At 53.4% G+C, this 60,948-nt stretch overlaps 3 protein-coding genes and 1 long non-coding RNA gene across 6 annotated transcripts; 3 read left to right on the forward strand and 1 right to left on the reverse strand.

Moving 5' to 3' along the window:
• Positions 1-20,494: 20,494 nt before the first annotated feature.
• On the forward strand, positions 20,495-28,319 carry LOC102920595 (aquaporin-2). Of its 2 annotated transcripts, none has more exons than XM_076556745.1 (4): positions 20,495-20,965; positions 23,544-23,708; positions 24,381-24,441; positions 25,162-28,319. In XM_076556745.1, exons 1-4 carry the CDS (start codon positions 20,606-20,608, stop codon positions 25,740-25,742), a joined length of 1,167 nt encoding a protein of 388 aa, XP_076412860.1. In that variant the 5' UTR covers positions 20,495-20,605; the 3' UTR covers positions 25,743-28,319. The 2 variants fall into 2 exon arrangements, with proteins under 2 accessions (XP_076412860.1, XP_076412861.1); XM_076556746.1 differs by having other exon boundaries at positions 20,497-20,965; positions 24,381-24,461; positions 25,162-25,411.
• Positions 28,320-32,477: 4,158 nt separating this feature from the next.
• Positions 32,478-36,139, forward strand: LOC102905270 (aquaporin-5). Its single transcript, XM_042264854.2, has 4 exons — positions 32,478-33,001; positions 34,039-34,203; positions 34,657-34,740; positions 35,465-36,139. The coding sequence occupies exons 1-4, from the start codon at positions 32,639-32,641 to the stop codon at positions 35,648-35,650; spliced, it is 798 nt and encodes a 265-aa protein (XP_042120788.1). The 5' UTR covers positions 32,478-32,638; the 3' UTR covers positions 35,651-36,139.
• A 3,870-nt stretch (positions 36,140-40,009) lies between these two features.
• On the reverse strand, positions 40,010-47,999 carry LOC143269818 (uncharacterized). Of its 2 annotated transcripts, none has more exons than XR_013046584.1 (3): positions 47,265-47,999; positions 42,144-44,702; positions 40,010-41,725 (listed from the first exon to the last, which is right to left on the reverse strand). It is a non-coding gene; the product is annotated as an uncharacterized LOC143269818 (long non-coding RNA). The 2 variants fall into 2 exon arrangements; XR_013046583.1 differs by having other exon boundaries at positions 40,010-41,173; positions 41,446-44,702.
• On the forward strand, positions 42,660-45,699 carry Aqp6 (aquaporin 6). Its single transcript, XM_006974406.4, has 4 exons — positions 42,660-43,200; positions 43,909-44,067; positions 44,302-44,382; positions 44,994-45,699. Exons 1-4 carry the CDS (start codon positions 42,808-42,810, stop codon positions 45,189-45,191), a joined length of 831 nt encoding a protein of 276 aa, XP_006974468.1. The 5' UTR covers positions 42,660-42,807; the 3' UTR covers positions 45,192-45,699.
• Positions 48,000-60,948: the final 12,949 nt, after the last annotated feature.

The raw sequence follows: 60,948 nt of genomic DNA on the forward strand, positions 1-60,948 counted from the left end.
GGATCTTGCTTAAGACAAAAGATTATCAGCCTTCAAATTAGCACTGCAAACAGGACTCTCCATTAATCTACTAATGATTTCCTTTCTTTAGAGGGGAAGGTCCCAGTCACTTCTAATACTTGCTTCATGGATGCATGCACATGCTTGTCCCTTAATCCTCTTCAGGGGGCTGGGGTCACAGAGCTCTGCCCTGGAGGGGACGGCCCAAAGCACTCTTCTGAGTCAGTAGGGCAAGTGCCAGGCTGAGAAGGGGTGGGCAGGGAGGTGGGGAGATGTAAGGCCGTGTTGAACCGAGCCTTGAAGCCTGCCTGGGATTTCCTGAGGACTGGAGGCTCCAGTCAGGGACAGTGGGCAAGGTGTTCCAGGCGGAAGGAACACCCAGGGAGGGCAAGGGGAGTTCACAGGAACACACTGGACTCTGCCGCTGCGTGCCCACGCTCGGTGCATCATCTGCCGAGAATCAGGCACTGGTTAAGTCTGAAAGCTGCCATCTGTCTCCCTGTGGCTGTCCTTGCCCCAATCCCGTCATGCAGGCTCTCTGCCCAGCCTTGACCCGGGCATTTCCTTCAGGATCCTTCTGCCTTGCAAATTCACTCAGCTCAGATCTCAGAAAGCCCGGTGAACCAAGCCACGGGCCACGGATCCTGGGAAGCGCTGTCGCACACAGAATTTTCCACCTGCCCCATGGGGCCTTCAGCTGACCAGCCAGGCCAAGAGGGCAGGGAGGGCCTCTCCCCGCTGCCTTGGATTTAATGCCTTGCTTAGAAGCTGCGCTTTCTTCCAGCAGCCCAGCCTCAATCGATCAACTTAGAACGTCAATTTGTAATTAAAGCATACGGACATACATTAAAATGCACATGTCCTTAGTGGGTAACTTGATGCGGTTCTCCCAGCCCAATGCGCCCCTGTCACCAGAGAGCTTGTCCAGACACAGAACACGAGCAGCAGCACCCTAGATTCTTGGTCCCCTTCCAGTCCCCACCTCCCCCAAGGGTAACCTTTTCCCGGCTTGTGACAGCATAGATCCATTTCACTGAGGTTTGTGTTTTATATTATTTGAATATGGATTCTCTTGGAATTGACTTCTGTGTGTTCCGTGTGCAGATGTTTCATGCACAGGTGAGTGATCACCTCAGATGAGTCCCTCAGGTGCCATCCACCTCTCTGTCTGTCTGTCTGTCTGTCTCTCACTGGCCTGGAACGTACCTAGTGGGCTAGCCTGGCCGAGCAAGGATCATGCTTCCTCTGCCATCACGCCTGGCTTTTGTCTGTTGTTTTTTCACAAGGGTTCTTGGGATCGAACTCAACTCTTCATGCTTGCAAGGCAAGCACTCTTTATGGACTGACCTATGCCCTCAACCCCTGACTTTTTATTTTTAAGACAACGTCTTGCTGGCCTGAAACTTCCCTCAGCCTCTGTTGACTACAGCCTGGGGTCACAGTAGGCATCACCGCCCACCCACCTCCAGCTTTGGCACTTACTCATTTCTAAATGATGCCTTTCTTCCTTTGATTTATGAATATGTGTGTGTGGCTGCGTGTGCTGAGATGCACCGTGTCTGTGCAGGAGCCGGAAGAGGCCAAAGGGCGTTGGAATAGGCAGTGGTGAGCTGTCTGATGTGGGTGCTGGGAAACAAAGCCAGGGGTCTCTGCAAAAGCCGTGAGCATCCTCAACCACCAGGCTGCCTCTCTAAGCCTCAGGATCCAGTGTCAGCCATGATTAATGTGTTTCCCTATTTCTTGTTAGTTAGAAGACCGTGGCGCAGGCTCAGATCTGTGGCAGATAGCAAGCCGAGTGGCCCGAGGTTGATAGAACTGAGGCTCAGTGCTGTTTGATTACAGGTTCAACCTTCAGAGCCTGGAGCGCTCAGTGAAATACGGCAAACCGTGAGTGATCCCTCCTCCCAGCCTTGGGGCAGCTGAGCTGGACCACTGGCCTGACGTCTCTAACTTTCCTTGCAGCCCCAAGAAGCCTCAGAGCTTGGGGGTGCCCTGGAACCGACTGCAGAGCTGAAGGGTGTGAAGTCCCCCCAGCAGGCTCCGCCCCCCACCTTTACTCTTTACCCAGCAGTCTCCTGGCCACACTGTTGGCAGGTCCCTGAAGTTCCAGGCAGCAATTCCCACTCCAGAGAAAACCCCAGGACGCCTAAGGAACGTGACCTGGCCTGACTCCCAGAGCCCTCTGCTTCCTGGCCCCGCCCCTATTTCTGCCTCCGACCTTAAGATGGGGAAAGTCCAGTGGAGGGGACTCGGGAAGTCAAACTAGAGAGGGCAGGGTCAGGAGGGCCGAGGCAGACTTCATCAGAGCAAGTGTGTGGGAAATTGTAGACGGACTTTTCTTTAGGCCGCCAGCTCACAAAAACCAACACAGACATATTATTAATTATGACAGCTCAGCCTATAGCTTAGGCTTGTCCCACTAGCTCTTATAACTTAAATGAACCCATTCATATTAATCTACATTTTGCCTCATGGCTTTTTGTCTCTCTTCCATCTTGTGCCTCCTGTTTCCTTTCCATGTCCTCTGGAGTCTCTTCCATGCCTTGATTCTCAGTTCATCTCATCTCCCTCCTCCCCATCCAGAAGTCCCGCCTAACCTCTTCCTGCCTAGCTACTGACTATTCAGCTATTTATTCACTTGTTTGTTTATTTGTTTACTTTTCAAGACAGGGTTTCTCAGTGTAGTTTTGGTGCCTGTCCTGGATCTCACTCTGGCCTGGTCTCACAGAGATCCGCCTGGCTCTGCCTCTCAAGTGCTGGGATTAAAGGCGTGCGCCACCACCACCGCCTGGTTCAGCTCTTTATTAAACCAATCAGAAGGCACCTTGGTAGAAACACAGCTTCACATTGTACACAAAGATTATTCCACAACAGGAAATGCAGATACAGAAAGAGAGGGAACAGCCCGGGTGGGCGTGCGGCATATTGCGATCTCCATGCTGTATTCCAGGCAGTATATGACTGTGCAGAGAGCCATGCGTCTCAACTGAAGAAGTGAAGTAGCAAAAAGAATGATGAGGTTGGGGGGGGGGTGCAAGTGGTGGGGCCCTAGAGTATGACATCCAGGCATTTACAAGCCAGGGTTGGATACGTCCATCTGCAGAGGTCAGACAGCCGGGTAAGCAGTGACCAGCCCACAGCATTGACTATGGTCCACTCATTGTCTTCAGGATGCCGTGAGGAATTCAAGTGACCTTAGAGAGCTCCCTGGGATGAAGTGCTCCCCAGGCTGGCTAGGTTAAATGAGACCTTGTCCGAGAGAAAGAGGAGAGAATTAAACAGAAATCTGCAGTCCAGCCCAGCCCCATTCAATAGCTTATACTGAACATTCTCATTAGGTGATGTGTTGGAGATGCCAGACCCGTGGCAGGAAGGCCAGGGCAGAGTTGAATACAGGGCTTGGACTTGGAGAGTGCTCTAAGAATACACAAGAGGGTGTTCTTGACTCATCAGGGAAGGCTTCCTGAAGGAAGAGACAGCGGGACTAGGAGCTAGCCAGAGGGAGGAGGATGCCCTTCTGGAGGAAGTGGCCTCCATATTCAGCCATGGAAGAACGTGCAGGGATAGGTGGGGACACAGACGATTAAATTGTAGTCCATTCATGAGCTGCATCTGACTGAGTGACTGCTGAAGCCCGTCCTGCAGGTGGTGGTGGTGGGGGGGGGGCAGAAAAGTCCTATTGGAGGGAGATGGGGTGCCTCCCTTACTCTGGCTGCAGGCTAGGACACAGACGGACTTGGAAAGAGAAGAGGCCTCTGTGGTTGGTTGGAGTGCGGGTCCGTGGGCCAAAAATTCACTGTCTCATTCAGCCGAAAGCTACGGCTTAGGGACAGTCCACGGACCGACCGTGTATGAACATCGCGTCTTAACAAGGGCGCTGTGAAGATCAGCCGATGTGAGTCTATTTAATGGGGAATAGGGGTTGATTAAGATATAAATTGAGGAAATACACTCACGAATACGGAACGGGAGCAGGCAGCAGGGCGCTGAGGCCTGGCTGGAGAGAATGGGGGTGGAAGCCGCCTCGGAAGGGCAGCCCCGGTGTGGCCGCCTCCCCACCCCAGTCCCCCTCCACACACAGGCTGGAATCCCTCTGTGCCGGGCTCTGCAGGGGGAACTGTTCTGGAACCCGCGTGTACAGCCACCGGCACCCACGTGGAGGCACGTGGCCGTGAGCATTTCCTGCTCGGCTTCTCCCGCCCTTGCCCCCCCCCCCCCCCCCCGCCCACTCCTGGCACAGCACCCTGGGATTAGCCTTTCCCGTCCCGTCGTCCCCCCCCCCTTCCCCTCAGCATGTCTGTGTTCCAGCCATGCTCTGGGGGCAGCTGGTGAGCGTCCAGCCTCAGCTGTCCTGGGGAGTCACCTGACCTTAAGCCCCGTGACCCCCAAAGCTCATAGTCCGTTCCCTAGCCACCTCCCGTCTGCCCCTCAGTCTCACACCCCAAGACTTCCAGGCTCCACTGTGCCTTCTCCTCACCCCAAGCTCTCAGGCCCTACAGCCTCCCCTGTCTGCCATGCCCGCCTGGCGGCTACTACACCACTCAGTGCCCCCCGGGCCCGAAGATCTGTCTGCCTCTGTCTTCTCCTGGGTCACTGAGCCCCACTGGAGGGCTGCAGGCTGCTGTGAGGAGACGGCTGCTCTCTCCACTGCTGTCCCCCCTCTCTGATGGACCCCTCTGGCTGTCCCCATCCATGACCCCCTGGCCCTTCTCTGTTCTCCATTAGTCCCACCCCGCCCTGGCCCCTCCAACGCTGCCGTCTCTCGGGGTACCGATAGCTGACCTCCTCCTCATCTGCAGAGCTCAGAAGCCCAGACAGGGAAAAGCCCTCAGCCTCTGCTGCCCACCTTCATAATTCCCCCTCACACACTCCTACTCTTCCTCCCCCTCCCTCCAAGGCAGGCCTCCCACTGCCTGGCTGGGAGCAGCCTGTGGTCCAGCCTGGGCTCTGGTGTTCTCCTTGAGTAAGGAGTCTCTACACCCCTGCCTCTCTCCAGCAGCCTTTGCCTGCTCCCACCACCATCACTGACCTTTCTGCCCAGCCTCCCACACACTGCCTTTGGCTTCTGCAACTCCCTGGCCTTCTTTTGCCGGTCCCAGAAGCAGGTCACTGTGGAAATGTCCAGACAACGTTTCCTTACTTCTCTAGCCTGCTCACCCCCCAGAGCTTGCCCTATCGGGGCAAGACAGCAAACCCAGCCGTCCCTTATTCCTCCCCTCCCTCAATCCTGATTCCTCTGCCCTCCAGAGCCCCTTAAGGCTTGGCTTGGATGGCCCCTGGATCCACCACTATGCTTGTGACATAGTGTGACCATGTGACGAGATCGGTACAGCGCACACTCTTTGTTCAACTGTAAAATAGAATAACCCAGAATCCGCCATTTCAACTGTCTTAAAGTAGACGGCTCATTGTTATTCAGTAAGTCTACAGTATGATGCAACTATTACCATGATGCAGCTCATCACCTCAAGAGGAAACTCTGTTTCCACTGAGCACTCACTCTCCGTCATCCCCCTGCTCCAGCCTCTGACAATCACCTGTCTATTTTGTGTCTCTGTGGATTTGCCTGTTTTGGACAATTCGTAAAAGGTGCCGTACAACATGCCTGCTTCTTCCACTTAACATCTTCCTCTTAATCATCTCTTATTTTTTGAGATTATAAGATAATTACATCGTTTTCCCTTTCCCTTTTCTCCTCCCATATGCTCCTCCTTACTTTCTTTCTAATTTGTGGTCGCCTTTTTCATTAATCATTGCTATGTATGTGTATGTGTACATGTATGTGTGCCTGTACAGTTTACTTACATGTATGTTTTCAGGGCCGATCTTTGGTGCTGGATAACCACTTGGTGCGTCTTCTCTGGGGAAGACTGCCTCTCCTGGCCTCTGATTCCTCAGTTGCCTGCAGTTCCCTGTGTAAGGTTGAGGGAGGGCCTGTGATCTTTCCCCAGACACTTTGGCATGTCTACTATTGTTTTCTTTGCTCAGCTCATGTTCCGGCAGTCATGTTGGTGAGACTTTATGGGTGTAGCTTCTGAGATTACCAGGAGACACAGCCTCACAGCAAATTCCCGATCCTCTGGCTCTTACACTCTCCCCCCCCCCCTTCTGCATTGATCCCTGAGCCTTGGGTGAGGGAGGCGTATTGCAGATGCATCCGTTGGGACAACTCTGTTTTGGCTGATTGTGGTTTTTTGTAATGGTCTCTATTAGTGGAAAAGAACAATTTTCTTGATGAGGGGTGAAGACTATATTGATCTGTGGGTATAAGGACAAACGTTTAGAGTGTAGTTAGGATGCTGGTTTAGGAAAGTGGAGGTTGTAGGTTCTCCTCCAAGATCCATGACTTCACTAACCCTGAGGACTTGGCTAGGCTTCCAGTACCAGGCATGGCTTCCCTCTTGTTGAGCAGATATTAAGTCGGATTAGAGAGCTGTTGGTTACCGCCAGTGTGTGCGCCACTACTGCATCCTTGGGGCTGTTGTGCCGTGCCGGTCATTGACGTGGTTCGCAGCTGTCAGAGCTGGGTAGTAACATTGGTTGCTTCCCTCTTTTGAAAGACTGTGTGGCACCTTCTGGTACCATGAAAGCTACTCCCCAGGGAGGGGCATTCAGATCAGTTCCAGCTCAGGGGCTTCTGGGCCCTGTGTCTGGAGTACATGGTGTCTTCAGCAAGAGGGACATACCTTCCATCTCTTATCTTCCATCTCTAGTGGGCAACCAGGGCAATAGCAATAGTCTGCAGTGTGTCCGGACAACCCTGACCAACGACTCCAAAGAGGGCTTCTCACGCTGGGGCTTTTGTCAGACAAAGACAGCCTATGGCTCTTGGCGGGAGAATGGTCATCCTGGTGGGAAATTTTCATTTAAGCTGTGTGTGTGTGTGTGTGTGTGTGTGTGTGTGTGTGTGTTTGGGCATGTGTGTGTGTGTGTGTGTGTGTGTGTGTGTGTGTGTGTGTGTGTGTGTTATATGCATTTTAGGTAGATGACGGTATGATGCATTATGACTTTCTCAGATAGCCTTCCTGCTATTTCATTCTTCTTATCCTTCTGCATCTACTCCCTCCTCCCTAATTAGAGCCCCCCATTTTTCCCGTTTCCCCATTTGCATTCCGCTAGCTCCCTCTTTATTGACACCCCCCCCATGACCCTATACGGTACCTTTTTAGTTTTCTGGTTTCTACAGTGACTCCACACTCAACACATTTTTAAGTTTCACCCATGTTGTCAGCTGAATAAAATTCTGCTGTGTGGGTACATCGCGTGTGTGTTTGTCCTTTTGTGTCCTGAGGGCCACAAGAGTTGTCTTCTAACTTGAACTAGTGCAAGCAGTGTGCCTATAGCCCTGCGTGAGCGTGTGTGAGTGTGTGAGGAGGGTGGGGTTGGAACGGTCTGCTCTGCCAGAACCTGGGGTCGTATGTTAACTCTGGGATTACCTTTTCTTTTTTTCTGGTAGAAGGCGTTGAGGCAGGGTCTCAGGTATCAGGGGATGACTTTGAACTCCTGATCTTCCTGGCTCCACCCACGTTCTGCAGTTACAGGTGTGTGCCACCGTATCAGCTTGCGGTTATCTTGTTGTGTTTAACTTGATGTTCTATGTAGCCCTGACTGCTCAGTGTATAGACCAGGCTAGCCTTAAACTCCCAGTGATCTGCCCACTTGCTGGGATTAAAGGAATGTGCCACCATGCCTGGCTATGACTATCTTTAAAAGATACAACATCCACTTTAAAATGTTTTATCGTGTGTGCAGGCACGTGCACACACACGTGTATGCAGTTGTCCAGTGTGGGGGTCAGAGGACAACTTACAGGACTCAGTTGTCTTCCACCACGTGGCTCCCGTCGACTGAACTCAGGTTTTCGGGCGTGGTGGCAACACCTTGACATGCTGGGCGACAGCCCGGCATTCACTTCTAATTGAATTACTGATTTTGTGCACAAGGCAGTGGGTGGGAGCTGCTTGAGCATAAACATGATTCTTTTCCAATATTTACACTTTCATTTAATCTTTTTTCCTCTCTTCTCTCTTTGCTGTTGTTGATTTTGTTTTGTTTTGTTTTCTGGTGCCGATCTTACGCAGGGTCTCACACATGCTGGGCAAATGCTTACCACTGAGCCTCATCCTGGCATTTCCATGCCTTAGCAAGCGGAGGGCCTGTATTCATCTTTGCCTCACAAACTAAATGCTCTGTACTGCAAGCCCCGCTCCCAGCGATCTGTTAGCCTTCTTCCGTGGTGGAAGGCCAGAGCCTACACCAGCACCTGGCCTATGCCTTGAGCTCGGGAAACATTTGTTGGTGGCTAAGTAAGTATAATGAACTGTCTCAGTGTCCTCAAGTCATTAGAAAACAGCCACCCAGCAGCTGGAAGTGGAGTGAATGGGCCAACATTGTGGCCGGAGGTGAGTGGTCCCATAGGGTGAAGGACTTCCCAGAGCGGTACAGCCTTCAGCCCTTGGGGAGACCTTGGAGGGCTTGAGTGGGTTCAGGCCCCACAGCCGAGCAGGCCCCCAGGCCTTCCATCACTGGAGAAAACAATGGTCCCTCCATCCTCAGGTCAGTGTTCAGCCCCAAGCCAGCCTAGGGGCAAGGGCAGCACAAGAAGGAGCCCCCAGGGGCCCCCCTCTTCTGTGAGGGACAGTGCGGGTCCCTGCTTGAGGTAGAAGCGGACTGCAGAGAGTGTGCAGCTTGGAGGCTGATAGTAAACTGCTGAAAAGGAGCCAAGGCTTGGCCTGGACCTGAGTGGCCCTTGCCGGAGCCAGCACAAGGGGCAGGGGCGAAGGGGCGGTGGGTGGCCTGCAAGCCGGGGCCACTGCGGTGGCTGAGGCCTTTCCATGGGTATCTACCTTGGCTGTCCCACAGTCGAAGCGTTGTGGGGTCAGAGCCTGTCCTGGGTGAGGATAAGAATGTGACAAGTGTCCAGGCCTCCAAGGGGTGGGGACAGAAGCTGCCTGACTAAGTGGAGGAAGGAAGGCTTCCTGGAGGGTGTCGGGGTGGGGTGGGGTGAGATCCAGGAAGAACTCGGTTTGAATTATAGCTACTTCCTAGCTGTCTGACCTTGGGCAAACATGTGTTCATTCTACAAACATTTTTTCCAGCGTTTTTTCCACGCCAATCACGTGTAACACATTAGGACAACAAAGGAAGGCTGGATATGGCTTCCGTCCTGAGAGCTTGCCGCTCATCCGGGAAAGCACACGCTCTGTCCCTGCTGCTGGACGTGGGACAAGGGACGTGGCGGTGGGGGGCAGAGGAGGTGGCTGCCAGCTAGCGCCTTCAGTTCTCGTCTGCTAATCCAGACGTACAGTCCCACCGCACCTTGTCATTGAGAGGACAGAGGGCCGAGCTCAGTGCCGGTTGCTAAGGAGGAACAGGCAGGCCGGGGCAGAGGCTGGGGGGGTGACACTGTGAAGGTGGGGTGACAGGACAGAGGCGGGGGAGGGAGGAGGCAGGGAGGGAGAGGAGCTTGCAGACACCCAACCATGGATGCCGCAGCAGGCACAGGGAGCCAGGGTGGCTCACAGATGTCCTGAGTGGAGAGTAAACAGGTTCAGGTGACCTTTGCAGACAAGGTCACTGGGTGTGGCTTGTTACCAACTCCTGTTTGGTAATGGCTGTGGTGCATCCTGGCTGGCATTCACAGCTCCCCTCTCTCCCTGAAGGTGAGTACACCAGACTCCCTAGGACAGCTGGTGGTGAAGATGGGCCTGAGAAGGAAAGGTAGAAACTTAGGGGAGCAGCAGCACTCATCACGGGGCCCTCAGCTCACCGGGCCTCCAGATGCGATGGGTGAGGACACCGGGGATTAGGAAGAGTTCAGAGCTGACAAGGGAGGAACAGGAGGGAGAGATAAACCTGTCTGCAGCCAGCTGCCCCTCCTCTTGCTAGGGTCTGCATGCCCCCAGCTGCCCCCCCCCCTCTTCTAGGGTCTGCATGCCCCCAGCTGCCCCCCTCCTCTTCTAGGGTCTGCATGCCCCCAGCTGGCCCCTCCTCCTCTTGCTAGGGTCTGCATGCCCCCAGCTGCGCCCCCTCCTCTTGCTAGGGTCTGCCATGCCCCCAGCTGCCCCCCCTCCTCTTGCTAGGGTCTGCACACACCTTCTCATCTGGAATGTCCAGCAGTGTTTCTCAAACTGAATGACAGCTGGAAATGGCTGATAAAATCAATTTCATCTTGATATGAATTACTTACTCACTTTCTGGTAAACCAGAATTCAGAACATCACACTTTGGAATGTTCTCTGAAATGTCAGTTTCCCCTGTCTTTTCTGAGCATCCGTCTGTCACTCACCCCACCATTTGAGAGGTAGTGTTTACGGGTTAGAGGACTACATGCACTTCTCAGCACAGGTCTCAACCAGAAGGGTCCGGACGGCAGGACCTGGGGTGAGACAGTGTTGACACGCGGTCCGTGAACACACACAGGGCTTCAGAGACGAAGAGGAGAGAGCGGCCTCCTAAGTCCAAGGCCCTGCGGATGGTGGGAAGCCATGGGAGGTTGGGTGAAAGGCCAATTTCTGTGTCTTACCCCCCCGCCACTCCCCCATCCCCCTACCCTGCAATGGGCAGGTCAGTCCACAGGACTCTTTGTCACCCCTGGGCCCTGAGTCAGAGCCACCGGTGGGAGTGAGAACTGGTGGCTGCCCTCTCTCCTCACCAACCTCGAGATTGGCTCTGGGAATGGCGCTGCCAGGACACATCTGTGAAAGTCATCTGAGGATTTAGGATGTGGCTCAGACATCCCCAAGCCTTTGAGGAGATAAAGAGCTTTTTAGAATAAGTTTGATAGATATCAAATATTGCTTGGACTATCCTTTTTTTTTTTTTTTTTTTAAGATGGAGCCTCACTATATATGAATAAGAATGGCCCAGCTGGGCAGTGGTGACGCACACCTTTAATCTCAGCACTTGAGAGGCAGAGGCAGGTGGATCTCTGTGAGTCCAAGGCCAGCCTGGTCTACAGCATGAGTCCCAGGACAGGCTACAGAGAAACCCTCTCTCAAAAAAAAAAAAAAAAAAAAAAAAGGAACAGTCCTCAGAGGCTCATGTATTTGAATGCTTCATCAGGGAGTGGAACTCTCGGATAGGATTAGAAGGATTAGGAGAAATATAGCTTCGTTGGAGTAGGTGTGGCCTTTTTGGAGGAAGTGTGTCGCTGGGGGGGGGGCAGTCTCTCTTTCTGCAGCCTGTGGATCAGCCTGTAGCTCTCAGTCACTGCTCTAGAGCAGAATATTCCGCTGCGCTCCCTGCCAGGACAAAATGTCAACAAGCCCCCAATTAAACGCTTTCCCTTTTGACTTGTGTTGGTCATGGTGTCTTGTCGCAATGATAGAACAATGACTAAGATACTATGTAGCCCTGGCTGGCCTGAAACTAACTATGTAAACCAGGCTGGCCTTGAACTCACAGAGATCCACGTGCCTCTGCTTCCCACACTCAGCAGGGCAGGCAGAAGAGTACCAGCTCCCTTTCAAGCTACTAGCAAAGGACACACTAACAGTTATATACTCATCAGGGGGTTCTACCTCTCTTTTTTGTCTTGATTTTATTTATTTATTTTTTTAGACAGGATGTCACTATGTAGCTCTAGCTGACCTGAAACTTGATATGTAAAACAGGCTGGCCTCAGACTCACAGATACTGGTCTACCTCTGCCTACTGAACACTGGGATTAAAGACGTGTCCTACCAAACCCAGGCCATCTTGACTATTTTAAGGGATGAAATGAGGTTCACTTTCACAGAAAACAAAAAACATCAAAAACCTCCCTTGAGGGGCTAGGGATAGCTCCCATGGTTAAGATACACACTACTCTTGCAGGGGACCCAAGTTCAGCTCCCAGCTCACACATAGGGCATCTTACAACTCCTGTAACTCCAGCTCCTGGGAATTCGACACTTGTGGACTCTGGGGACACCTGCAAGCATGTGCATACACCAATACATAGTATAAGGAAAACTTTCAATTTTTTTTGTTTTATTTTATGTGTATGGATGAAGGTTTTTCCCACAAGTGTGTTTATGCACCACATGCATGCCCACTGCCTGAAAAAGCCACAAGAGGCCATTGACCCCCTGGAACTGGAGGTACAAGGTGTGAGCTGCCATGTGGGTGCTGAGAATTGAACCTGGGTCCTCTGGAAGAGCAGCCTGTGCTCTTAACTGTTGAGTCATCTCTCTAGGCCCAGTAATTATTTATTTTAAAGACAGGGTATTTCTATGTAGCTCTTGGCTGTCCTGGAACTCACTATGTAGACCAGGCTGGCCTCCAACTCAGAGATCCTCCTGTTTCTGCCTCCCGAGTGCTAAGATTAAAGGCGTGCACCACTATGCCTGGCAATAAATCTTTTTTTTTTTTTTTTTTTGAAAGCCTCTTAGAGGGCTGGAGAGATGGCTCAGAGCACTGGATGCTCTTCCAGAGGACCTGGATTGGATTCCCAGCACCTACATGGTGGCTCACAACCATCTATAAACTCCAGCTCCAGGAGACCCAATGCTTTCTTCTGACCTGCTCAATCACCAAGCACACATCTTGTGTGTGTGTGTGTGTGTGTGTGTGTGTGTGTGTGTGTGTGTGTGTGTGTGTAGGCAAAACACTCATACACATAAGATAAAATAAATAAATCTGAAAAACCAAAAGGCTCCTTGAAGCCCAACTACTGGAGTTCCTAGTCTGCCTTCCCCCTTACTAGTTTCATGACCTCAGGAAAGTTACCCAACCTCTCTCTGCCTCATTTTCCTGTCTTTAAAATGGAGATAACTTTTGGCTGATAGGATGTCTGTGAGGATGAGAGATAGTGTCTTAGTCAGTGAAGAAACACCACGACCACAGCAGCTCTTATAAAGGGAAACATTTAACTGGGCCTGGCTTACAGTTCAGAGGTTTAGTCCATTGTCATCATGGTGGGAAGCATGGCGGCATGCAGGCAGACGTGGTGATGGAGAGGGAGCTGAGGGTTCTACATCTGGACCGGCAGGCAGCAGGAAGAGAGAGTGACACTGGGCCTGGCGTGAGCATTGAAACCTCAAAACCCGCCCCCAGTGACACACTTCCTCCAACAAGGCCACACCTGCTCTAACAAGGCCACACCTTCTAACAGTGCCTCTCCTTATGGGCCAGGGGGGGGGACGTTTTTATTCAAACCATCACAGATAGCTAGTACTTTTAAGAACAGTGCTGGACAGAGTGGGAATTAAACACATTTAATACAGTCACTGCTGTATTCCATCAATCCTGTGATGTGCCTTATTTTCAAAACTGTGATGATCCTCACAACTGGGGCCTGTGATCACATCTGGGAACAGCTGTCGTTGCCCATGCAAACATAAACTTGGCCTGGTAAGTTTCCAGAGCCTTCTCTTTACTACTCAGTCTAATTACTGTAGTAGGAATCTTAAAAGTTCTTATTGATAAAATCAAACCTGAGGCCAGTTATTGGGGTGAATACTGGAAGGTCAGAGAGACAGAACAAGCCACAGCTACCTCACCTCGCCGGATCCTCAGCTGGTCTTGTCTCCTCAGACTAGAAGCTTCTGTGTCCTCATCCCAATGGCTCTCAGCTGAACTGTGCTGCTCGAAAGCCTGAAGCTTAACCAGCCACATGCTTAACCAGCCAAATGCTTCTAGTTTCTGGTCCTTACGCCTTATATATCTTTCTGCTTTCTACCACCACTCTCTGGGATTAAAGGCTTGCTTTCTGGGATTAAAGGCGTGAGTCACCATGCTTGGCTGTTTCAAATGTGGCCTTGAACTCACAGAGATCCAGAGGGATTTCTGTCTCTGGAATGCTAGGATTAAAGGCATGTGCTATCACTGCCTAACTAGTGGCTTTTTTGTTCTCTGACCCCAGATAAGTTTATTAAGGTACACGATATTTTGGGGAACCCAATACCACCACAAATTACCACTTAAAATGCCTTCACACTGGGTGAGCAGCACATGGGTGGCTGAGGCAGGAGGATCATAAGTTTGAGGTCAGCCTGAGTCTCTGTAGTGAGACTCAAATGATAAAGTAAGTCTTCAAAATGTTCTAGTACAGACCACTTTCAGATTAGATCTGAGCCCGTTCCACAGGAGGGAATTCGTGCTTGGCACTGTAAACCTGTTCAGAAGCCCAGGGCTGGTGAGGTCACAGGCTCTGATGAGGGGAGGCAAAGATGACTACAGCTGTTTTGCTAATGGACATGATGTGTTCAACTACATTCTGTTTTTCCCCCTTTGGTTTTTTGAGACAGGGTTTCTCTGTGTAGCTTTGCGCCTTTCCTGGAACTCACTCTGTAGCCCAGGCTGGCCTCGAACTCATAGAGATCTGCCTGCCTCTGCCTCCCGAGTGCTAGGATTAAAGGCATGTGCCACCACCGCCCGGCTAAACTGCATTCTAAATGCCTCTGTTTATAGCCATAGATCCTTGATGTCAAAGAAGTTTCTTGATGCAGTGGGCAGCGGTTAATGCAGAGACTTATAACTCATCAAAATGTGGAAAAGAAGTAACTGTGGCCTGCTCGACCCTAAGTGGATCACCTGGACCATAGCATTCCCTCCAAGGCTCTGGCAACATCCTAAGGATGGAAGGAACGCTGTGAGACACCGTTGTCTTCTGGAGGGGATGTGGCTGCTGAACCCGTGAACTCATAGCTGGGGAGGTTGCCTGCCTCAGACCTGTACAAGACAGGGTTCCATCAATAGTTAGGGTGGAGCTCATGAGACCCACCCACCCACCCCAAGGAGACATGGGTAGTTATTGGCTGCTGGGGGAGAGGAAGCCATATTCCTCAGGTGTGTAGCCATTGGTGAGCTACCCATGCCCAGGTGAGTGATCTGATGCCCATGCTCAGACAACCTGTGGCTCACAAATAAGAACTCACCAAACCAGGAGGTGGGCTTGGAAAGGAAGGGCTGGGTAGCTGAGGGAGAGGATAAATGAGGATGAAACTGTGAACTTACTCATTCATTCGCAAATTTATAAATAAATAGATTTACACGGCAGTTCAGCATTAAGCAAAATTATTGATCGCTCAGGAAGACGCAGAAACAGACGAGCAAGATTCAGGAATGAGCACAGTTCCCTGTTTTCTTGCAAAGTGACAGACAAGTATCTGTGGTTACAAAAGGAAGAGCCCACCAGGAGATGAAGCTGTGTCGTGTTGTGTGGTTTGTTTCTGAGGAAAGAACAAAATCATCACTGCTCACACCCGAGGTGAGCCAACCCCTGCAACAGCGCTCACAGCAGTGTCTGGGGGCCGGAGAGAATTCTGAAGGGAGCAGCAGTCGGGCAGACTGTACCTCAGGCCAGCAAGACGGCTCAGTGGGTAACATTTGCGCTTACTGCCCACCTGAAGAAAAGTTTGATTCCCAGGGCCTACATGGTTGGAAGAGAGAGCCTATTCCCACAGGACATCCTCTGACGTCCATATGCATCCTCCTGACATACTAAATAAGGAAATGTTCTAAACTCTTTTAAAGAAACGATATATGGCCGGGCGGTGGTGGTGCACGCCTTTAATCCCAGCACTCGGGAGGCAGAAGCAGGCAGATCTCTGTGAGTTCGAGGCCAGCCTGGTCTCCAAAGCGAGTTCCAGGAAAGGTGCAAAGCTACACAGAGAAACCCTATCTCGAAAAAAAAAAACCCCAAAAAAAAAAGAGAGAGAGAGAGAGAGAGAGAGAGAGAGAGAGAAAGAAAGAAAGAAAGAAAGAAAGAAAGAAAGAAAGAAAGAAAGAAAGAAAGAAAGAAAAAGAAAAAGAAAAAGAAAAAGAAAAGAAACAATATATGATATACATCACTTCTTCTGGTGACAGAGAAGCTACTGTGTGTGTTTTGGGAGCTTGGTCAGGAGGACCGGATTCTGTGGCGAGCCTTGGATACATAAGTGAGACTTCAAAAGCAAGAAGCAGAAGAGGGCAGACTGGAAAGAAGAGAAGAGGGTGTCTTCTCCCAGCCAAACTGAATTCAGGGAAGTTGAACTTGAGAGGACGTCTCTGGGCTCCTGAGCTGTGCACGGTGATTCTAGCTTGAAGAATCGATTTCTAAGAAAAGACAAAAGGTTCTTCAGTAAGTGAAAAAGATGTTGGCTGGTGAGGATGCGTTTTTAGCTCTCTGGATTTAAGAGCAGTCTTTCTCATTGTTGTATTATGTGCAACCAACCATCAAAAATCCTTTTCAAAGCATACTTCAAGACTATGAGGTACATTCCCTGCTCGTCCAAGACAACACATTGCCCAAACTCTACTTAGCAGTGAATCACAGAGATGCAGCTGGCTCCCTAGACCTCTCATGGACCAGTTGGTGGTTGGACAGACGGACCAAGGCTTCTTAAGCATCTCCCACCTACAGCCCCTTTTAGTCTGAAATTTTTCTGTAACCCCAGGTATGTGGGTATGAAAAATAGGCACACAACTCAAACACGTAAAAATAAGAAAACATAAAGAAATTTACTTTAAAAAATTATTAGATATACATGTAAATTAACCTATTTTGTTTGTTTGTTTGTTTGTTTGTTTGGTTGGTTGGTTTGGTTTTGTTCAAGACAAGGTTTTTCTTTGTAGCCGAGGAACTCGCTCCGTAGACCAGGCTGGCCTTGAACTCACACAGATCCACCTGCCTCTGCCTCCCCAGTGCTGAGATTAAAGAGATGTACCACCACCGCCTGGCAATTTTACCATTTATTAAAGAAAGAAGCAAATTAGCATACTGAGGAAAATGGACTCATTTTACATATAGAATTAAATTTTGGCTAAATATTTGATACTGCAAGATGTATATCTTTAATGTTTTCTAGACTTAGTTACTATTTAGATTTTATAGTCATCAATATGAGAACACTGGTTCATATAAATATGTGGGAAAAACAAGTGGTTTAGAATAAGTTCAGAAATCATTGGGCATTCTGTCCTCATAGCAAGACAAATCCATTGAGAGATTTTTTTATGGAAGTCAACCACATGAATAGCAACTTTTGTTATCATCTATCTATCTGTCTCTCTCTCTCTCTCTCTCTGTGTGTGTGTGTGTGTGTGTGTGTGTGTGTGTGTGTGTGTGTGTGTGTGTGTATGTGTTTTGGAATACAGTCTCATGTAGCCCAGACTAGCTTTGAACTTGTTCTTTAGCCCAGGCTGGGCTTGAACTCCTGATTCTCCTACCTCAGCCTTCCAAGTGCCAGGATTACAGATACATGCTACCATGTCCAGTTAAACAGCACATTTTTTTCTTTTTTATTGTGTGTGTACCTGGTATGTGGTTTTGTGTTTGTGTGCATGTGCACATGCAACCACGTGTGTGTAGAGTCCTGAGACTGACATTCGATACCTTCTTGATTTCTCTCCACTTTCTTTCCTAGGCAGGGTCTTTCCCTGAACCCAGAGCTCACCAGTTTGGCTCCTCTAGCTAGTCAGCTTGCCCTGAGGAGCCCTTTCTCGGTCTCCCACCCAGGACTGGGATTACAGGCAGGCTACCATGCTCTCCTGGGTGTAAGGAGAATATGAGGGATGCGAACGTGGATGAGGAGCACTTACCCACTCAGCATCTCCTCAGCCCCCAAACAGCAATTTCCTAAAATCAAACATTCTAACATGATATCACCTGGAATGATACATGCTGGAAAAAGATGGTAGGAAAACACTAAAGTCTTTGTTTTTCATAATTAAACCATTACATTTCTATAAGCACAGAAAAACTGAGTATGTACAGTAAAAAAAAAACACTGCAATTACAACACAGCAATCTCAGATCTCACCCAGGTGTTTGGAGCAGGGTTTTGCTGGCCTTGGGAGGTGCCACAGGTGCACACAGAGTGCGTGAGTCGTGTCCAGAACCAAGGCCGCAGTGAGGTCGCCCGCCAAAAACACTTACACTCCATTTGACATTTGATTTTGAATTAAGTTTTTGGTTGCTTGCACATTCCGAAAGCTTGTACTATTGCCAAATTTGCTATGATCCCCTCATTCAGGTCTGTGGCCCTCAATTTAGGAAGCTGGAGGGGGCAGGCAAGCACAAAAGCAAAAGCAAACACAAGCCGTGGCCTCAGAGAGTACTCCTGCACCTAGAGCCACACAGGAGGCTGGGGCCTGGGGTAGGAGCGCTCCTTCCTCCCCGGCTGGAGGGAAGGGCAATGCCAGAGCACCAGCCCAGCACTTACGGCTGCTCTCCCCCTCCTCCCTGGCTTGGGGCCAGACCAGAATATTCTGACAGCCCCAGAAAGTCACAGTCCCTATGGGCTTCGTGTTCCAGTCTGTGAAAGGAGACCCACAGACAGGTACCATGGTGTCTTGTTGTTTCAGCGTGGGAAATGGAACTCAGGGCTTCACATGTGCTAGGCTCTCCCACGGAGCCACACCCCTAGCCCCGTGGAAATATGGATATGTAGCAAAACCCGCACAAATTTGTGGTGAGGTTCCATGGGCCACACATTAGCAGATGGCATGGTAGACGTCTATCAGGACACTGGGCTGGTCACGGGCCGTGCTGTCTCGGATCAGAACCAGTGAATGCTGCTCTCAGGATCACAAGTAAGGTGTAGACCAGAAGGGGATGTGGCTCACACGGGCAATGGTCAAGGGTGGGTTAGGGGTCACTGCCACAACTTCAGTCATCTAAGGCCTGAGGGTTTTCTGGGAGGCCTGAGATAGGCAGAAACTGAAGGTATAGAGGGATAAAGTACATCCAAGACGGCATATATCGTCAAGATACGTTTTCTGGCTGGGGTCCTCCACCCTTTTGGTGCGCCAAGTCTGGGCATGCTAAGGAAGAAACTGAGTCACAGGTGCTCTTCTCAAAACGGGGCTCTACCGCCCTCACCTCTGACTTTCTCTGGAGAGCCTTGAGTCGGGGAGCAGGGAGCACCTGGGGAGCAGGCACCTTGTGCAAGCGCTGGCTGAGGCCCAAGCCCTGTGAGGCTCCCAGTTCTCCTAGAGCTTGCCCGTGTCAGCCTCCTCTGTGGGTTCTTCCTCCTCGTTCTCATCTTCCTCCCTACCAGCAGGAGTGACAGGTCATGTGTGGGGTGTGTGTGTGCGTGCGTGCGTGCGTGCGTGTGCGCGCGCGCATGCATGTGTACATGTGTGCATGTGTTACATATGTGCATGCATGTTTGTTGCACACCTTGCTACATTCTGAAAACAAATCTGTGGGGGGAAACACCACTGCCACCATCGTCCAGGTGAGGAGACCCGGGCTCAGAGCAGGCCTCGGCGGTGGAGGGCGTCATGGAATTCGCTTCATACTAGGTTCTCAGCCCAGCTCAGCCACCAATCTTCTGGGACACCTTGGATAACTAACCGGCCCTCCCTCGGCCTCAGTTTCCCCCCTTTAACCGTAGCATAAGTCCCTCCACTCGACACTCATGAGTCCCTCCCAAATTTCTGTTCCTAGCCGGCCAGGAAGACTAGATGCATTGAGCCCACACGCCTTTGGATCCCCCAAAGAAGGAGGAGGCCTGGGGTGGGCCTGTCTTCTAGGCCTCAACAGTCACAGCAGCTGTGACAGCAGGGTGGCCTCACCTGAACCCTGACCAAGCTGAGTGGCACCAAAACTGAAGAGTCACTAGCAGGCACCATGGCTTCCTTGGGCCTCAGGGCTGGCTATGCCACGGAAATGCCACAGCAATGCCTTCTTTTTGTGGCGAGGGTGGCCCTGAGCTGAAGGGTGGTTAGTATATGGAGTCTGCTGCAGCCTCAGAGACTCTGAATTCGGGGACCTTCTTGCCTCAAAATGCAAACAGCACTGCCAGTGGCTGACAGCACCTGAGTTCCTCCCGAGAGGCAGGCCCTGCACTCACGCGCTCTCTGTTCCGTCAGATCGTTTCAGCGTCTCACTGATAGAGACAGACCAGAAACATCCCATCCCAGAGACAGGGGTGAGGGCGGCTGAGCAGAAGCCCCCATCTTCCTCAGGTGATGCCACCACGCAGGACCAGGGTCCCAGGGTCACTGAGCCACCCTGGGCTCCAAGCAGTTCGAGTTACTCTCTGGCCGGGGCTCCTGGGGGAAGGTGAAGCGTAATGACTTATGGGCAATTAACTGCCAGAAAGCAAGCCCGAGATTTTTTTTTTTTTTGCCTTGGAAATTTGTCACAGGCCATCCAGTTGTTTTCCATCCCCTTCTAGAAGGAAGACCGTCCAGCCCGTGGAGGGGCAGCTCCGGCAGTTCCTCGCAGTCCGTTTTGGATGAGGCATTGCCCCTTCCTTGACCAGCCTCTCAGTCAAGGAGAAGGTCAGTGGACACAGTCTCCTCTGCAGGAACTGGTGCTGGTGGGGGTCACTGTGGGGGCCGGGGAGGCCCGGGGGCAGCTCCCTGGGGTAACTGAGGGAAAACAGGGGACGTCAATCCTTATCTGGAATTCGTTAATGAGGAGAACATTAGTCAGCTGTGAAGGCCAAGATGGTACGATAGGCCATTGGGTGGGAAGGGGCAGGGGTGGGGGCTAGGCCACCATGGGAGAGCGTGGTATGGGCAGACACACCTCCTCTACCCCACGTGTCCAAATCCAGGCTAGAAAGGCCCTATAAGTGCCCAAGGCGCAGCCTCCGCAGAGGCCCAGAGAAAGAGAGGACAGAAAGAGAGAGAGAGAGAGGGTGAGGAAAAGCCACCCCCGTGGCCGGGGCTCCGAAGGCTGAGCAGCATGTGGGAACTCCGATCCATAGCCTTCTCCCGGGCCGTGCTGGCCGAGTTCCTGGCCACGCTCCTTTTCGTTTTCTTCGGCCTTGGCTCAGCCCTCCAGTGGGCCAGCTCCCCACCCTCTGTGCTCCAGATCGCCGTGGCCTTTGGCCTGGGCATTGGCACCTTGGTTCAGGCTCTGGGCCACGTCAGCGGGGCCCACATCAACCCTGCTGTGACCGTGGCCTGCCTCGTGGGCTGCCATGTCTCCTTCCTTCGAGCGGCTTTCTATGTGGCTGCCCAGCTGCTGGGGGCTGTGGCCGGGGCGGCAATCCTCCATGAGATTACTCCGGTAGAAATCCGCGGGGACCTGGCTGTCAACGCTGTGAGTAGCCTGAGCTTTGCCCCTTCTTGGAGGGGCAGACGCTGAGAAGCTTTGTGCAGGATAAGATGTGTTGCCCAGGCTGAGAGGGGAAACCGCCGATGACTTGAAACACAGCTACCTCAGGAGAGCTGAGGAGAGAGCCGCCCAGTGACCAGGAGCAGAATCCTGGCTGCCACCTGTGGGGCCTTCCACCCAGCGCCACCGAGGGAGAGCAGGCTTGGGTTTCTGTTGGACTCCTGAGGAAGACTAGGGTAGAGTGTAGCCGGACAGCACCCTAGTACGGACAAACAGGCCCTTGGGGCCTCGGGAACTTCCGAGTGCAGTTGCAAAGATCTAGAGAGGAAGGGAAGAGGAATCTCCATAGCGCAGACTGTGTGAGGACTGAACAGTTCCTCATGAGCCAGACACTGACAGCTTTGTAAGGTAGGGGCAGGCTCAAGGTGGTGGCGGGCAACGGGGCAGGGCGCCCCTAAATCCTCAAACCCTGATTCAACCACAAAACCCATAATCTCTCCCTCAACCAGTTGTCCTAAGCATCGTCTGGGCTTTGTCTCGAAAACCACGAAACAGACTTGGGAAGGGAAGCAGTCGATCAAATGTTCTAGAGTTTGTTCGTGCCAGAATTCCCAGAACCTAACAGGAGCCGGCAGGGGAGACTCCTGGAGCTTGCCATCTGGTGGTGCCTTCATGTTATGGTGGTGAACAGCACGCACCTGGGGCACCTTGAGAGAAGATGGAGCCATGGTGCCTCTCCTCTCCAATCTGTGCAGGTTTAGGAATCTAGGGATCCCTTCAGCACAACCCGCACTCCGCACCCCTACCCCAAACCAGGAAAGCAAGAACCCCGCGCCTCCTTCTCCCCCTCCTCAGTCCCTCGGCCCTGCACACACACTGCTCATCTGAAGAAGTGGCTTTCCTCGTGAGAGGAGCAGAGGCTCGCCAGTTAGGGAGCACCCTTCCTCAAGATGAAAGCTACAGTGAGACTGGGCACCTAGAGTCAAAAGGGCTGGAGGGGCCGAGGTGAGAGATGGAGTGTGTCCATTATTAAATGTGTATAAAATTTAATTTTGGAGTGTGTCCAAAATTAAATGAGTTTGTTTTACAGCAGGCCGACATCCAGCTAGAGTCTAAGGAGAACTTCCTGAGAGCATCTCTCAGGCTTTCTCTAGCAGGAAGGCCCCGGGGAACAGCCAGCCCTTGTCCCCCAACATTTCCCAGCCTACCCCGCAGTCAACATCACAGGCTGGTCGTCTGCATGGACCCATCCTGAGTGGTAGAGGGAATCCTGCCTGTCCGGAATAAGGCATCATAGCAGCCATTTGCCCTGAGGCTAGAGGCCAGTGACCACCCAAGCTGCTCAGTGTTCTCTGAGGATGCCATCAAGGGTCAGCTTGGACCCCAGGAAGTTGCCACTGATGCAGATCTGCCCTATGCCAGGCCACATGCTATCTTAGCCTTGATATAGCACCGTAAGTTCAGTTCTGAGGTCTCCCCACCCTATAGCTTCAATCCAGCACTCAGTGGGCCCAATCATGGAGGCAGTAAACAGTTTCATCTAGAAACAGCCCTGGCTACGTGACATCAGACGCACATCTCGACCATCCTCCTCAAACAGCCATTGCCAACAAGAGTGGGGTTAGAGGCTCACCCCGTCATCCCCAATCCTCCAGGACTGGTTTTATCATCCACGTTTGCAGAATGAGATACTGAGGCCAAAGCAAACAGTCCCCCAGCAAATCAGAAGTGGCAGTCCCAAGTCCTCTTTCCTGTCTCTAGGAGGCTGTAGCATAGTAGAGGTTGAGGCTAGACCCTAGAAAGACCTTGAAGCACCAGGCTAGGAGCTCAGGACCTAGAGAAGGAGAGTGGGAGTCGCGAATTGTCACCGGTACACCCTGTGAAGTGCTCAGCCCCAGAGGGCAGGGTGTGGGGACAGGATGACAAAGCCCAGGAGAAATCCAGCGCTGGGTGCGGCCAGGTTATGAAACGGCCTCTCAGTTCAGCCCCAAGTTCTCTGCTTCCCCACAGCAGAGGCTGCAGTGACCACCTTCAGCATTCAAAAGCCCCCCACCCCCAGCCTCCACAGGATGTGCAGGGAGCAGCCCTGGGGACGGAAGTCTGAATGCAATGAAGAGAAGGGAAGGCAGAGGTGACCCACCAGACTCTAAGTCCCTTGACCGTGGGACCACAGGAAGAGTGATCTCCTCGGCATCCCATTGCATCAGTGGGACCTAGAGACACAGGCCATTCTGTTCCAGGTCCCGGAGTTTCCTGCTGCAATCAGACCCCTCCCCTAAATCTGAATTGCAGCCTCTCCTTCCTCTCACAGACCTCAGCCTCCTCATCTGTTAGGTTCTGGGCTCTACCTCCCACCCTCGGGCTGTTCGGGTCCGTCCCCAGCCTTGGGGCCAGGACCCAGTAGGGGCAGAGATTATAGTAAGGTGGAAGGGGTAGGTTTCTCAATGGAGCCAAAAGCAGGTGAGCAAAGAGAGGAGGCAGGCAGTGTTATCAGCTTCGCTCCACTCATTCTCTCTCTCTCTCTCTCTCTCTCTCTCTCTCACCCCCCCCTCTCTTTCTCCAGCTCCACAACAATGCGACAGCAGGCCAGGCGGTGACGGTGGAGCTCTTCCTGACCATGCAGCTGGTGCTCTGCATCTTCGCCTCCACGGACGAGCGACGCAGTGACAACCTGGGCAGTCCCGCTCTCTCCATCGGTTTCTCTGTCACCCTGGGCCACCTCCTTGGGGTAAGCCATGGCCACAGGTTCCAGCCACCCTGCAAGAACCAAAGCATACACGTCCCCGGAAGAACTATCCACCCAGGACACTGTAGAGACAGACACATACAACTCTCCAGAGGGACAGTCACACAGAATGCCCAAGGAAGACACATAATCTGAAGCTCTGGCTCCCAGACACCTCTAAATAGCAGATAGCCCTCCAGTCTCAAGAAATACAAGCCCAGGAATTCATCACCCACAGGTTTCCCACACACACACTTTTTGTTTTGTTTGTTTTGTTTTTCGAGACAGGGTTTCTCTGTGTAGCCCTGCCTGTCCTGGATCTTGCTCTGTAGACCAGGCTGGCCTCGAACTCACAGAGATCCGCCTGGCTCTGCCTCCTGAGTGCTGGGATTAAAGGCGTGCGCCACTGCCCGGTTCTGCTTTTTTTTTTTTTTTCTTTTTAAGACTGGGTCTCACTATGTAACCTTGACTGTGCTGAAACTCAGTATGTAGACCAGGCTACCCTTGAACTCACAGAGATATTGCCTGCCTCTGCCTCCTAAGTGCTGGGACGAAAGATGTGGCCGCTGGCCCCACCTTCCATGGGTTCCCTTTAAGCTGAGTCCGAGCGTCCCAAGCACTGGAACGGGGATGAGGGTGTGCTGTCCTGTTCTCTCTGCTCACTTCCCACTACAGATCTACTTCACTGGCTGCTCCATGAACCCAGCCCGCTCCCTGGCTCCCGCAGTCGTCACTGGCAAGTTTGATGACCACTGGGTAATGGACAAACCCCTGCCTTCCCCGTTCCTAGAAATCACCCCAGAGAGACACTAGGGGGCTACAATAGATTTGTGTGGGGTGGGGGTCGGAGGGATGGAGGGGTGGGTGGACTTCTCAATCCCTCAGCACTTGTCCTGAGGCCCTGAGAAACCTTTGTTCCACCCTCCAGAGCTGGGCCAAAGATTCTGTCTTCCCCTGTCCCTTGCTATAAATGAAGATAACAGTGGGTATTTTATTGGCTTTCTTGAGGAAATTAAGCGAGTTTATCTCCATAGCACAGGGCCTGGAATTCAGACCCCCAGTAAATGATATTCATGCTTAACCATAGTGCTTAGTATGTGCTGGGCCCTTTTCTCCGAGGTTGGCAAACCGTAGCCCGTTTAATTGCCCCATCTCTAGGAAGTGAGCATTCTTTTAAGGAAAAGAAACAGACTCAGAGAAAGTGAGTTGTCTAAGTTCACACAAGTGGTGGAATCAGGACTCACAGCCAGGCAGCCGGCTTAAGAATTTACCCACTCGCCCCCGACACGAACAATGCGCCCTTGGCGGCTCATGCTATTGCATCAGTCTTCACAACATCAGAGGCACCCGAGGGCCGGTTCCTACCCAGCCTGGACAGCAGCGTGTCCGGTGGGGGGGGGGGGGGGTCCACGGGCTGGGTGAGTCGGTGCCGGAACCTCTCCTCTCGTCCCTCCAGGTCTTCTGGATCGGACCCCTGGTGGGCGCCATCATCGGCTCCCTCCTCTACAACTACCTGCTGTTCCCCTCGGCCAAAAGCCTGCAGGAGCGCCTGGCGGTGCTCAAGGGCCTGGAGCCCGACACCGACTGGGAGGAACGCGAGGTGCGGCGGCGGCAGTCGGTGGAGCTCCACTCTCCGCAGAGCCTGCCGCGCGGGAGCAAGGCCTGAGCGCCCCGCATCGCCCCGCACCGCAGCGGATCGCCGCGCAGCCGGCCGACGGCCGCCCCCTTCCTCCCCCTGGCCCGCCGTCGGCCCCCAGTGCAGAGCGGCTGCTCCAGCGCCCGCGAGCGCGGGGAGCCTCAAGAAGGGGCTCTTCCCGGGAGCCTGGCAGAACCCCCACCCCGAAGTCTTGGCCCCAGCGACCATCCGGCTCGCCCTTTGCAGGGAACCAGGAACTTGGGGGACCAAGGCAGTGGGGAGGGAGCGCAGGCGGGCGGGCGGGCGACCGAGAGCCCGCACCTGGTGCTGGGCTGCATAGAGACCTGCATAGAGACCACCTTGGGGGCCTGTGGCTGGTATCTGGTTTTGTTCGGGTGTAAAAAGTGCCCCGCGTGCTTCTCTCCTCTCGCGCCGGGGTTGTGTGTGCCTGAGTGTGACCCTGGATGCCCATAGTGATGCAGGGCCGAGGACTTCTCATTCCCGCTTTGGCTGCCTTCTCCTGCACCTGCAATAAATCCACTTCCTCTGCTAAGGATGAGTCCTCCTAGCAAGTCAGGTCCAGGAAGGGGTGCGGGGCTGGTTTCCAACCTCTTCTTCGACCCTCTGGGAAGGCTCCACCAAGGAGCAATCCTCGGCCCAAAGACTGGACGGGACTCATTGCTGGAAGGAACGTGTGTTGACTAGAAAACAAGTCCCCTAGACTTGACCTCCGGAGAAGGGAGGGCTGGGTATCCAAGGACGTTCTTTCTGCCCCGAGGGAAGACTTTCCAACGGGGAGAGGGGAGGCAGGCATATAAGTGTGTGTATGACTCCCTTCCCCAGGGAGCCCACACACACCCAAAGATTAGTCTTCCACTTGGACAAAGAAAACAAAAACCTTCCGGAGGGCCCCAGCTTTTGTCCTGGGAGAGGGGGAGATTTGCAATAAGACACTGCTTGAAAGGAGACACTCTGTTTCGCAAGTGAGCCCTGGAGCCCGGCACACGGGCATGCCTATGGTTGGCAGGGCAAGGTGCTCAGGCATGCGACCACAGGAACCCAGCAACACCCTCCGGCCCTGGCTGCCCCTCCTCCTCAGGAACCTCCGTTTCCTCTTTTCTTCCTCCCTGCGCTGTGCTCCGCCCTCTTCCAGCTCCCACAGCCCAGCAGTTGCAGTGTGCCGACCTTGTAGTCTGCTGTTCCCCAGAGTCAGAGAAAGGAAGTGACTGGACCCGGCAGAGGCAGATCAGAGTCTAGAACCCAGGTTTCTAAAATGCCCGGAGCAGGGCAAGGGCTCTCCAGTGAGATTAAAGTGGGATTAAGTGAGAGGGTGCACATAAGACGCTGTGTGAACTGTGAGTCTCACCACCCTCACCGCAGTGGTAGGCTCACTTTCGCTATTGCTGCCCTCTCCAGGAGGCGACGGCAGAATGAAGAGGTCAGACCTCGAACTTTCTCTACTTCTTACAATTGGTAGTTAAAGCCAATGAGAGCCCTGGAGCCCCAAGGTCCAGCCAGAAGGAGCTGGGTTTGCTGCTGGCCCCTTCCTGGTCCAGGCGCTGAGACTTTCCTTATTGCCTGCACGCTGGCAATCTTCCACCTCCTCCCTCAGCCACGCTTCCGCTCTCTCTGCAGCTGCTAACTAGTCTAAGGCTCACACCTTGAGCCCCTTCTCCCTGATTTCTGTCACCCCCACACTCTCAAGGCTTCTGATTGCCTCCGTCCCCAACACCAGCCTCGAACTCCAACACCCCATTCATGTGACCAGACACAAGCGAAGTCTCTGAATCTGTGACCTTTCTGTCTCCTTGACCAAATTTCTCACTGGAGGCAAGAAGAGTTGCGATGGACACACAGGCTGTGGAGAGGACCCCTCTCCCACACTCCAACAGCTGCTGACAGCCGCTTGACCTCACGGCTGCCAGGAAGATCTCTGGGGCTGCCTCTCGGTCATTACCCTGAAAGTTCAAAGCATCAGGGCATCACATCCCCACCCGACTTGACTCCCAACACACCCCTCTTAAAGGTCAAGAATGTATCTGAACCACTTCCTGAATCACATCCTCCCCGTGACTGGAGCCTAAATGATGGACGAATCGGGGAGTAAGAGTGATTGGGCTCCTCTGTGTCCCAGCCCAGTGCTGACCACTTCCTATGTGTTAACTCAGATCAATGGCAACCTTTGGTTGGGTTCAGGAAGGGCCATAGCCCCCAGCCGTGCAAGGCTTTACTATTTCCAGACAATTCCCTTAACATTCCAGCCTCATGAGACAGGCAGAGCAGATGCATCTTTTCCCGTTTCATTCTGAAACTGAGGCCCAAAGACACATGGATAAGACCCAACAGAGCCAAGACTTGGACCCCAAGAGCCGTCTTACACAAAACCCCGTATCTTTCCACTGAGGTGAGCCCTAGGCTCTTCCTGAGAGTCCCTGACAGAAACCAGAACACTCAGCTAGGCTGGGCCAGCCCGGTCCAAGTCCCTATCATGTAGTGGATGGAGAGCCTTGAAGAGGGTGGTGACCGGGTCAGGAGGAAATGATGTAAGGACTCATGGATGGTTCCTGCCCTTGAAGAGCACCCAGTCAAGAAGGTGGAGGTCGGACACACCCAAACTAGACAGATGCAGGACAGCAGGTAGACAGACTTCCAGGTCCCCAAGCTGGGACACACAGCTCTGGGCTGACAGGAAGTAGCTGATCACCTGTCACAGTGCATTTCCCTCCTTGTGCAGAGTGACTTCACACGTCCACAAGTTGCTTGGATGTTTGTGTCTTTAGGCTGTGGTCCTGCATGTAGACCACACCTCTCAGGCAGAGTGTAAGCTCTTTGGAGGCAAGGCAGTCTCTTACCATCTTTCCCTTTTGGTCTTGTCTAACACAGTGTTTTGCATATAATAAACACTCAACAAATGCTCATTTGTCAATAAATCTTTTCTCTCTCCCACATCTTAAAAGTGGGCAGTCTAGCTGGGCGGCAGTGGTGCACGCATTTAATACCAGCACACGGGAGGCAGAGCCAGGTGGATCTCTGTGAGTTCGAGGCCAGCCTGGTCTACAGAGTGAGATCCAGGACGAGACACCAAAACTACACAGAAAAACCCTGTCTCAAAAAACAAACAAATAAAGAAATAAATAAATAAATAAATAAATAAATAAATAAAAAGTGGTCAGTCTAGTCCACATGCCAGAGACAGTCCCAGGTCCCTAATGTTTCCACCCCGGCCCTCTCCTTCTAGAGGTCCCTATATTAGGAGAGATAGGAAACGAGCCTTTCTCTGAGAGATGCTAGCCCCTTTGCCACAGGCCGGGAGACACTCTTCCCAGCCCAAAAGTTCCCAGGGAGCTTCCTTTGGAGCAGGAAGTTCAGGACCTTGAGTCCACAGGACGAAGATATAATAAGAAGAATTATTACTTTCATTTTATCTTATATGTTATGTATATTTTTGCCTTCATATATGTCTGTGTACCATGTGTGTGCCTGGTGTCCACGGAAGCCGGAATAGGACCTCTCTTGGACTGGGTTACAGACTTTTGTCAGCTCCATGTGAGCTCTGGGAATCGAACTCAGGTCCTCTGGAAGAGCAGCCAGTGCTCTTAACCATGGAGTCATCTCTCCAGCCCCCAGTTCTAAAATACAGTACCTAGGAGAGCAGTGGCTGGGATGGAAACCACGGCCCCATTGTCGTCCACAAGTGCCTGAGTTCCCTCCCTTAGTCTTTAGTTCAAATTGGATCCTCGGCTCTGACACAGAAAAGAACTCCAGGGGAAGCCAGTCTGAAGCAGAGTTGGAGTTCATTAAAGAAAAATAAGAACTGCCTGAGTATATGGGCTTCTCAATGAAGAGTCCCCACGAAACGCCTAAGTAGTCGCCAAATAGAACATGTTAGTGATGTTCAAAGAGTTCCTGAGAAAGTGTTTTTCTTCAATAAATGAGATTTCAGGGTGACTCTGGAGGGGCCTCAGGTAGGATTACATTCTGATCAAATAAAACCAGAAGCCACTAGGGTTGCCCAAGGGGGCTTAGAATGGACTGTTTTACTGTAAAGGGTGTTCCTGGTGAGATTCCTAGAAAATTCCAGGTTTGAAACTGGGAAGGAGGAGGCCTGAAGCAAATGTTAATTGAGTTGGAATTGTTGACTCTGAGCTAGTCTGAGTCCCCTGTCTATAACCGACTATAAAGCAGCTCCTGAGGTGGTTTGGGTGGGATTACAAAGAGATAAGGAACCGCCAATAGACACCACGATTTCACAAGTTGGTTAGAACATCTCATTGTAAATGGAGTCTTTCCTGAGAGACTAGAAAACCTAGGGTTTATGCTTGGGGAAGGAGAAAGGCCTTAAGCAAATGTTGTCAATTGTGTTGGAATTCTCAGTTCTCAACTAGTAAGAGGCTCCACCCAGACTCTGGGGTGAAGGGCTCCTTTCTTTTCCCAACATCCCCATAACTTGGCTAATAACTCTGTCCCATCATTTCTCCAGTAAGGGACCTGGTGACCCTGACGGTTAGAGAGATGGAAAGACCACAGGCACAAGCCTTGGAAACAGAACTGGCTGCCCTCTGGGGGGACCTTGACAGATGGAGGCCTCCTTTGGTTACACCAAGGCCATTCCTTGTGACCAAGTCTGTGTAGCAGGTTGTGGCCTCCATCCCAGGCCACTGTGCCAGCCCGAATTCTGGTCCTCTCACAAGGCTGCTTGGAATTAAATCACTTGCACAGTAGAGACAGTTCCAACCTATATTTTAATCCATAAAATGGCAAGAACTAGTTCTTTTGTTGGTTTGTTTTTGAGATAGGATCTTACTGTGTTTCTGGCTGACCTAGAACTCACTACGTAGATCAGGCTGGGCTTGAACTCAGAGATCTTCCTGCCTCTGCCTCCCAAAGGCTGGAATGAAAGGTGTGAGCTACCATGCCTGGCCCAGACTAGCTTTTTTCCCTCCCCAGCAGCGGGAATTAAACTTAGGGTCCCACATACGCTAGGCAGGGGCCCCACCGCTGAGCTATATATTCTCAGCAAGAACAAGTTCTTGGCCTTTCTTTCTAGTCTTCAGTTAGCTGGGAAAGAGCAAGCTCAAATTCTCAGGCAGGAACTTTGTTTGATGGGTCAGTCTCCCGGGAGCACTTGAGTCCTGCCCACTCTAAGACAGACTGTGAGACCTATGGATTCAGGAAGACAGTGCCCTGGCAGAGAAGATGAAAGAAAGAAAAAAAGGGAGGTAGGGTGCCTAGGAAGGCAAATTAAGTGCTGCAGAAAGAAAGATGTCTGTCCTCAAGGTCTCTGAGGTGACTGTTCTCCAGCCTGAACCCCAAGCCCTGAAGAAAATCCTGATCGCAGCTACCGTGCCCTGCTGGGGACATAGCCTTGCAACCTCACAGAGAAAAGAACAGTCCACCTGACTGGAGCCGTTGGGGAGGAGCCGCTGAGCAGGAAATGTCAGGCAGAATGGGGAACAATGGCGGGGTTTCTTTGGCCCTGTTTTCTTTGGCCCCTTAGCTGCCACCTGGCCGGGAGTCCCTCCTCCAGGGTGTAGGTGCCTCCTCTCCTCTTCCCCTGCTGGACCCTAGGACTCCACTGCCTGGGGAGGCTTTTAAAATGGCTCATAGCATGAGGTGACGTTCCTGAACCTCGCTCTATGGCTGGAACAATGCAAAGTGGCCAAGCATGAATGGGGTGTGTGTGTGGGGGGGTGGACAGAGGGGATGCAGCTCCCCTCCCGGGATCCAGGGTCCTTGCCCTGCCCTCAAGCCCTCCAGCCTCCTTCCACACATGCCAACCTGGGGAAGGCTGAGAGCTGCAGTGGAGGTCTGGAAGCCCAGGGGCGAGAAACAAGGACAAGAGGGAGCTGGGAGCTAGAAAAAAAAAATCTGTTGCCCAATCCAAGAGTGGAAGGAGTCGATGGGGGTGGGAGTGGGGGCAGAAAGACTGTATGAGAGTCAGACCTAGGAAAATGAGACAGAGGCGGGCAGACGCGAAGATCCACAGATGGAAAGAAACTAAAGAACGAGAAATAGAGAGTAGCTAGAAACAGTACTAGACAGATTGAGTGGAAAAGGAAGGAAGAAAAAAGGCAGAAAGAGGGAGAATTAGAAGACAGAAAGTGACGGAGAAAAAGAAACAGCAGTGAAGGAACTAGTGATGTGGGGGACAGAGATGAACGGACAATCAGAGAAAGAGACAGAGAGAGACAGTGAGAGACAGAAAAAGAGACAGAGACACCGAGACTGCCACGTTGGGAGAACGACCAACAGGAATAAGAAGCAGACAGCCACTTGGAGAGCGACCAAAACTAAATGAGGGGTTAAATGGACCGACAGAGGCTGGCTGAGGAGGAAGAGAGAAGAAAGTGGGGGACAGAAGTGAGGGACATCTGGGTCGGAAACAGGCGAGGCCAAGACCCTTCACTCTGACCCCAATCTCAGGGCCTCTTCTCTCTAAGCCCCAAATCCGTCACCACCCCAGGGTCCCCAAGGGCTGCCGTGGAGAATATCTCCCAGAGCCTGCTGCCTAGAGCCGGCGCTGCCACACGTGGCGTCGAGGATTACCAAGAGCAGGGCAGGCTGACACTGTTCCCTCTCCAACGCCCCCGCTCCCGCCGGGCTGGACCGGGGAGAGGCCCACGATCGCCGGACCGCCCCTGCCACGGGCGGATAGGGAGCTAAGAGGCGCTGTCCTCAGAGAGTCGCATCACTCTGGCCCGGCCGTGGGTGAAGCCGGGTCAGGATGCTCCGGTCGCGCGAGGAAAAGGAGGAGCTGGACCAAAAGCCCGAGGAGCAGAAAAGGGGAAGACTGTCAGCCGTCCCGGGCCGCAGGTGAAGGCCGGCGGCGAGAGGGACTTCCAGAGCTCCGTGCCACCCGGGGACAGCAGCCCAGGGAGCCCGGGCACGCACGTCGGCCACGATGCGCGCCACCCAGACCTCGGGGCCGGCCTACACCGCCGCGTGGGTCACGTGGCCCGGGCGGGTCCGCCGCTGTGCGGGCGGGGGGTCGGGGGCGCGCGGGGGGGCCGGGGGCGGCGAGCGCGCGCCCGCCCGGCTCGTTCCCTGCGCGCTGCGCTGGCCCCTGGGCACGGGAGCCGCCCCCGGCCCCCCCGCGCTCTGCCCGCCGCGGGGCGCGCGCCCTCTATATAGCGCACCCCTGCCCGGCCCGCGCCAGGCCGCCAGCCACAGAGTGGCCGCCGCCGCCGCACGGGCACCGCGCGCAGAGCCCCGCAGCCAGCCGCCCGCCTCCGCTGCCAGCGCCGCCCCGACGGCCTCCCCGCGACGCTGCCGCTGCCACCGGGCTCCCAAGGCCACCATGAAGAAGGAGGTGTGCTCGGTTGCCTTCTTCAAGGCTGTGTTCGCAGAGTTCCTGGCCACCCTCATCTTCGTCTTCTTTGGCCTGGGCTCGGCACTCAAGTGGCCCTCGGCGCTGCCCTCCATTCTGCAGATCTCCATCGCCTTTGGCCTGGCCATCGGTACCCTGGCTCAAGCTCTGGGACCTGTGAGCGGTGGCCACATCAACCCGGCCATTACTCTGGCCCTCTTAGTCGGCAACCAGATCTCACTGCTCCGGGCCATCTTCTACGTGGCAGCCCAGCTGGTGGGTGCCATTGCGGGGGCAGCCCTCCTCTACTGGTTGGCGCCACTCAATGCCCGGGGCAACCTGGCGGTCAATGCGGTGAGTGTCCTCCGGACTGTGGAGGGGTGGACAGAGACCCTGAGGACGGTTTAGACCAGACTCTGCATGCTCCTCTCCATCTTGAGAATGGGTACAACCGAAAAGCTGGTGTACAACTTTACCGGGAAAAGCAGGCCAACCAACCTCCTGGCCAACCTGTGCTCCCCTGTCTCAGCTTCTCTTCCCGTTCTACTTCATCTGACCCCTCCTCTTCTACTGCTCTGCCCGGTTCTACTTCATCTGACCCCTCCTCTTCTACTGCTCTGCCCGGCCTTGCTGCCAAAACATCCCTTCGCCCCTAGGCTCACCTATGAGTTCTCTCTTGCCAGCCCCTTGGTCGCGTACTTTTAATGGACCCATCAAAGAGCAATGGATAGTGATCGTGGTCTGGGGTACCCCTGACCTCCCTGGACTTCCAGTTTATCTCCCATTACGTGGGGGTGGCCATAGCACAGCAGGTCTCATGGGGATACACTTAGAAGCTGTGGTGTGACACCCCCACATGCCGGCTCCCCCTTTTGTAGCCCCCTGCTGTCGTCGTCCCCCGCCCCCCGTTCTTGCAGCCCTAGATTCAGCCCCCTGTCCCATGTGAACTGGGTTCACTAATCAAACACAGAGGAGGATTTTCTCGGCCATTGTCAAGCCGTGAGTCAGACGCACTGGAGAGACGGGTTTGAGGCTGGCACCGGCAGCGGGTCAGGCCCGGAGAGGAGGCCAGGGGCTGTTTGCAGTCGGCACACTGGGCAGCTGCCCACAGGAGGGAGGGTAAAATGCCAGCTTGTGGGGGCTGGGGACTGGGCAGAGCCGTTGACATGATGGCGCCCAGGAAGACTTCGCTGACACCCTACCCTCTGGCTACAGGCCTGCGCTTTAAGCCTGTACACACTGGAGTACCGTCTGTCTCTCCAGCGAATGGCCCTGGCTCGTGCACAGGGTTTAGTTAGTTAGCTTCCGAGAGCTCAGGCTCCTCCGGGTGTCCTTGAAGGCCAGAGCCGTCTAGTGAGAACCCAGGGCCCTAATCGCGCTCTCCCTTGTAGCTCAGCAACAGTACGACACCGGGGAAGGCCACCGTGGTGGAGCTGATCTTGACCTTTCAGCTGGCCCTCTGCATCTTCTCCTCCACCGACGCCCGCCGCACCAGCCCGGTGGGCTCCCCGGCTTTGTCCATTGGGCTGTCCGTCACACTGGGCCATCTTGTGGGGGTGAGTAGTGCTGACCCACGCTGGGGTGTCGTGGAGAGAAGTCACTCAGGATGAGTTAGTGGCCCCCTGGAATAACATCTCCTCGGCAGGGAAAGGCAGAGGTGAAGCCCGGTCTTGCGGCTTCTGGGCTGTGGCCCTACTGGACCCTAGGTTTGACGCCCCGCCCCCCCCCCCCCAAAGCCTCTCCGGACTGAGAAACAGTGTGAATAAGTGGGAAGGAGAGTGAGCACAGAGAAAGGAGCCCAAGCGGAGGCTGAGAAGCGGAGAGGGCAGAGTCTGGAGTACACGGTTTGACGGACAGCCGGGAGGCAGGCACAGAGTCAGCCACCTAGGAACTGGGAAGCCTGACTGGGAGATGTGGGTGGTCCCTGCACTGTGTGACCGTGAGAGAGTCAGAATTCTGTGGGAGGGGAAGCGACGGTGCCCTCCTCACTCTGACCCCCGTCTACCCAGATCTACTTCACTGGCTGTTCTATGAACCCAGCCCGATCTTTCGGCCCGGCGGTGATCATGGATCGGTTCAGCCCCTCTCACTGGGTGAGTGCCAGCCTTCCTCCGACTCCCTAACAAGCGCTGGAAACAGGGCCGTGGACTGAACTGAGAGTCCAGCTGTGACTGGACTTTCTGGATGGTGTAGGCCCAGAACTTGGGGGTTGAAAGGAGAGGGGAACCCAGGAGGGGCTGAAATGCAGCCAGCAGGGTGGGCCCGCACTTCTCTGGAAGTGGAGCGGGCATCAGTGTTGATCTCGGAGGGTTTTGTCTGTCCCTCTGTGTATCTGTCCTCTGATGGTGTCTTTATCTGTCCCAGTGGAGATTTTGGGAGCGTGTTCTTGCGGGACTGTCCCTCTGGACAGTGGGTTGTGTGTGTCAGCCGGGCTTGGAGGGATGCAAAGGGTGGCAGAGCCTTGCTGGGCCTTCAGGAGGGGAACACTGGCTTAGCTCTGCACCTCGGAAGACACGTGTCGGGGGCTCTGGTCGTCTCCTCAAAAGGTTCACTTGCCTCTCTCTGGAGTGGGATCAGAAAGCTTGTCTGTCCTGAGCTCTGCCTGCCCCCTTGGAGGGTCTGTGTGTCTGTGATCCGTGACTTGGTCATTAAGGACTGGCTGACAGTATGGGTCCCCAAGATGGGAAGACATTTCCCCCCTGGAGACCTGGAAGTCTACGTATCAATTTCCTTCCAGGGCCTGTGGGTCGGTTCCGGTGTGGAAGGTGGTGGGTGAGTCCCGGGGCTTAGCTTCCGATGCTCACCCTGTCTTCACAGGTCTTCTGGGTAGGGCCCATCGTGGGGGCCATCCTGGCTGCCATCCTCTACTTCTACCTGCTCTTCCCGTCCTCCCTGAGCCTCAGTGACCGCGTGGCTGTCGTCAAAGGCACATATGAGCCGGAGGAGGACTGGGAAGACCATCGAGAGGAACGGAAGAAGACCATAGAGCTGACGGCGCACTGACCCGCACCGGGCACAGGCCGGTCCCTCAGCCCCTGAACTGCTGGAGAAGAACAGACCTCAGAGCGTCTTTCCCAACGGTCCTCTTGGTGGGGAGGAGGCGCCGGAGGCCAAGCTGAAGACAGAGATGAGAGCCGGATCCCTCAGGGGGACACGGGTGGGGGCCAGGGGCTGGAGTCTGACGGGCCGGGCTCTCTTTAGGAACAGGCAGGATGAATTCCACAGGTCAGACCTCAGAGATTGTGAAGGCAGTGCCAGGCTCACAGGCTGCCCAGGACTACACCAGGAAGGGGGCAGCAGCCTGCTTATTTCATCCAGCCCAACCCCTCGAGTGCCAAAGCCAGCCCTCAGGTGGGCAGAGAGGACATTCCCCAAGTTCCTCAGCACAGGGTCAGATGGTTCGTTGATTGCCATCTTATTTATTTTTGGCCAAGGAAGGGGGGCTCTGCTGGTATTTGGGTTGGGCACTTCCCAATAAACCATCGATCTTCATATTCTGCTGTCATCTCCCTCCAGAAACCTCTTGGGACAACGGCCAGTCGTGTCTCCCTTGTGACGCCACACCCTCACACATGCTCATCAGTGGGCACAAAGAAGACCACGAGACAAGTTCTCCAAAAAGAGATGGACAGGACCAGAGAGCCGGAGGGTGGGGAGATCAAATATAGAAACAGAAAAATACAGAAACCACACAAGAGACCAGGAGGGCCAGGAAGAGGGTCCATAGCCCAGTCACATGTCCCTTCAGCTACGTCCCTGCCACTTGAGGAGGGGCTGGGTGTGCCAGGCAGGGGAAACCAACAACAGCCCCTTGAGATTCCAAAGGGGTGAGCGGCTCTCAGCCCTGAGAGCCCCAGCCTGGGGCTTCCTTTTCTGGGTCCCCGGTGTTTCTGGAAGGTGGTGTGTTGGGAGCCTATGCTCAGAGGTTAACAGCACCCTCGTACATACACAGCAGTCTCCCCACCCAGCTTCTTCTCAGGGCTCCTCTCTTCTGCCTTTGCCTTTGGCCGGGTGGGACGGGGCAGGACGGGGTGGGGGTCCTGTCACACCCTCCTTCCTGCCTGTCCTTGCCTGCCTGTCCAGTTACCACTGACATTCGGGGAAACTGAACCTCCATTGTTAACTGTAAAATGTATCAAAACGCTTCCTCACAGGGTAGTGAGGAACCGGATGAGGTAAGGGTGAGGAGTACTTGGCAGCGACCGAGGGGCAGGGTAAAGACACGTGAGCAGCCTAGCACCCAGCCCAGAGTCATGGTTAAGGAGTCCAGAGTGGAAGCTGGCCACCCATACCCAAATCTTTTTTGTTTTTGTTTTGTTTTGTTTTTTGAGACAGCGTCTCTCTATGTAGCCCTGGCTGTCCTAGAACTGGCTCTGTAGACCAGGCTGGCCTTGAACTCAGAGATCTGCCTGCCTCTGCCCACCAAGTGCTGGGATTAAAAGCGTGAGCCTTTAATGAACACCCGGCCCCACATTCAAATCTTGCTGCACCTGGAATGATGAACCCATAAGCTGGGATAACGTTCCCTGCCACGTGGGTTGCCATGAGGAGAAATTGAGATCACGACTGGGGCCTGGACACTAGCATGGATGGCTCCTCTGGGAGACGGGAGAGCGGGGATGTCTGCTCTCCAGACACTGCCCGGGTCTGCTGCTCCTCAGCAGACCCCTCCCTTGCTTCTCAGCCTTGCTTCAGCAGGGAGGGAGGCAGCAGGAACGGGAAGGAGAAGCTGCAGACCCAGGCTGGGAGGCCAGACACCCCCCCCCAGCCCTCCCCAAAACAGCCTGAGGTCTGAAAGGCCGTGAAAACCGCTGGACCCAAGCCTGTCTGCCCCACAGGCCTCCACGGGACACCAAGCAATGGGGGTGGGGTGGGGGGACCACACACACACACACACACACACACACACACACACACACACACACACACACAATTACCCCCCTCCCCCTCATCTCATCTTCCTGCAAGTGAGGGTGCTGACTGCAAGTGCCAGCTCCGGCCAGCAGGGGGCAGGCTCGCCCACCAAATCCACACTCATCGCTTCTGCCCTGGGATTGGGCTCTGGAGCCGGGCAGAGATGAGGCTGCTCAAGAACACAAAGAAGGTGTTTCAGGCTCAGGCTCCTGAGGCCGCCGGGGAGTAGCCCCTCACCAGCCCACTCACCCCACTACCCAGGAGGAGGCGCAGAAGGCAACAGGGCCTCCGTTCAGCTTTCAGACAACTCTGATTTGCCTTCTCCTCTAATGGACCCCAAGGGGCACGTGACAGGGTGAACAGGGGGGCTGCAGGAGACAGGCCTCCAGCACGGGTGGGGCGTCTAGGCAGAGGGAGTTACCGCCCTGCAGCGTCCTGCGGTTGAGCAAGGATCCAACAACCCGGGCTCTGGGCTGGCAAGTTGCTGTGGTTGGGCTGTATTGCCAGCAGGGGGCGCTGTGCACCTGCGTGCTTGTGATCGTCCATGAACTGACAAAGAGCTGTGCTCAGCACACACACACACACACACACACACACACACACACACACACACACACACACACACACACACACACACACACACACACACCCTGCACATCTCTGGGGCTCCTAGCTGTGGCTCTGACCTTCAGCTGTGCTCAGGGAGGCTACATCTCCCCTGTGTGTTCCCCTTCCCTCAGCATGGGCACGCTCACTCCAGGTGTGTGTGCAGAGCCACAGTCATGCACCCCCACCCCCACCCTGGCCACTGCTCGCTCTGGAAGAGCCAGGCTCAGTGTATTTCTGCAGCACACCTGCGTGAAGTCATACCCAAGCACACACATGCTCTGTCAGCTCTGACACACTTCTCTGCCTGAAGAAGGAATGTAACAAGAGCCCGTATTCTCCACTTGAAGGCGCTCCCTCCTCAGCCATCTATTCCTCCCTCCTCAGCCGCCAGTTTCCATCAGGGGTGGATGGACAGGTGCTGTGATAGATGGAGTCCTAGAGCTGAAAGTGGACCGTGGTGGAAGCGGGGGGGCTGTCTGGGTGGATGGGCAGGAGGAAGAGTTTGGGGGAGGATCTGACCTCAGCTCCTCTCAGCTCAGCCCCCTCCTCCGTCAAGAGTGAACATCTACGTGACCTCGCAGCCTGCCAGTGTTCGGTCAGAGTCAGGGAGGTGATGTGGAAGCTGTCTTGAGCACCTTCTTTTCCATCATGCTTCAGTTCTCTCTTGCTGGCCTCGTCTCCCCAGGCCCGAGAAGGCTCCAGTGGGAGCATCTGTCCAGGAGTGGCAGGCAGCCAGGTCTGGGGCTAGGACACAAGGCTTCTGAGCATGAGTGAGCGCAAAGATTGGCACTACAGTCCGGGACTGTGTGGGCCCAGGAAGGTGCTGGCTGGGGCAGGAAAAACAGGAAATGGGCAATGCCTGCCTGTCCGCAGAGGGTGAAAGACCTTGTCCCAGGCTGAGCAGGACCCAAGGACGCCTGTCCTGTATGATCTCGGGAAAGAAGAAAGAAGTTCCCTTCTGAAACCAGAGCAGGGCTGCTGGTGGCCCTGGGCCCTGACCTGCCACAGCAGTCAAGACCCTTCTCTGGGAAGCCAATGTCCACTGCTGTGCCCCAGAGGTGAGTGAGTGTGAGCTAATAACACTTCTGACTGGAGACACTTCTGGGTGTCTGCAGAAACTTCTCCCAACACGTGGGGTCCTAAGAACGACACTCATTTAAAAGCAAGGTTCTGAGATCACAGAAGCCAAGCAGCTGGTCAGGGCGCTGTCCGCATGGTAACAAACGCTTCCGTTTGTCTTATCTAAAGCTCTCCACACAGGCGTCACTGCTGTGGGTAAACATCCCAAACCAGGCTAGGTCAGACATGGGTAAATAAATGGCCGTTCTTCTACCAGGCCCAACCTAGGGCAGGGCTGGGGAGCAGGCCTTTGAGGTACGCTGAGGGTACCCCTCAGTCTCCCTCATGCTCAAGCCTACCTTCTCTCTGTAGCTCACTCTCGTGCTCCTGGTGGGGGGGACACCAGGGGAGGCTTCACAGGGGAACTGCCCTGAGAGCCCTCTCGAGGGAGAGACCGGAGAAATGCGTCTGCATCGTGGAGAGGACTCAGAAGGGACATGGTGTTTGTCCCAGCTGTAGTAAAGAAGATGGGGGGGGGGGGGGGAGAAATGCGTCTGCATCGTGGAGAGGACTCAGAAGGGACACGGTGTTTGTCCCAGCTGTAGTAAAGATGGGGGGGGGGAGCAGTCTCCCCTTGCATGTTGGACACTAAGGAAGGTCAAAGGAAGCCATCGACGGCCACCTCTTGTTCAGAGCCATGGGCAGCTGGGTAGGGTGTGGGTCACCGTTGATCTCTCGGCGGGGAGAAGCGGGGTTGGGGGGTTGGGGTGTGTGGCAAAGGCTTGCTGGTGGCCTGGCTGTCTAGGTAGGAAAGGAGGTACAGGCCGGCTTGACTCACAGTTGCAGGAAGTCAGAGGGAACTAGGAGTTTGTGCAGAGTAGAGAGGATTGAAGAATGGGGGAGATGGACAGGGTGGGGTGGCCCAGTGAGTAGAGATACTGTGCCAAGCCTGAAGATCTGAGTTCAACCCCTAGGACCCACCTGAGAGAACTGGCTCCTACAAGGCGTCTTCAGAACACTGTATGTGCGTATACTCATATACACACAATAAAATGAAAATGTAAAAAAAAATTAATAATAATTTTCAAGAGTGGAGAGAGCTTTTAATCCCAGCCCTTGAGAGGCAGAGGCAGGCGGATCTCTGTGAGTTCAAGGCCAGTCAGGTCTACAGAGTGAGTTCCAGGACAGCCAGGACTACACAGGTAGAAACCCTGTCTCAAAAAAAAAAAAAAAAAACCAAACAAACAAATAAACAAACAAAAAAGGGGGGAGAATCATCTGGGGCCTGTGAAACAGTGGAAGAATTCCTGGGCAGAGCTTCTGCTCCCGATGAGGCCAGGAGAGCATGGGTACCTGGCCCCAGCAGGTCCAGCCTGGGGGGTCAAGGGTGTCCAGCATAAAGAGACTGGAACTGACTCCAAGCTGGCGTCCCCCACCATTCCTGATTACCAGGCATCATGTCAACAAGAAGCTGGGGAAGGGGCTGGAGAGGCACAGAGGAGACGCAGACCCCTGCCATTACGGCTGTGCCCGCGTGGCGTCCAGTCCCGCCAGCTGGGCCTGGCAGCGCAGACCAGGCAGAGAGGCGGATGGGGATGAGAATGGAGTGGTGGAGAGGGTGGGGACCAGCAGCCGGGCATTGGCAAGAGCAAGCTGTGCCCAGTGAGACACCAAGGGTTCCTCTGAGGAGAGGAAGGGAAGTCCGGGACATCTGGAAGAACAGAAGCAGGAGGGGAGGGGTTTGCCCGGGACTGAGATGGGGGGGGGGGAGGGTAGAGCAGAGGCTGTGCAGAACTGGATGGCTCCTTTGAAGGTGTCAGAGGGTTCCGTCCTATGAGGGGGCAGGAGGGCAGCCATAGGAACAGCAGACCGGAATGAAGCCAACGTGACAGTCACCTGCTCTCATTATTGAGCATCTAGTGTAGCGGGTCTCCGTGCAAGACACTATGTAGAGAGATGAACAAAATGTGATTCCTTCCCCCAGGGCTTATCACCTTGTTGAGGAAACACTTTAACACCCATAGCAATACGGTGTGTTGGCTTGTGTATAAAAATGCCTAGGTACGATAACAACACACGGAGATATCCTTACCCGGGGCAGAAGTGGGTGACACTGGACGCTGACCTCAGGGGTGGGTTAGGAGTTACCCAGGCAAAGGGAGTGATGAGGCTCTCCACGAAGAGGTGAGAGTCTCGGGTCTCGGGGGGATGCTCACCCCAGGATGCTGAGAGGCAAAGGCTGGGGGAGGCTGCAAGAGTGGGGTCCCAGAGGACCTTGTCACTTGGTCTCGGAGCTCCTCCGAAGAGGGTGGCAGAGCCCCAGCAGAGACTCCAGCAGGGCAGCAGCCGGCCGATCGCTGTGTTTTTGAAACGCGATTCGGACTGTAGTGTGGAGAACAGTCCAGGGCGAAGTGAGGACACGGACTGGCTGCAGGGCGGCAGGAGGCGGGTAACAGCCCGGAGGCAGGCGGGCTCAAACCCAGCTGGGCGAGATGCCTTTGTCGGGAAAGGGGGTCAAGGACACTTCTTAGGTGCCACCAAACTGAGCCGGAGTACAGAAAAGTGGGCAGAGGTGAGGGCTGCATTTTGAGACAGACTGAGGAGCCCGAGGATAACCAGGGGCGTCTGTGGGTGAGCAGGTGCAGCCAGGGGCCAGGGCAGGGCAGGGGGGGGGTACTGCTTGGGCAGCCCCGCAGAGGGAACACCTTTGTTTGAGAAAATGCCTTTTTATGCTGCCGGGGAACAAAGGGATACAGCCTAGGCATGGGTGACACTTGAGGGCCAGCAAGGCCGCAAAATAGTAACCACCTGACTAATAAGTCACAGGGTTTGGGGGGCTCTGAGAGGTAGACAGGCAGAAGTGAGAGAAGAGAGAGAGGCAGGAAATGAGGGAAGAACTGGAGGAAACCCCCACCCGTGACAGTAGAACTCGTCGGGGCCACGTGCGGCAGCTGGCGTAGTTTGAGGGACTACACGGTGAACGGGAATTCTGATGTTCCTTTCCGCACACCCAGGACCACATCCTCGGTAAAACTGACTCTGTCCACATCTGCAACTTGGGAGTGGTGGAAAGAACTTCATTTCACACCTAGGTTCACAGGGTACAGAGTACACCCCCACCTCTTCAGAGGAAGGACTAGAAGATTAGGGCACGGGAAACCCTGAAGCAGGCCTTGGACTTGGGGTTCTCGGTGATCCAGCTGTCTCTGAGCTGGCACCGGGGACCTGACATCCGTCCCGAGTCTCTGGGTCTCAGGCTAGACTTCTTTGGGCAGCCACCGTTTGGCTGTCCTGGGAGGTTCCAGCTCAGTGCCCAGCGTCACCCCCTTACTGGCCTGGCCCCCCTGTCAGGTGGAGCAGGCACGTGAGCACTGCCCTCTGTACCTCCCACCCCCAGACACGCATAATGCCACCAGCCTGAGCAGCTCGCTCCTGAGGACTGCAGTGTGCGGGAGGCAGTGTAGCCAGGCTGGGGGCGCCGCCACAGAGAGTGAGGCCAGGGAGTCGGGCAGGGGACAAGGGACAGAGAGAGTCAGGGAGGAGCGAGACTGGCCGACCTGACGCCAGGGAGACGAGACATGGAGCCAGGGCTGTGTTGCAGGGCTTACCTACTGGCTGGCAGGCTTTGGACCGCCATCAGCAAGGCGCTGTTTGCCGAGTTCCTGGCCACAGGGCTGTACGTGTTCTTTGGTGTGGGCTCCGTCCTGCCCTGGCCTGTGGCCCTTCCCTCTGTACTCCAGATCGCCATCACCTTCAACCTGGCCACGGCCACAGCTGTGCAGGTCTCCTGGAAGACCAGCGGGGCCCACGCCAACCCCGCTGTGACACTGGCTTACCTCGTGGGCTCTCACATCTCTCTGCCTCGGGCTATGGCCTATATAGCCGCCCAGCTGGCGGGGGCCACCGTTGGGGCCGCTCTTCTTTACGGGGTAACTCCAGGAGGTGTCCGAGAGACCCTTGGAGTGAACGTGGTAGGTGATAGGGCGCGGGAGAGAGTCAGGTGGTCGGGGTGGGAGGCCAGCCGGGAGCAAAGGCAGGGATGGGGAAATGATGCACCACTCACGCACGCACGCATGCACGCCTTAGATGCCCCGAGCAGGCCCCTGGGTTCCAGAAGAATGGGCTTAGGCGTTCATCTCGGCAGGACAAGGATGGAACTGTGGGGTACCGAAGCATGCATGAGGCAGAGAAAGGCCACAGGGAGGGGAGGGCGTCAGGAGGACCAGGCAGCTAAGGGCTGTACAGCAGGCGGGCGGCAGGGCTGGGACTGAGGGAGAGCGAGAGGCCCTACCCGGAACTGTCTTGCTTGCAGTGCCCGGCTTGTGTGTCCTTGCTCTGCCGTTTCCCCAGTTTCCTGGGCCCTGCTTCCCTCCCCTGATCACCCCTGCTCTACCTACTCTGCTGCCCACAGGCCTCCTCCAATCTGTCCTCCTCCATTCTGTCCTCAAGCTTTCTCGTTCTGTACTGCTGTGTCAGCCCCTGAACCACAGGCCTGACTCCGTGGCAGAGTGGGGGAGGCATCCCTGTTCGGGATATGATGTGAGCCGGCGGCCGCGGCACAGACCTTAGGTTCTGATGCTGTGAGTACCACCCCTCACGGTTGAGAAGGCTGACACAGGGACTCTCACTGTCCCGGGGCCAGCGCCCATGTCCACTCTGGGGTACTCTTCTCTCCCAAGGTTCACAACAGCACGTCAACCGGCCAGGCGGTGGCCGTGGAGTTGATTCTGACGCTGCAGCTGGTGCTCTGTGTCTTCGCTTCCACGGACAGTCGGCAGACCTTGGGCTCCCCAGCGGCCATGATCGGGACCTCTGTGGCACTGGGGCACCTCATTGGGGTAAGGGACAAAGAAGGACACCATGCATGTGCACACACTGGAACTCTCCCTGCAGAAGCTACAAAACCCTAAAGGCCAGGAAGTGTCTCTCCCCCAGCCCCTCCTGTCTTATGGCCTGAGGTAGTGTCCTGTAATACGGGGCTAGTCGAGGGGGTGTCTGAGCCAGGGCAGAGGGGGAATGTTCTCCCCCAGGCTGCCTCAAATCTCCTCATACTTGATCCTGAACACCCCCAGATCTACTTCACTGGCTGTTCCATGAACCCAGCTCGCTCCTTCGGTCCCGCCGTCATTGTTGGGAAGTTCGCGGTCCACTGGGTGAGCCCCTGCACTGGTAGGCTTGGGGGTGTGGAGGATGAGGCAGGAGGAAGAGTTAGGGGGGGTTACCATCAGGAGATCCACACGGTGTGGAATCAACCGTCTTGTCGCCAGGTCATTTAGACCACCCAGGAGTGCAGATTTCCCTGCATTCATAAAGCCGAGGTGAGCATCCTGGCTTGTCTGTCTTTCGGCTCCAACATCCTGCAGTATCCAGGGACTCACAAGAAATGGGCCAGGGCAGAAGCTGTAGCCTTGGCTCAGGCTTTATGTTCTGGCTGTTTCCTTCTTCACTTTCTCCAGCTGGACCAATTTTCAAACTTGAATAAAGAAAAAGACAAACAGAAATAGACCACACAGAAGCAGAGATAGAAATCGCAACAGTCAGGGCTAAAACAGGAGAGGTGAGAGGAAGAGGCAGCCGTGGGAGAGGACTGGAGGCCCAGCTTTAGCTTTGGCTCCACCCTCCAGGGAAGGCAAGGCCCCTCACCCTGTAGGCACTGAGAGTCCCTGGGGCTGGGGTTGGGGGTGAGCCAGGGCTGAGGGAAGCAGGCAGGGTTCTGAAATCACCCCGTGCGTCTGACAGCTCACGCCGGCTTCTGTCTCCTCAGATCTTCTGGGTGGGACCCCTCACAGGGGCTGTCCTGGCTTCGCTGATCTACAACTTTATCCTGTTCCCTGACACCAAGACGGTAGCCCAGCGCCTGGCCATCCTCGTGGGCACCACCAAGGTGGAGAAAGTGGTGGATGTGGAACCCCAGAAGAAAGAATCCCAAACGAACTCAGAGGACACAGAAGTGAGCGTGTGACCCTGCACAGCCCCTGGTCCCTCGGGCGTCCAGGGCAGCTTGCCTTGTGTGACCTGGCTTGAGGTGTCCCTGGTGTTGGGGGGACCAGGAGGCTTGGCCACTTGTTAGAACAGTAGGTACCAATCTCTGTCCCTGACTAATCTGTTGTTTCTCCTCCTCTCCTGTTTTTCTCTCCTGATCCGTCATCACCCAGGCCGACCTCACATTCACAGTCTTCCTGCTTTGGCCTATGATGTAGCTGGGACTTAGGCACAGCACTGTGACTGACTTCTACATTAATAGACAGAAAGAATCCGGAAGTAAATCCACCCAGTTAGTTCTCCGAGGCCTTCCTTGCTTTTGCTTTTTCTTTCTTTCGGTGTTTAAATCTTTCCATGCAAAGTAATGTGTTTCATTGCGTCCTTTTCATTCATATTTTGCTTTTGTTGACCTCTTCCTGGATCCCCTCTTGGACACTTCCTGCTGGTCCCCCCCCATCCCCTCCTCCCTTCCGTCCCCTCCCTCTCCCCTGTCCCCTCCCCCTCCCCCGTCCCCTCAAACTCCCCCTGTCCCCTCAAACTCCCCCTGTCCCCTCCTCCCCTGTCCCCTCCCCCACCCTCTCCTCCCTTCTCTGTCCCCTCAAACTCCCCCTGTCCCCTCCACCCCCCCCGTCCCCTGCACCACCACCACCCCCCGTCCCCTGCACCCCCTCCCCCGTTCCCTCCCCCCCACTTCTCCTTTCACGGCACGTGTCTTCCTCCCCTGCTCCCCAGTCCCCCGACACACACACCTCTAACACCTTCTTCTCCCTCTCCTGATCCTCTTTCTAGTTCTTTATGACAAGAGTGAGGGCCGTAGAAGCCATGCGGCAGGACCCCAGTGGTGTCCCGGGCCTCCGGATCCCTGTCTTAGGGAAAGGGGAATTGGGGCGCAGCTAGCCATTCTATTTGGACTCTGATGAGGGAGCTTCAGGAAGCCCCCAAACTTTCCCACTGAGGCAAAGAGAGGAACACCAGTCTTTGGGACAGCCTCAGTTTCTCACAGGGTTTCTTTGCTTTAGGTATGATTTGGGGGTCCGTTAGACTGGGGTTTCCTGAGGACAGAAATCATTCTTCTAAAAGGACTTCATTCCTACTTCCCAAATGCTCAGGAAGGTCCCTACCCTGGGACAAGCTGCCCCAGAGGAACCTTCTCAGGGGTTAGGAAAGCAGCATTGTTAGGAAGGGAGCTCTGGAACAGATGGCCTTCCCCTGGGGCCCCTCAGTGAAGACACAGGAAAACCCCTACCTGCTGCGCCCCATCTATAACCTGGGCCAGAAGCCTCTCCAGTCTGCTGCTCAGCATCAGAGGCCCCCAAAAAGCTGTTGAATAAGTCCTCCTAAATGATGAGACCACGGAATGACCCAGAAAATCGAGATTAGAGGTTTAGTGTCTCTAAAAGACCCTGGGAGTCGAATTGATTTTGCTAGATGTTAAAGGCCGCTGTACGTCTACTCTGCCTCTAATGGGGGGCCGTGGGGTGGTGGGGATCCTGTCTGGACTTCAGCCTATCCACTGTAAAATGGGAACACTCCTCCCACAGATAGTTCTGTGGCAACAATGAGTTAGAAGATGCTTTGGGGAGTTAAATGCTCGTAGAACAACCCCAATAAATGATGATTATTGTTGCAGTTACTGTAATTATTGGGTTTGAATACACTTGCCGTTGGTACTGGGAAGGAAGAGGGGAGGGGGGATGATGGGGGGGGGGGGAGAAAGCAGGCTGTGCTGTCCTTCACTCGGTTGGCTTACGGGGGCCTGCCCCTTCTCTCTGAGGTCTACTGACCCCGGAGCTTTGTGGGGGTGGAGCTAGGGAGGGACCCTGGAAAGAAGAGATAAGCCAATTCAAGTCAGTTCTCATCTCTATGGCACCCATCACCATGGTACCCTGAGATGCTGCAGCCAAATCTATTAAAAAAAAAAAAAAAAAGAAAGAAAGAAAGAAAAGGAAAAAAGAAAGAAAGAAATCGAGATAAGTGATAAGCACTTGTCTTCCAATAAGCCGGATGAGGGAGGGGCTGCCAAAGTCTTTCACAGGCAGGGCGATGGACAGACCTGTGACCACTGCAGTGGCTGGAGTCCGGGGCCCAGCATCTGTCCTCTGCATTCTGCAATCTCATTGATGCCGAGCACTGTCCGCATCTCTCCAGGCTGAGTCCTCTTCAGCCTTCTTCACAATCTTGAAGCCCCAGGGCCTCTTCTGCCCTTTTATAAACAGGGGTGCGTGCGCATGTGTGTGTGTGTGTGTGTGTGTGTGTGTTCACCTGTGTACAAGTGTGCAAACAGAGGACATGATCGTCTTGCCAAAGGTCACTTGACTCTATCGCAAAGATCCCTAAGGTCTCTCCAGCTCCCAGCTTAGAATTTCCTAAACCAGAGCTCCCTGGGGTCTCAGACAAGCCGCAGGCACTGGAGGGAAGGGCGGGGCCTCCGAGAGGGTCGTGGCAGGGAGCTCCCGCAGTGGGCTTTTAAGCCTCTTGACAAATTATCTCTGTGCCCCGAGAGCCGAGCACACACTGGGTGCTCAATAAAAGTTTGATGAATGAATGACTGAAGCTGGGCGGCTGGGGAGGGAGAGGAGGCAGTAATTGATCAAGAGGAGGAGAACTCAGAACTTGCAGCTCCAAATGAGCCACAATGACAGCAGCTGAGAAGCCTCTGCCTCCACGCAGGGAGAGGGAGGTAGCCAGAGTTCGTGTCTCCACCCACCACTCTGGAGCGGCACCGGCAATCCCAGAACTAAAGTGTGGGAGGCTCGGAGGTCCTCGTGCATGCGTGCGTGCGTGCGTGCGTGCGTGCGTGCGTGCGTGCGTGCGCGTGCACACGGATAAGCGCTAGGGGAGCCAGGGGTGTTAAACACACAGGTCTGTTCCTCCAAAGGGAGGGATGCTTCACCTGTCATCTGCCCAGAGGGCTGCCAGTGAAAGTGATTGACAGCCTGGTGACCTTGGCACTGCCGGTGCAGCCAGTGCGACCACACCAGACCCCCACCCCCACCCTTATCGTGAACTTGCCCATCTACAGAACCCATCACACGTACTTTACCAAGAATGTCAGTGTAGTCATGTCCTAACCTCCAGTGTGCACACAGGGTTGAGTTAATTATCACCAGGAAAATTTTCACCCAATTGTGCCGTGCTTAAATGTGCCGAAAATCAACTCCTTGGCGCCAGCCTCCCGAAGTTTGAATCAACGCTGACTACTTTGTCATGTCTACCCGAACTGCCTTCTCGCCTCCCTCAGATTGTTCCTCTGCTGGCCACGGTGGTAGAAGAGATCCCCAAATTTAGGGACCCGAAAGAGCAAGGGGGTGGCTTGATGGAAATCTGGGACCATCTTCACTGAGAGTTCTTCAGCAGCCCTTCTGTAGAGAAGGACTAGAGCAAGAGACAGCCTTCCCGAGAAACGAGGAGTCAGTAATTAGGTTAAAGCTGACGCGTCTCAAGGTCGGACGGAGTAAGTAAGCAAAGGTCAGCCTCTCTGGAGACTCCGCCAGGACAGCAGGCCATCTGCTTAGACAAGGGAAGAGCTGGCCTCGGGCACTCCAGCCCTCGGCACTTCCAGTTGGAGAAGGAGGCTTCACCACCACAGTCCCCGGGGCTGGTTGGGGACAAGGGGTCTGGGGAGGACAGAGAGCCACCAGGCAGGCCTTTGGTGTGCACCCCTGGTTCTCATTTGTCAGGGGAAGTTTTTAATTAATGGTGTGTAATCTGATCTGGCCCTTCTTCCCGCTGAGTACTGCTTTCAATCAGTGGGACCATCTGCACCGGCAATTCATAATTCTCTCGGAGGGGAGGGGGACTCAGGATGGGTGCCTTGGTGATTAATACAATTAGCCTTTTATGTTGATGATTGTCTTAGCAGGAGCAGATGATATGAGCCCAGAGCCTAGGCAGTTATTTCCGATTGGCTGGCAGGAAGCCCCTTGCCTCCCCCACCCCCTCCGCCACCCCCACCCCAACTGTTGGTCTTTAACTCGCCACCTCCAGGTATAAAGAGGACAGGCCTCATCTGACGCCATACTGTGCAATCAGCGAAGCCCAGAGGGGGCCAGGCTCGGGGACACATTTGGTCCTCAGGTCTAAGGGAAAAGGGGACCAAACCAGAACGTCACTTTGGCTTAGGCGATTCTTGTGCCAAGGTTGAAGAAAAAGCCAGGGCTGGAGGGCAGCTCAGCTGGCCGAGTGCTTGCCTAGCATGCACAAGGTCCTGGGTTTGACCTCCAACACCACATAGACACGGTGTGGTGGCAGATAACTGTGTCCTAGTACTCAGGAGGTGGGTACAGGAGAGTCAGAAAGTTGGCTTGAGACAGGATCTTTCTTGAATCCTTAGCCTCCCAAGAGGACTGTAGGCTCTTGAACTCTGGCTCGTGGACACATTTCCCCACCTGGAAAATTCGGCAGTGGAGAGGCCTCGAGGATGGCTGTCTGAGACCTGGTCTTACCACATCGGACACAATCAGATGCCATTCCACCTGCGTGAGCAAGGCTGCTCCCCAAGTGGTGCCTGGCAAAGCCAGGCCTGTGACTAAGGAAGGCCTTGCCTCCTTTCCATAGCCTGAGCTTAGCTGAGCCTCGGAGGGTGTGGGTGTGGGTGTGGGTGTGTGTGTGTTCCTGGAAGTGAGGTGGAATCCAAAGGAAAGGTAAAAAGTCACACACAAGAAGAGAAATAAAATAATAATGGCCTCCGAGCAGAGAAATGGAACATGGCAGTGTCGTAGCTGGGAAGAGCAGCCCGGAGGAGCTTCGAGACTTGAGGAGGGTGGGCGGAACAGTGGCCAGGTGAAAAGGGGAGCTTTGAGGATTCGGAACTTCATGGGAAGACAAACAACGGAGTCAGATGTGGTGGTGTCCACCTGTAGTCCCAGTACTCCAGAGACTGAGGCAGGAGGATATCCAAGAGCTCCAGGCCAGCCTGAGCTCTTCTAACCATGTCTCAGCTACACACACACTCTCAGGACGCATTGTTCCTGGACTGCATGGTGACCCAGAGGGTCCAGAGGTAAAACGGGACTCACTGAGCACATAAGGGAGGAGGGCCGGTTACACCGTGGATGCCAGGTCAGCACAGCCCCCACACATGCCCGCCTAGGGAACAAGGCCCGGGCAGACTCCAAGCCCTGAGAGTGCTTACAGCTGCCATCTAGACTCCAGGGGAGGTGAGGACTGTGAGACCCTCTGAGAGCACAGGAGTGCCCCCCACCGAAGACCCCAGAGCCCAGTCCTCCGCACCCACAGGGTTCTCTGAGCTGGCTAGCAATCCTAGTTCCTCACAGCCTGTGGTAGCCTGAGCCAGCCTCCAGGATAGCCTCCAGCTGGCTGCAGAAACACCCAATCTCTGAACCTACATCAGCTCTGCTTATAGACATCTTGGGGCCTCAGCAGAAACTCAAGCCCCTCAATCCTGGGGCTTCTGCCCTGCATCCCTGGGGGCGACTCAACACAGCCTTTTGGGATGTAGCTGCTTCTTCCTTCACAGATAGCCCCCCCCTCCTTAAAATGGCCTTGGTCTTCTGGGTTTGGAACTGCGTGAGGTCTGAAGAGCTGAGGAGTAAGTCACAGAGCCACGTCCACGAAGCCACGTCCAGTCCCTGTTCTCACAGGACCCTTTTCCAGGAGCCAAGGGCAAGGCTGTCTGTGGCAGCGAAGAACCCAACGGCTCAGGTCAGCCAGCTGTGCGGCCATGTAGCTGACGCAACCCTGGCAACGGTGGCGGGGAAGGGCCATCGCCCCCATGGTGGCTGGGGGGAGACCACACACAGGACACTGTAAGGACACGTGGAGGAGTCCCAGCCACTCCAGAGGCGGAGGCAGGAGGATCCTGGAGCCTTGGAGTTGGAGATCTGCCTGGACAACAGAGACTCTGTCTCCAAAAGAGAACCACAGACACTCACATATACCGGAAATGACGAGCGGTCCCCAGCAGGTCTAATTCACCCCATGGTCCTGTTGCACGACCTGACTGTTTTCAGAGGGGTTCTAGGAGGGACCTTTGCCTTCCGGGGTGAAGCCAGCCTCTTCTTGCTGAAGGGTTAGCTGTATTTTATCATCTAGGAACACTGCCTCTTGCTTCGCTTCCTATTGGTTGTTTTAGAGCAATTTCTGGGGGCATTTTCTGTTTAGGAATGCAATATGTGAATGTTTCTTCTTGGCCTTCTCATTGCACTTACAGTGGGGCTTTTTTCAACATTTTTATTGTAAAATAAAACACATCAAACTGCACAGAATTGGATAGTTATGAATAAAGCGGTGGTAATGAGAGAGAGGGAGAGACACAGAGAGAGAGAGAGAGACAGACAGACAGACAGACAGACAGAGCACCAATATCAGATCTGAGGTATACCCTTGCCATCTATAACGAGATCAAATGACTACAAGCTGACCGGTGTAGTGTGTTTGCCAGTGACCTTGAACTCCTGACGGGAGACTTGATAGTTTTGTTTTGTTTTTTTTACCTATAGCACAGGGCGGGCCGGGCTGCAGCAGTGTCAGAGAGGAAGGCAGGAGGAAGTTAAGAGCTAATCAAGACGAAGCATTGAGCCACGCTGTGGCCACTCTGGGCAGCTACGGCAGGGGGTTGGCATAGCCAAGATCTGCAATCACTTCTCAGGGAGAGAGCTACCCAGGCACAGTCACTTTCGGCAAAGCTGAGGAGGCCGGGCTGGAAGTGAAGGGGTTCACGGGAGTCTGAGGGCACTAATTAACGCACCGCGGTGGACAGAAAAAAAGAGAAGTGAAAAATGGGTTTTCGGAGCTCTGATTAGGGCCCATGAAGATGTAGGGACTCTTGGAGAAGGAGAAGACCAGAGTCGGGGGCAGGGACCCCTCACTCCCACCCTAACCCGCAGACACGGAACAGGCCCCGCCCCCCCACAGGCTGATGAGTGACGTCACAGGCCAATGTGCTCGTGCACCCTGGAACTGGGGCAGCCCCGAATCTCTCCCTGAAATGACTGCAGAGACTGGCAGCTTCCGGCTCTCCTCCTCTGCTCCCACACTCTCCACCCCCAGTGCCCTGGCACCGAACACCTTTCTTCAAGATTATCTGAGCACACCTGTCACAGCGAGGCCTTTTAGAACAGAATTGTATTTTTAGTCTACTAATTCCAGGACACGTTTCCCTGACTTCAGTGTCTTGTCCCATGCGAAGGGCTTCATTCTTTTCACTTGTTCCCCAGGTCACAGCTTTCCCTCTTCCTCTCGTCTTATTTTGTGGCGGCATGTAGCTGTGTAGCCCAGGCAGTTCTCAAACTTGTAAAAATCCTCCTGCCTTGGCCTCCAAAGTGATATTACGGGCAGTGAGTCATCATGATCTGCTTCGGTGGAAGAAAGACCTTCCTTGGGTATTCTGGACCTGGGAGCAATGTGGGCCAAGATCATGAGAGACGCTCATGTCCTGCTCACCCTACCACTTATAGACTATTCTATGTTAATGTACCGGACCTCCATCACTGATCTCCGTTCCTTGAGTCTTTGCTCTGTGGGTGATGACGGATAGATTCTGACCCTGTGTTACAGTTGCCTGTGTGGTTTTTTTTTTTTTTTTTTTTTGTGCTGGGTGACTGTGCAGAATCTTGATGTCTCTGCTTTCCCTGGAGCAGTTATGCTCAGACAAGGCATGTCCTTGGGTTTTCCTTGTTAGTTGGTGCTAAGGATTAAACCCCTGGGTCCAGTCTCCACGTCTCCGTCCTTGGCACGCACTACCTTACTGTGTCTTAGTAACTTTTCTATTGCTGTGAAGAGACAACCAAGACGAAAACAACTTAGAAAAGAAAGCATTTAATTGTGGGTTCACAGTCCAGAGGGTTAGAGTCCATGACCATCACGGTGAGGAGCATGGCAGCGGACAGACAGGCACGGTGCTGGAACCGGGGCCGAGAGCCACCCTGAGACACCCCGGGAGGCAGGGGGAGAGGAAGCTCACTGGGATAGCACGGGCTTCTAAAGCCTTAAAGCAGCCCCCCCCCCCCCGCCCCCGCCCCCCACCCCGTGGCACACCTCCTTCAATAAGGCCATGCTCCTAATCCTTCCCAAACAGTCCTACCAACCGGGGACCAAGCATTCAAGCGTACAACCGTATGTGGGCCGTTCACATTCAAACCACCACATACTGGAACTGTTTTAATGTGTCTCGGATCATGGCAAGTTGGTGGGTTACCAACTAACAGAACAGCTTACACTTCTAATCAAAATAACTGGAATGTAGGAATATATGCCATTATTTTATGAGCCAACAAGAAAAAACAAAGTACATTGTAAAACTTCATTGATTATAAGATGCCCAAGTCTCCCAAAGTATTAACGGTGTATTTTTGAAGCACATTTTATAATCAGCGAAATGATCGTTTCTCCTTCAAATCTTGGCTCTTTAAATCAGGACTGAATGAGGATGAAAGGCCAAAGTGGGAAGCAGACTGACAGCCTGCCTTCCTCTCAGTGGGAAGGCTACTTACTTATCACTGCCCTCCTAACCCTTCCCTGTCCGTCTATTGCTAGGCCAGTGTGGTGGTTTGAAAGAAAATGGCCCCTAAAGGAGGTGTGGCCTTGTTGGAGGAAGTGTGTCACTGTGGGGGCGGGCTTTGAGATCTTCTATGCTCAAGCTGCTCCCAGTGAGACAGACCACTTCCTGTTGCGTGTAAGATGTTGGACTCTCAGCTCCTTCTCCAACACCACATCTGCCTGCACGCCACCATGTCACACCATGATGATAATGGCCTGAACCTCTGAAACTGTAAAATACCCAGTTAAATGTTTTCCTTTATAGGAGTTGCCATGGTCATGGTGTCACGGCAACAGGAACCCTAACTAAGACAGCCGGCTTTCAGGTTATCCAGGCCATGCCTTGAAATCTTTTTCACAGAGGCAAGGCAAAACGAACCACGGCAAGCCGGACCCACAACTCCTTTTCATGGCAGAAGATTTTTACTTTATGGTCTGTAAACTTTTCTTCAGTGGCAAGAAGCCAGGACACCCAGAGAGAAAGGGGGCATGTCAGTAAATAGGCAAGGAGAGAGAGCGGCACCTTCCACACCTGGAACTCTGAGTAGACGGCCACGCCATTGCCACTGTGGTAGACAGGACCTGCAGTCTGGGGTGGGGAGAGGGGGAAGGCAGGAGTCACCACTGCGTGGAGAAGCCCTGGCCGTGCAGTAAATGAGTGGATACTTGGTAGCAAAGAAAGCCAGCGACGCTCCATCATGTCCTCCCCATCCTCCACCCAACTGACGGCCCATGGCGGTGGAGCTGGAGATCTGTGCGGAGCGGTCCATCTGCTCAGGGCTGGGTCGGAGCAAGCTCAGTGGCGGCCCATCAGCGTCCAGCTGGTAGGGTCTCAGCAGCTCCACCATCTCAACGGCCCCATTCAAGTTCTAGACCCACATCTGCGTGACTACCTCATCTTCTCCCAGTTCTCGTTCCTTGGCATGTTCCAGGACCTCTTCCTGCCCCCTCCGCTCCTGCTCCAGCTTCCTAGCCCTTTTCCTGCCACACAGCCATTGGTGCCTGTTCCGGGGTGCTTTAGGTTTGCCCGGGAACTGGGGTGTGGTCAGATCAGGGAACTGCTGCTGCTGCTGCTGCTGCAGACCAGAGATCTCAGGCAGTTCAGCCTCGGCTCAGCTCCGGCACTTGCAGGACTGAGATTCTGAGGCGATAATGGCCTAGCACTCTAATGCCATTATCCGGCCACTTCCCACCCCACCAGGTTATCTTCCCCAGAGCCTCCCGAGCCTTATCCTGAGAAGATGCAGAGATTAGTTATCCTCTAACCCAGCTAAGACAGCTCCCTTAAGCTGCCTGACCGCGGGAGGCTCCCGTTAAAGCAGAGCAGCTGGAGAGGACTTAGCCCTTTGATGCCAGCAGCTGTATCTCCAATGTGGCTGCTCTGCTGAGGGGCTGGATGCCATCCAGGAGCATCAGGCGTTTAGCCCCAGTCAGTGCACATTAGCCCAGGAGGGGAAAGCAGCCAGCTCCCCGGGAGGAAGGGAGGTACTTCATTTAAGCACTTCCACCCCCAGGCTTCACTTCCCAAAGAGGGAGAGAATCCAGCCCCTGTGCATCTCTCTGGCTGCTGTAGACTGGGCAGAGTATTATCACCTCACAGGCAGAGCGCGCCCTCTGCGGTAGGAACAACCCGCCTGAGGATACAGCCGCTTGTTAGTTTTGACAACAGAAAGACCTTGGGCCATTAACCACACCGACTCCTGTGCTTGAAGTGCGTCCCCTCTCAGGTCTAACCAATTCTTCTGATGCCAGGCATGCACACATGTGGACACAACACACTGAGGACTGTGGAGAGCGCTGGGCCCAGGGTTGATGAGGAGGAAAGCTGAACCACCTCCGAAAGCCCTGGCACAGCACAGGCTGCTGAAGAGAGCACTCCAAGACGTCTTACTCAAAGCCAGACGGTAAACATGAGTCAGAGTGAGAGCTAATGCCACTCGGAGGGAAAGGCAAGGAGCTAATCCTCTGCCTGATAGCGTGGCTCACACTTGTCTGTCTTGGCTTTCAGCTTCATAGCGCAGAGGCCACGCACGGGTGGCCTGAGAACAGACTAGCACCAGGACCAACCTCATGCGCTCATACCTGTTCATTCTCCTCCTTCCACACAGAAGACAGCACAGGACCAAGTTCAAATCCTCCAATGTCCGAGCAATACCCCGACCAGTAGGAGATCTGTCCCCAGTCCTCTGTCCTTGCACTGTGGGCTGCCCTTGCTCTTTCTGAGTCCTTTCTGGGAATGCTGAACTATATCCACATACAGTTATCAGTGCGTCTTGCCTCTAGGTTGGGTGTAACTTACAAAGCTGGGCATGGTAGCATCTCTTTGGATCGGGAGTGAGACCTAGTCTCAAAAATATTCTTATAATGACGAGAAAGGAAAATTCTGAAATATAAATGACCATTGGCCACTTCTTACTATAGCTTTTTGTCTGTTTAACGTCTACGGGTCCTTTGTCCGGGCACCAATGTCCCTGTGTCCTCAGAGACCAGGTGGTCCCCTGGAACTGGAGTTACAGACAGTTGTAAGCCGTTGTGTAGTTCCTGGGAATGGAACCCAGTGGTCTGGAAGAGCGGCCAGTTCTCTTCATCATCCCTGAGCCGTCTCTCCAGCCCTTTACTACAGTTTTGTTTGTTTGGTGGTGGTGTTCTCATTTGGTTGGGTTTTTAAAGTTGGTTTTGGTTTGGTTTTGGCAATTCTGAGGATCAAACCACTGAGACCTCACACCTTCTGGTCAAGCACTCTCCCACTGAGCTATATACCCCAGCCCTGTTTCTTAAAATGTTGAGACATGGTCTCTCTAAGATGCCCAGACAAACCTTGAAATGGCCAACGTTCCTGCAATGCTGGAAGTCTACGCTTGGCCACCAGGCCCAACTAGCTTTGCTCACTAGCCGTGTGACCATCTGGGGACCTAAGTAACACTGGGCCTACATAAAGGCCACTTAAACTATCAGGTTAAATACCATTAAGAAGACTCTTAATAAGTTTGCAATAGCATCCACAATTGCCGACACTAGGCTAAGAGCTGGGATTCCCAGGTTCTAATCCCAGGTAAAGTTTGTAGGCATTTGGGCCAAATCATCTCACTGACTTTACCAACTGGGACACACCACCCATCCTTCTGCCCTCACAAGCTATGGTGAGGTCAAGTCAGGAATAGTACATGAATTGGACCAATCACTATATTAAGTGTCCTAGAGGCTTGGAGAGCTGGCTCGGCAGTTAAGAGCACTTGCTGCTATTACAGAGGATAAGGTTCCATTCCCACCCAGTTCCCACATGGTGGCTCACAACCACCTGCAGTCCCATTTGCAGGGGACCTGATGTCCTCTCCTAGCCTCAGTGGGCAGCTACATGACTTAGTTCTATACATACATGCAGACCAACACCTGCAGATTTTATGGAGATTCTAATCTGTCCTTAACTTCAGTGATGAGCAGGGTAACTGGCAAATGCCTTATCCAAAGCCTACATATCCATTTGTGTCTGAGTCAGGATGGCCAATTGTGTATGATAAAAACAGTTCAGTTGATAGAGTGACTGCCTAGCATGGACACCCGGGAAACCCCAGGTTTGAGCCCTAGCACCATATAAACTGGTGTGGTGGTACATAGCTGTAATCCCAGCATTCTGGATGTGGAAGCAAGATGATTAGAAGTTTAAGGTCATCCTCAGCTACACCGCAAGTTTTGAGACTAGCATTGGCTACATGAGACCCTATCTCACAACCAAAAATAAACAAAACCCAGACACACAAGTCCCCACTTCCAACTAGGAGTCCCCAAAGCGGTCTTCTTTCCTATCCTACAGGATCACAGAGGACAAAGCTCTCACACACTACAAGGTTATTCCTGGTGACGTTGGCTGTCTTCCACCTGACTTCATGAATAGAAACCATCAACAAATATAGCTCTGAGAATCAAGGTCTAATGAATTACATAAGTTAAGGAGCTCTTGGCCTGGCGCCTTCCATTGTTTACAAAATATACCAGCTCTAGGAAGCATATTTAAAAAATTTACCAGGTTCTTAGGTTAAATGGTCATTCTCCAAACTCTGTGTACACTAAAAGCATAATGCTAATAGGCCCAGCGCTCCAGGCTTAAGTTTTCCCTGCATCCTAATGATGGCTAACCCCGAGTCATCACCAAAACCATACTAAAGTACATTGGATGGGAACCTACTGTGTGGGTTAGCTGACTGTGGTCACACTCACTTCTCAAACCTGGACCTCCACAATAGCTCTTTCCCATTCATGTTGAAAGCCCTAGAAAAAATGTGCCATTAAGAACACCACTGTTTTCCAAACAGAACAGCACATTCCAAATGTACATTGTATGTGTAGAATAATGTATGCAGCTACACACATATGCATGGGTACAACAGCCACACAGGGCACATTGTATGTGTAGAATAATGTATGAGCCTATGCACATATGCATGGGTACAACAGCCCACACAGGGCACATTGTATGTGTAGAATAATGTATGAGGCTATGCACATATGCATGGGTACAGCAGCTGCTCCCATTCGTGGTTTCTTTTTGTGCAGTTTCAATTCCCCAGTCAACCATGACCCAAAAATATCAAATGGAAAATCCCACAAGTAAACAACTTAAAAACCTAGGTTTTAAGCTGTGTCCTATTCTGAGCAAGCATGGTGACTTCTTCATGCCAGTTGTGCTGTCCTTCCTGGAACAGGAATCGCTGCTCTGCCCATCTACACACATTATATACAGTATCTGCCTGTTAACCACTTAATGGTCAGACTGTTGTGGTATCAGCGCTTGTGTTCAGCTCTTACTTTACTGAATAATGACCTCAAGACACAAGGGAACAATTCTGATACATCAAAGAGAAGCCGTAAAGTGCTTCCTTTAATTGCACAGGGCATGTGGTACATGTCTATAATGCCAGCACTTGAGAGCCAGAGGCAAGATCTGTGAGTTCCAGACCAGCTAAGGCTATATAGTGAGATCCCCCCCGACCAAAAAAAAAAAAAAAAAAAAAAAAAAATAGAGAAGGAGAAAGAAAAGAGCAAGTCATTATGTTCCTGCCTGTCATTTGGGCTGGCTAATAATTTTTTTTTTTTTTTTTTTTTTTTTCCGAGACAGGGTTTCTCTGTGTAGCTTTGCGCCTTTCCTGGAACTCACTTGGTAGCCCAGGCTGGCCTCAAACTCACAAAGATCCACCTGCCTCCACCTCCCGAGTGCTGGGATTAAAGGCGTGCGCCACCACCGCCCTGCTGGGGCTGGCTAATAATTTAAGCATGAAGAAATGAAGAACCCCTTCTTTGCATTGGCACATTTTTAGTTCACAGCCAAAATTACTTTCTTCTCTAGAAAATCAGCTGCACATCCTAATTGTAATAAAACTCAATGCTTTCTAGTTCTACAAATGGTAAATTCATTCTTTCTCTTCTCTTTTCAGGCAATGTTACTATGCAGCCCTGGCTGGCCTGGGAATGAGAGATCCACCTGCCTCTGTTCATGACTACTGGAATTAAAGATGTGTGCCACCACACTCAACAGAAATTCAGCCTTTTTCTTTGTTGAGACAGGGTCTCTCTACATAGCCTTGGCTGTCCTGTAATTAACTCTGTAGACCAGGCTGGCTTTGAACTCACAGAGATCCACCTGCTTCTGCCTCCCGAGTGCTAGGATTAAAGGTGTTTGCTACCAAGCCCAGATACAAATTCATCTTAAGGAGAAACTGTGGTGGTATTGTGTTCCTCAAAACATTGTGTACTCTAATAAACTTATCTGGGGTCAGAGAACAGAACAGCCACAATATTAAATATAGAGGTTAGGCAGTGGTAGCACACGCCTTTAATCCTATCACTTGGGAGGCAGAGATCCATCTGGATCTCTGTGAGTTTAAAGCCACACTGGAAACAGCCAGGCATGGTGACTCACGCCTTTAATCCCAGGACGCCATGGTAGAAAGGTATATAAGGTGTGAAAACCAGGAACTAAGCTGGTTAAGCTTTTAGGCTTTGGAGCAGCACAGCTCAGCTGAGAGGCATCCAGTCTGAGGAACTGGCGAGGTGAGGTAGCTGTGGCTTGTTCTGCTTCTCTGATCTTCCAGCGTTCACCCCAATAACTGGCCTCAGGTTTGATTTTATTAATAAGAACTTTGAAGATTCATGCTACAAGAGACAGTTAAACACCCAGAAATAAACACATTGCTGCTGTTGAATCAAACCAAGTAGTGCACGCCCAGTTAAGTAAATATCACTGGGGAGCTGTGCATAGATTGAGGATGAAGGTTTCAAGATTCCCGTTAGCCTTGGTATGGTGGCTCAGGTCTAGCTGCAGAACCTGGAATGCTAGGACAACAGGATAGCCCCTAGTCCACACAGCAAATTCCAGGGATATATAGTGTGACACTACCTCCAAAATAAATAAAAACAAAAATTCTCCGATTTAACATCAAAGTTACATGACATCAAAGTTGAAGTAGCTCTAGGCCAGTCTGGGCCACAGTGAGACATGGTCTAAAACAAGACGTGAAGAGGCAACGTGAGAAAGAGTTAGAAGCAAAAGAAAAGGGTCCAGCCACTTCAAAGCACTGGATCCCTTTAATTAGGAAGGCCCTTGACAGTCAGGCTGAGGCTCAAAGTGGGTGCATTCTCTTTGCTAGAATCAGAATTACTTTCATGGCTAAGGTCTCTTGGCTTAGCTCAAAACCTGAGCAACTGGCTGCCAACACCTGACACACCAGACCATTTCCTTTTTCATTAGCGGGCCATCAATTCCTGCATAGGGTAGTCTTGCCTTCACTAACGCGACACAATCCATTTGCTTCCTCTACATTAGTGACTTCAAGTGCACCTTGGAGGGATGCTACAGAACAGCAAATGTGGAGCCAGGCCAATTTGAAGCTTGCAAAGACAGAAGAAAGGAGGTACCATCTAGGACAAAGTTTAAAAAAAAAAAAAAAAAAAAAAGCCTAGCAGGCCTGTGTGTGACGAGGGAGTCTGGGAGATGGGACCCATCTTCTTCTGTCAATTTGCTGAGGCAGATGGGCCCTGCTGTGAGAGCTGCCCCCTCCTGGGAAAAAAGCCAGTAGGTTGCCTCCTCTCTCCACTGTTACATATTAAGCCTGCAACTGTTTGCGTTCAATCTCAGCTACATTCTGTTCAGCAGCTTCAGAGTTCCGAGCGCAGGTGCCCTCAGTTAATCACCCCAGCTCACTCCAGAGTCACTTCCAGCAGTGAAGGATGTTCCAGGCAGCCAG

Source organism: Peromyscus maniculatus, chromosome 20, assembly GCF_049852395.1.
Source record: "Peromyscus maniculatus bairdii isolate BWxNUB_F1_BW_parent chromosome 20, HU_Pman_BW_mat_3.1, whole genome shotgun sequence".
Lineage (NCBI taxonomy): Eukaryota > Metazoa > Chordata > Mammalia > Rodentia > Cricetidae > Peromyscus > Peromyscus maniculatus.

Coding starts and splice junctions, on each gene's coding strand:
- Aqp6 (XM_006974406.4), top strand. CDS start 42,808: ATGGAGCCAGGGCTGTGTTGCAGGGCTTACCTACTGGCTGGCAGGCTT. Junction 43,201..43,908: donor AGACCCTTGGAGTGAACGTG/GTAGGTGATAGG, acceptor TTCTCTCCCAAG/GTTCACAACAGCACGTCAAC. Junction 44,068..44,301: donor CACTGGGGCACCTCATTGGG/GTAAGGGACAAA, acceptor GAACACCCCCAG/ATCTACTTCACTGGCTGTTC.
- LOC102920595 (XM_076556745.1), top strand. CDS start 20,606: ATGTGGGAACTCCGATCCATAGCCTTCTCCCGGGCCGTGCTGGCCGAG. Junction 20,966..23,543: donor GGGACCTGGCTGTCAACGCT/GTGAGTAGCCTG, acceptor CTCTTTCTCCAG/CTCCACAACAATGCGACAGC. Junction 23,709..24,380: donor CCCTGGGCCACCTCCTTGGG/GTAAGCCATGGC, acceptor TTCCCACTACAG/ATCTACTTCACTGGCTGCTC.
- LOC102905270 (XM_042264854.2), top strand. CDS start 32,639: ATGAAGAAGGAGGTGTGCTCGGTTGCCTTCTTCAAGGCTGTGTTCGCA. Junction 34,204..34,656: donor CACTGGGCCATCTTGTGGGG/GTGAGTAGTGCT, acceptor CCGTCTACCCAG/ATCTACTTCACTGGCTGTTC. Junction 34,741..35,464: donor GGTTCAGCCCCTCTCACTGG/GTGAGTGCCAGC, acceptor CTGTCTTCACAG/GTCTTCTGGGTAGGGCCCAT.